A 69,862-nucleotide genomic window follows, 5' to 3' on the forward strand; every position below is an offset into this window, starting at 1 on the left:
TACTACCATTAGTCAAAATGGTACGATCACCTGATAAAACCTCAAAGATTGGGCTCTAACAGTACCACCACCTGTTAGGCGGTACCACCGCTTGACAATATTAACTTATGATGGTATCACCGCCCAAACAATACTTGGGAGATCAAGCCTCAAACGATTCCACCGCCAAATGTGGCTCTAGGTCACTGAATGTGCCATCTATCCAACCCAATTCAGCTCAAATTTGTCCGGTTAGTAGGATTACTCCTAAACTAACTCAAATTGACACCTAACTATACTAATTAAGGCTAAAACAATTATAATACAAGCAATCTTAGTTATTCGGTATGTCAATTATTCATCTGAACTTCTGGCAAACTCTTAACGAACTTTCGGTGAGTTTTCGGTGCATCATCCGAATCTTGGACGTAATATTCGATCCATTCGTTCTCAGTGCATTATTCGATTGTTCTGGCTCGATGCTTGATCTTTAACTTCCGCCTAACGTTCAATTCTTTAATTGTTTTACCTTTTTATGATCATAGTTAGTCTCACATTACTTTTCTTAATAAATAGATTAGATAATAAATTAATTAATTTCATCATCAAAATAGGAGATTCAATATATATATGATTTTTATAAAAATATCCATATACATATGATTATCTTTTCTACAATAACATTTTTAACTTAAAAAACCAAAAGATCCCTAAAACAATTTTTGGTCAAAATTTTTATCGATTTTTAGAAATTTTAAATTATTATACTATTTTCATTTGACTCATTTATAATATTTTTCAATAGCATTTATAATTTTTTTTATAGAAGTAGTAAAAATATTATAAACACTATTAAAAAATATTATAATTGACATCATACTATATCTCTTTCTATTATTATTATTTGTAAATCATTGTGATACCATATATTTAGGCTCGTATTTGATTTGGTTGAGGTTAGACGTTTATTTGGATTGAATATTCTTTATAGTATTTTATTTTGATAGTCAAAACATTATAACAAGTAATTTTTTATTTTTATTTGGATGATGTTGTTCCTAAATTATTATAAATATATATTTGAATCATAATATGATATATCAAATACATTCTATATGTTTTGATTTTATTCGATTTATTTATAATAATTTTAAATAAACTTTACAGTGTTTTTGTTGTTGTGGTCAAAACACTTTAATAAGCCAAAAACACTGTAACATATCAAGATACTTTAATAGATGAAATATATATATATATATATATATATATATATATATATATATATATATATATATATCCCACCTCTCAAGACATTTATGTCTTATCGAATATGTATGTCCATATATTCATTACACATGCATTGGATGTATGTTGAATGTGTCCATATACTCAATTACTCGTGCGTTGGAGTTTTGTAGGAGACGTGAAGTGACATGTATGTCCATATATTCATTACACATGCATTGGATGTATGTTTAATGTGTCCATATACTCATTACTCATGCATTTGGTAGGAGACGTGAAGTGACATGTATGTCCATATATTCATTACACATGCATTGGATGTATGTTTAATGTGTCCATATACTCATTACTCATGCATTTGTAGGAGACGTGAAGTGACATGTATGTCCATATATTCATTACACATGCATTGGATGTATGTTTAATGTGTCCATATACTCATTACTCATGCATTTTGTAGGAGACGTGAAGTGACATCGGCGACGAAAGATACGGTGGAAGTACTCATATTTTTGTGGGGTTGCGGTTAGAAAGATACACTTTATTTTCCTTGAGAATTTATTGATTGAATTACGATACTATTGTAACATCTTAATCTTTCTTTTCGATGATGTGCAAATGAATTCATAGTAAATGGTGCATACGTCATTACCATCTTTCTTATAATTTAATTTTAATTCATCAAATCTTTCTAAATTTATTATGTTTGCAGAAAATTGTTATTTTTTCTTTAGATTCATCTGATGTAAATTTACGTCAATACCTATTATGCAGAGAATAGCTTACAATAAATATACGTCAAGATAATCTATTTAGCTTCATCTGATGTAAGTTTTTCTTTAAATTAGTTATATATACATAAGTAAAATATGACCACATATTTTGAGCTTTCATAATAAATTGTCACAAATTGTTTCTTAATTCACTATATACTCTGATACGATCAAAAAAATACATTACAAGAGTTCCTTTTTTTTTTTTTGAGTTTCTATACAATTATAACAATAAAAAAACCTGAACAAACAATTAATAATTTTCTTCATAGTTGACATAAATATGAATACTTGGTTTCACTTAAATAAATTTCTTCTAACTATGTGGGAGGGCATAAACATGAGATCTAAGCTTTTAAAAAAAGAAAAAGGAAAATTATATATATTATTTCCATAAATTCATGTTCAAAAGCTAAAGAGTCATCAAATGATCAGTATAAGTGAAAGGGGATTTTAGATGCTTAAATTAAAATTGTTTTTTGGTTGATAATGGACAATCTTAATTAATGAGTTTTAATGAGCGATATTCAAATTAGTTAATATATATATATTATTAGGTAAGTAATAAATCTCAGATTCGAATGCTTATAGTGAATTGAGAGCGAAGCATTTAAATTGACGAACGAATATAATATTTATAGAGATGCATACGTCATAATTAGAATTTGGATGGGTAAATGCGCTCATTCCAAACATTTACGCACAGAACTATTCTTTCCCCAAAAAAGAAAACTATATTACATTTGAAAGGAATGAAAAAATGGGGATGCAGCGACGAGTTTACACGCGTCGAGACGCGGAGTTCACTGGGATCGGACGGCTGAAATGTGTTTTGATTATTATCTATTATCTGTAATTTCGTAAAAATGCTGATTCCTTCCCCTTCACGACGTCGGTCGATTACTTCTCGGAGAAAGCAACGGCGGCCCGACCACTTCGCGGTAGAAAATTAGCCGCCCTCGTCCCCTTCCCTTCTTTCCTTCTCTCCTCCCTCGAGTCCGTCGCTTCTTCTGCATTCGATTTCCTCTGAATCGATCGGATTCGGACCCACACATCCTGCAAGCTACGAGCCGATACACTCTTCGTGTGGGTTGTCTAGTTTCCTTTTCGGAGTCTGGTTTGGTATTTGGTGCAAGTCAAGCCATCATCACTGCGAAATCTCTTTCCTTTCCGCTTCCCCTTCATGATTCATCGTCAAATCAAGGAAAAAAATAATCAATGTGATTATAGCGACCGAGCTTTTCGCCCTAATTTCTTAGATTTAATTCCTCTTTTTTTTTTTTTTTTCTATTTCGTGTTGTTGTATGCCTATCTCGTCTTACGTTTAATTTGTTTTCGGTAAGTAGTAGATCTATCCCAAACTCTGAAAAATCTGGAGATATTAGGACTTTTTGAGCTCAAGACATAGATGTGCACTCTCTTGATGACCGGGAAAATGCTGATCTTTCTTCATGTCCTGCATGAATCTTATAAACGTTGTTCCAATCTTTGGGCAAACATTTTTCCTAGATTTATTTTTGACTAGCAGGACTCTAATGATGGCTCATGAAGCCTCACAAACATTTGGGACAATGGCTAGTAATTGCGGTTCTACTTCTGGATTTTGATGATTAGCAGAGTTTGAGATATCTAGCATGTTGGTTTCTTCTTTCAAGATTTGGGTTTCTGTAGCTGTTGTACTGACAGAAATTGGAAGAGTTGATCTAATTGAATGGGAACTCTGGTTTCACTTATTCTCTTTGTCCTATTCTGCATGTATCAAATTTTGATTAGATAAATACTATATGGAAATTGATAAGAGTTATCAAACTCGTGTTTCAGGGTGTCGACCGACCTATTTGTTCATCCACAAGCATCTAACAACTTAGCAATCTTTTCTCCCGCATTGTTTTCTGCATCAGTTGTGTTACATTTGAATCAATCATTGCAGGAGAGGATGATCCAGTTGGCATGCATATCGGTGAACTAAAGGATAGTGTAGGTTCACAATTGTATTATGATTATCAATTAAGATATATAAAATTCAACAAGCATGCAAATATGTCAACTAGCATTACACAATAAGCTGCTGCAGCATTATGAATCCATCTGCCTGGATCAGGTATGGGAAGTCATCATGTAATCTTAGAGATGAGCTAGTTGATATTCTGGTGACATAACTACTGCAACCTACTTGCGTCCAATTGAAGTTGCACATGGAGGTTTTTCTAGGCTTGGGAAGAGTTTAAGAATATAGGGGCAAATCAAGTTAGATAAAGGTTACAACGTGAGGTACAAACAGTGTTTTAAAGAGCTAAACCAGAAACACTTGGAAGGATTGAAGTGTTTGTTCTTTATCAATCTTTTTAATTAGTTTAGTTGTTTTTATATTTGCAACGTCTGTTGATGTCTGTAAGATAAATCATCAGAACAGAAGTTTGACCCCCTCCTTTTCATTCTTTTTCTTTACATTCTCCGGCAGACAGGAAACTGGATCTTGTGATGTTATGTCTGCACACCTTTTAAGCCAAAAATAAGTGGTTTGGCTTGTTTGTAGAGGGATGAAATTGGGCACTCTAAATGGACTGAGAGGTAAACGTCTTTCGCTCACTCTCATCATCATCTTCACAACGCTTCTTATATGGGGATGGGAGAGAACACCGCACCAAGATACTTTCCACCCACAACATGAGCAGGATTTGTATCCTCAAGGTCTGTTATGTTCTTTTATTATACATCAATATTCATTTCTTTAATTCTTTTGCTAATAATGGTGTTCTATCTTTCCTCACCATTTAGTTCTCTGGTTTTTTATTAATTCCAGTTGCTCGCATTAAGTATATCCATCAGCTTCCATCAGAAGAGGAAGATTTTCCAGATGCTGACACAATTGGAAATCGGACAAATGGAACAGTACCGCAAGTTCTCAGTGATAAGCCAGTAGGTTCTCCAACAGCAAGTAAAACAACAGAAGTGGATGAAGGTCTTCAAGCAATAACTGTAGAGAATAACGGTAGTCTTTTGCTCTTGATGATGTTTCATATTGCAGTTGTTCCAATTTCCTAGAGTCAATTTTCTGATTCTCAAATGATACGTATATGTGATAAGTTGCATGAACTCTTTCATTTTTAATTCCTTGTAAAATTTGTGTTTCCTCATCATTTAATATGTGATAACCTTTAATCTTTCTGCATTCGATAAACTAGATAGCAATTTTTGTGCTAATCATCTATCTGACTAGATTTCAGAAGATGTTTGAAGTTTATTAATTCATCATCCACAATGTTCTGATCTCTTGATTATGTTAGCTTGTAACTACGCAAAAGGGAAATGGGTTTCACACGAGAGAAGACCTTTGTATTCTGGGTTTGGATGTAAACAGTGGCTATCTGAACCTTGGGCATGTAGATTGACTCAGCGGAAAGATTTCTCCTATGAAAAATTCAGATGGCAGCCAGAAAGCTGTGATATGCCCGAGTTTGAGGGTTCCAAATTCTTGAGAAGGTGCAGTTACTTTTTCTTTTGTTGTCGTCCTTTATTTGATGCATGTTTGGTGGTCTCATTGATGTTCGTGTATTCTAGGACCAAAGTATCGTTTATGTATTCTAGAATATGAGGAACTATTGTTTTTTTTGCTTTCTAAATGTTTAAATGTCTTTTAGGATGCAGGACAAAACCATTGCCTTTGTAGGGGATTCCTTGGGAAGACAGCAGTTCCAATCACTTATGTGTATGGTGTCCGGTGGCGAACAAAGATCCGATGTGGAAGATGTTGGGCTACAGTATGGTTTTGTCACAGGCCCTGATGCTGCACGACCAAATGGTTGGGCTTATCGGTTCTCAAGCACCAATACCACCATCTTGTACTACTGGTCTGCAACCCTCTGTGATGTGGAACCTCTGAATGTATCAGATCCAGCTACTAATTATGCCATGCACCTTGATCGGCCAACATCATTTTTAAGCCAAAATCTTCATAGATTTGATGTTCTGATTCTTAACACTGGCCACCACTGGAACAGAGGGAAGCTAAATGCTAATAGGTGGGAAATGTATGTTAATGGAGCACCCAACACCGACAAGAAGCTTGCACCCATGGGAAGTGCCAAAGATTTTGCTGTTCATAGTGTCGTCAAGTGGTTAGACGGCCAGCTGCCACTGCATCCACGGCTGAAAGCATTTTATAGGTCAATTTCTCCCAGGCATTTCTTTAATGGAGAGTGGAACTCTGGAGGCACTTGTGATAATACCAAACCACTGGCAGGTGGGAGTGTTGTTTCACAGGATGCTGCTGTTGATGTAGCTGCTGTAAGTGCTGTGAATGGCACGAGTGTTGAGCTTTTGGATATCACTGCTTTATCCCAACTGAGGGATGAGGGGCATATCTCCAAGTACAGTATTAAAGGCACACAAGGTGTTCAGGATTGCTTGCATTGGTGCCTGCCAGGTATTCCTGATACATGGAATGAGATCTTAGCCGCTCAGCTCTAAGCTATCATCTGAGTGCAAATATTAAAAAATGTGTAGCCATTCTTTCTAATGTTTTGTAAGGCTATGTTTAAGGAAATCAATTGGACCTCTTTGAGGTAGATAATGGCATGAGAGAGAGAGAGAGAGAGAGAGAGAGAGAGAGAGAGATCATTTAGTATGGAGATGATTTTGTTGCCAATGTAACATTCTCTGTTTTCTTTGTTACACATTAAATGACTGAGTTTTCTTTAGAGATGTGCAAAAGGAATCATAATGCCCTGAGAAATACATAAAACTATGAAATCATTTTGACAGGAGAACTATTCAAAGCTAGTATTTATTTCTAGCTACTGGTTTATTCACTCATATAACCTAGTGAAATTTACATGGCATTTGTGCAAGCTCAAGACATTATATTAGATTCTGTGGCCTATTGAAAGATCAATTTTATCTGATGATAGGTCATTACAATCATATGTTTCATAGAAATGAAAATAAATTTATGTGGTTCATTATTTCATTTTAAATGTTCATATTTAGTTGTCTACAACAACAATAAACTCCTAACTTGAATAATAACCATCTAGAATGAAATGAAGGGAGTTTGATGCTCCAAGAAATTGATATTAGACATGGAGTTCTCGATACATTAAGGAAGGTTAGATGGTACTGATTAAGGAAAATTCTCATGATGTCCATCCTATTTAACTGAGGAAAAGAATAAAGAACATCCAATGGTATGTTCCTCCTAGTATCATGGATCTCACAAGCCAGCTTATCCAAATTCCAGCAGCCATAGCCCATAAACCACTGCTGAAGCCACTGCCACCGCTGCAGTCGTCGTCGTCGCCGCCAAAACATCCAGGGTGGACAATCTTCATCACTCTTCTTTGGAGCACTAAGCTGTCGTTTGTCGTCCCGTTACTAAACAGAACGCACCAAAATAAGGAGTGATGGGGATATAAAGAGGAATAACCTTTGTATATGAACAAATACTAGAAGATCATAATACGCAGCGAAATTAAATAGAAACACAATCAAACAGAACACCAAAATATACGTGGAAAACCCTTTCAATGTGAAGAGTAAAAACCACAGGGAAAACTAGAGATAATCCACTATGAGAATAATGAATATACAAATCTCAATCTCTTGCCCTAAACCCTAGCAACAACCACAAGAGAATAACTGGGATACAAGGATCACGTCACTGCCCACAATATCTAAAACCTCCCCAAGTAATCACAGCAAGAGTCTACTGTAGATTTGATCTAACCTGAGATAAGAACATTACTAGATGATTGAGAACAGTCTCTCTGCGTTGTCCTTGTCTTCTTCCCTTTCTTTCTTCCTTTTCTGCCTTGTTCTCCTTCTTCTCTTTGGAATCCCGTGGCTCTCAAGATATGCCTCGTTGCTGCCTTTTTATAGCCTTTTTCTGCTTCTAAAACGCAGCCACCACACCCCCCCTAATCTTAATTAGGGTTAGGTTAAGATGGGGTGTGGGCTGCCCTAGCCCACATGGGCTGAATATGGGCTATCAGCCCAACAACCTCCCCCTTCAGCCCATAAGGGAGGCTGTCCCATGACTCCTCAATGTGAAGCCATGCCGATCAGCTGTCGGCATATCTCCTGTCTTTCTTTTGGTAAGGTCTTCGTCAACATGTCTGCTCCGTTATCATCTGTATGAATTTTCTGAAGCTGCAACTGCTTCTCTTCAAATACATTTCGAATCCAGTGGTATCTGACATCTATATGCTTTGATTTGGAATGAAACATTGGGTTCTTACACAAATGGATGGCACTCTGGTTGTCACAATGCACCACATAATTTTTCTGTTTCAACCCCAATTCTTGTAAGAATTCTTTCATCCATAACATTTCTTTGCATACCTCTGTAGCAGCAATATATTCTGCTTCTGTGGTAGAGAGAGCAATACACCTTTGCAACCTGGATTGCCATGACATAGCTCCCCCTGCAAAAGTAAGTACATAACCTGAAGTAGACTTTCTCGTATCTATATCTCTTGCCATATCTGCATCTGTGTAACCTGTCAACACATGTGGTCCACCTCCAAAGCTTAAACAAATCTTAGAGCTCCCTTTGAGATATCTAAGAATCCACTTCACTACTGCCCAGTGCTCTTTGCCTGGATTTGCAAGAAATCTGCTAGTAACACCCACTGCATATACGATGTCCGGCCTCGTACATACCATTGCATACATTAAACTTCTAACTGCTAAAGCATAAGGAACCTTTTGCATTTTCTCCTTCTCCTCATCACTTGACAGACTCTGTTCTGAGCACAACTTGAAGTGACCTGCAAGAGGAGAACCAACTGGTTTTGCGTTGCTCATACTGAATCTTTCCAATACCTTCTCGATGTATTTCTCCTGTGACAACCAAATCTTCTTGTTTTTCCTGTCACGGGAAATCTGCATGCCTAGTATTTGTTTTGTTGGCCCCATGTCCTTCATTGCAAAAGACTCAATCAGTTCCTTCTTTAACCTGTCAATTTTAGACATATCTTTCCCAAGAATAAGCATGTCATCAACATAAAGTAAGATAATAATAAAACCCACACCAAACCATTTGATGCACACACAATGATCTGATGTCGTTCTTTTGTATCCATTTTCTATCATAAATGAATCAAACTTTCTGTACCACTATCTTGGAGCTTGCTTTAGCCCATACAAGCTCTTCTTCAACTTGTAGACAAAATTATCTTTACCTTTGACTTTGAAGCCTTCTGGTTGCTCCATATAAATTTCCTCCTCCAAATCACCATGAAGGAAAGCTGTCTTCACATCTAACTGCTCAACCTCCAAGTCCTGGCTAGCAGCAATACCAAGATCAACACGAATAGAAGTCATTTTAACAACAGGAGAGAAAATCTCTTCAAAGTCAATACCTTTCTTTTGACCAAAGTCTTTCACAACCAATCTAGCTTTGTACTTTGGTTGAGAACAATATTCTTGAGTCTTCAACCTAAAAACCCACTTGTTCTTCAAGGCCTTCATTCCATTTGGTAGCAGCACCAAATTATAAGTGTGGTTCTTCTGAAGAGCATCCATCTCTTTCTGCATGGCAACTAACCACTTCTCTTTCTGCTCACTTTCAATTGCTTCCTGGTAACTCTCTGGTTCACCTGCATCAGTAAGCATCACATAAACATCTGTAGAGTATCTTCTGGAAGGTTGATGTTGTCTAGAAGATCTTCTCAATTGAGGTTCTGTTGGAACTTGCTCTCCTACTTCTTCTTGCTCAACATGTCCTGCAGGTATATCAACATCAGGCTCTACACTATCTTCCTGCACATCTCCCCCATCACCATGATATACTGGAGGAATAACTGGGTCACAATCTTCTAATCCTTCTGCAGAAGTCTTGACATGTGTCTTCTTCTTCAAATCTTCAAAGGTTTGATCCTCAAAGAAGACTACATCTCTGCTTCTGAATACCTTCTACTTTTCTGGATCCCAAAACCTGTAACCAAAATGATCATGTGAGTAACCAAGAAAAATACATTCTTTAGACTTACCATCCAGCTTGGACCTCTCATTGTCTGGAATATGTGCAAATGCGTGACAACCAAATACTCTCAAATGCATGTAGGAAACATCTTTCTCTGACCATACATGCATTACAACATCACCATCTAGGGCTGTACATGGTGATAAGTTGATCACATCAACTGCAGTCCTCAAAGCCTCATCTCAAAACCTTTTGGGTAGCTTGGCCTGTGAAAGCATATATCTAATTTTTTCCATGATGGTGCGGTTCATCCTCTCTGCAATTGCATTATGTTGAGGTGTACCAGGAACTGTCATCTCATGTTGGATCTCATGTGACCTGCAATAGTCATTAAACAATCCTGTATACTCATCACCATTATCTGATCTTATGCATTTCAATTTCCTTTCTGTCTCCCTTTCAACCCTGGCATGAAACTCTTTGAAGATATTAATAACCTGATCTTTGGTCTTCAAAGCATAGGCCCAAACTTTTCTGGAAAAATCATCTATAAAAGTGACAAAATAAAGTGCACCACTTATACCAAGAACATCAACAGATCCACCAAGAGTTTTTGTTCTCAAAGGACCACATACATCTGTATAAACACAATCTAAGGCATGCATTCTTCTAGACAAAGCAGCACTAGCAAATGAAACTCTATGTTGTTTACCAGCCAAACAATCAATACAAGGGTTCAGATGTATACCTCTGAGATCTGGCAATACCTCTCTCTTGGAAAGAGCTTGCAGCCCCTTCTCGCTCATGTGTCCCAATCGCCTATGCCACAACTCCATACTGAAGTCTTTCTCTGTAGCATTTAACTGCTCACCATAAGCTTTAGCCTGCAACCTGTACAATGTATGACATTTCTTTCCACTAGCTATAACAAGAGAACCCTTACTGAGCTTCCATTGCCCTCTGTGAAATCTGCTTTCATAGTCTTCATCATCTAGTCTTCCAACTGAAATTAAATTCAGGCTCAAGTCAATCACATGCCTCACATCCTTAAGCACCAACTTGCAGCCAAGGTTGGTCTTTAAATGGATATCACCCATGCCAATGATGTCTGCTGTGCCATAGTTGCCCATCTTGACAACACCAAAGTTTCCAGACCTATATGTAGCAAAAAACTCCCTCCGTGATGTAGCATGATAAGAAGCACCTGTGTCAATCACCCACTCAAGATCCTGACACACACAAGAAAAAATATCATCAGAAGGAGACAAAATCAAATAATCACCATCTTGTACTATAACTGTAGTATTATCCTTTGACTCTGTAGACTCCACTTCTTTTCCCTTTTTCTTGTTCTTCTTATGTTGTTTACATTGGTTCTTGTAATGTCCTTTCTCACCACAGTTATAGCAAACAATATCTTTTCTTGATCTTGACTTGCTCCTATCCATATGTGAACTGCTTCTAGACTTTGACCTTCCTCTGTTCTCTGAGATAAGTGCCTGTGAATCATTCTGAGATGTTGCTGAACTCTTTCTTCTCAACTCCTTATTCAACAAACTGCTTATTACTTGACTCATAGTGACAATGCCATCTGACGCAGAATTACTAAGGGAAACCACTAGTGTCTCCCAACTTTCTGGTAATGAACTGAGAAGTAACAATGCCTGCAACTCATTATCAAGAGACATTTTCATAGAGGATAACTGGTTAGTAATACTCTGCATTTCATTCAAATGCTCAGCAATAGAAGCACCCTCTCTATATTTTAGGTTCATAAGTTTTCTGATCAAAAAAAGTTTTGTTACCAGTTGTTTTTCTTTCATAGAGACTTTCCAATTTTTTCCAAAGAGAATATGTAGAAATTTCAGTAGAAACATGGTGAAAGACACTATCATCAAGCCACTGTCTAATAAACCCAATTGTTTTTCGATCTAACCTCTTCCACTCATCATCTGTCATAGTTGTAGGTTTTGCACTATCCCCCTACAAAGGTCCATACAAATCTTTGCAATGTAAGAGATCTTCCATTCTTGGTTTTCATATCATCCAATTATTTCCATTCAAACTAATCATGCGAGAAATATTACTGGTCTCCATGTTCAAATACAAAAATTAAATCACCAAAACCCCGCTCTGATACTAGTTGATGGGGATATAGAGAGGAATAACCTTTGTATATGAACAAATACTAGAAGATCATAATACACAGCGGAATTAAATAGAAACACAATCAAACAGAACACCAAGATATACGTGGAAAACCCCTTCAATGTGAAGGGTAAAAACCATGAGGCAAATTAGAGATAATCCACTATGAGAATAATGAATATACAAATCTCAATCTCTTGCCCTAAACCCTAGCAACAACCACAAGAGAATAACTGGGATACAAGGATCACGTTACTGCCCATAATATTTAAAACCTCCCCAAGTAATCACAACAAGAGTGTACTGTAGATTTGATCTAACCTGAGATAAGAATACTACTAAATGATTAAGAACAGTCTCTCTGCGTTGTCCTTATCTATTTCTCTTTCTTTCTCTTCCTTTTCTGTCTTATTCTCCTTCTTCTCTTAATTAGGGTTAGGTTAAGAGGAGGTGTGGGCTGTAGGCTGCCCCAGCCCACATGGGCTGAATATGGGCTATCAGCCCAACAGGGAGCTCCACCATCAGTGCCACTCACAGCAACTCCTACTTTTAAATGTGGTTCTTGTCATACAGTATCTGCAGGCTCCTACCATTTTCAATCAAGATATCGAAGGCCTCTTCGGGAGAGACGTAGGTGCTCTGGCAGGCAAGTAGCCGACCGGTGATCGGAGCAAGGGTTGGTGCCTCGACACCACAGAGGGGAGCAAATGTGTCGACAAAACTAGTGTCAGGTGGCTTCTTGTTGTCGCCAACCTCACCACACTGACCCTGGTAGGCTTTGATGTATTGCAAGGCTAAGCAACCAAGGCCTGCATTGTCAAATAGTGCATGCGATTTGTGGGATGTTCTGTCGCTGTTGATCACTGCCACAAGCTGGTCTTGCAGGATTATCTGTAAAAACAAGGAAATTTGGGGCAAGAAAGATGCTTATTCATGAGGAAAATTAGGGAGAAAACAAGTACAATATGAACAATTATATGGAATGACAAAACTTAAAGAAGCTTCTTTCAATCATATTTCAGCTAATAGTATAAACAAACTGAGAAGCTGAGAGAATGGTTGCCTACTATTCAATGTTACAGTAAAGGGAAGGTAAACTCTAAGAGAAAATTGAGGCAGAAAGAAAATTAAAGGGAGAAGAGAGTGATGGAAAAAGGACAGGTAGGAAATATACTGGTTGTCATTATATAACTAGTATTTAGAAGTTAAGAGTGAAGAGCTAAACTCATCAATCCATGTAACAGTTTCTCTGGATCCTAATTCCACTACAAAATATGCACCAGATAATGATGACAACAATTAAATACCTTCTTGAACCTATCCTACTTTCCGGCAGATAATTATCATTTTTCATGATGGTTGACCCCTCTTCCCAAGATGATTAGAAGACTTTTGAGCCTTCTCAAGCTCCCTTTAAGTTTGCATTTGATGGCATGTAAGCCAATGCTCTAGCTTGGATGATCATGATTAATGAAGACAGTATGAGTTATCCTTTGCCACAATAATGACTAAAGAGTCATCAAGTATTAAGTGGCTAAGCCAATTTGAAGTACTTTGATTCTGAGATTGATAATTAATCTTCATATAATGCACAAGTTTGAATAAATTGTTATAATCCTAGAGCTTTTTTATCTATCTACTCGGCTTCTTACTAAGACTAATACTTGATCTTCTATTCTTATAAAAGCACTTTATTTTTATCGTGCACCTTCATCAAAATATAAGGACTCACTCCATAAATCATAATTTTTTATGATTAAACTATTTAATCCTATCCAACAAGCTTTATAATCATATTTTTCTTGCATTTGATCTATCGTCGAAAGAACCAAAATAAAGGTACAGATTCTTAAAGTTTTAATAATAATTCACTATGTTCTTATGAATTTTTAAAAATATTCTTATGAATATTCTAAAGGAGATAATTCATAACCGATTCAAGCCGTCTTTGAAGTCCCGATAATATTATATAGGGGGAAGTATTTCGGTAATTAATCTGAACTATCTTTTCGATTTCTGGGCGTCAGGATGTCCGAGTCTTTTTTTACTCTTTTTGAGGTTTACGTGGCATTAGCTTGACGGACAGTGGGTGACTGATTATATATTTTATATCATCTTATAATGTAATAATTTATTAAAATCCTAGTGATGCTTCGTTACTAAGAGAATCTAAATCGATTACGTTGCTGGAAATTACAAACAAAGATAAGTAAGCATCTGATTCAGCAGCAAAGCAACAAGAGAACACAAGATGAACAAGAAAGTACAATATAGCCAAAATCCTCAAACCAATTAGCATCACCAAGCAATCTGCTTCACGTACAGAAACGTGAACATCGTCAAATGGCACGCAACTAAATGAAGGAAAGAAACACCATCATAGCAAAACGAAAAAAAAAAGGAAAGAAACGCAAATAGGAGGACGGACTCCTGAATCAGACAATGCAGCACTGACTCCACAGATCCCAGCAGAAATGGAGCTCCCTTCCACAGTGAGGAAGAGCTCCTTACTGAGATCTAAGAAGAAGAGAGCGAGCGAAGATAGAGAGGAAGCACTTACTCTTACTGTCAGTGGCTGAAGTGAGAGACAAGAGGAGGAATAGGAAAGCAGCGAGAAGGCAGGCGGAGATCTCCATTGTCTGATCTTTGGATTTTTTTTTTTTTTTTTCCTTTGGTTGTAGGTAAATGAAGTTAAATGACTTAAATGCATTATGATATTGCTGGAAGACTGGATTTTGTTTAATAGGGATAAATGAAGTTAATTATATATTATCTTTTGTAATTAATTATTTTTAGTATTTCGATCTTTATATTTTCAAAAATTACATTGAGATTATTTCTATACTCAATAAAAAGAGACATTTAATTTGTTAATTCAACAAAACCTATCTCTTTCTTGATTTTAAATTTTATAAAATTATTTTTTAAATTCTGTATAAGCATCTCAATGTTTTAAAGTATAAGAATCTGTATTTAATATTTAAAAATATAGAGATCGAGATGTTAAAAGCGACTAATTACATAATATAATATATAATTAGTTCAGATAAATGATTAGTTTTACTAAATAAATTTTCGATAATTATTTTGAAGGAAGTCATACTTACTAAACGAACTTGAAAAATATTAGTGACTAAAAAAAGATATATTCAGTGAGACTCTCTCATTAATATAATATATTGAGAGAAAATCGACATACATAATTATATTTTTAAATATTTAAAGATATTATTGATGACTAAGATTTAAAAGTTTCATTCTTTTCTTTTTTGTTTTATTCTTCTTATATTATGTTTTTTAACTACTGGATAGAAAATTTGCCAAACTTGAGCAATTTTTCTTCTGATATATTTCAGCATCTCCTGGTTGGTGGTCCATTAGGTTTTCTCTCTCTCTCTCTCTCTCTCTCTCTCTCTCTCTCTCTCTCTCTCTGTTGAAGAGACTGACTAGTAAATAATCCAACCACACACTAACCTAACCTGTAATGGAACTGCTGCAATTGGGGCTTTCAGATGGGAGATATTGTTGTCGGGGCATCAGTGGTGATCACTGCCACTCTGATGACACTGCTTTTGATTCCCAAAGATGTATCCGCAAAGATGAACAGAAAGCATGATATACTACTGACTAGAATTTTGGATTGTAGCCACTGCCGTTGTCAGAGTTGGCTACAGGCTAAAGCTGCAGATATCTCACACAAAATAGTCATGCCACATTCACAGAAAAAAGGATTTGATGGCTTCATCAATTATATTCCACTTTTCAGATATTACATATATTTTCTAAAGTTTTTAAGTTTTATTGACGAAAGAAAGAATTCAATCCCCATTCATTCATGTCCACGTTAGATACATATGGAGGAAAAGAATCGCTTCTTTTCGAGATAGTAGCCAACCTTTCTTCTTTTCGGAGTACATGTGTTGTTAGATATAAGATGAAAAGTATACTTAACAATATTCATAATTCTTCCAAGGAAAAAATAATTATTATCTTCCAATGATATCAATCATCATCTTAGAGCTCGATTCAACGTGGACACAAAAGTAAGATCAATAACAGTTACTCAACAATCTGCAACGTCATTTACCGATGCATCGTAGTAGAAGCGATATTACCTGTAGCTCATTAAAACACAGACAAAGATCTTATCCCGATTCTTAACCGACATGTCATGATTATTAATAAAATAAAAAGAAATCAAAGGCTTGATAAGAATGTTCAGTGCATCTGTCACATACCAACATCACCATCCTTTCAAATTTAATATAGACAAAACATCCAACACTAGCAGTTCATCAAACACCAGTTTGAAGAAATGGTAGCATAATAAAGGATTCTTGCTGATGGCTTCTACTGGTAAAGCCTGAAGATTGATTGTTTCATCCAGCAGAAGCCACCAAACACATGCTTCTCTGGGATGTAAACCATCACATATTATTGAATCACCTTTGATAACAAAGAAATTAAGCTACTTAGCAAAATTCAGAATTGCAAGAAACATCATTCCACGTTATTAAGCATTTCCGAGAAACTGGATTTCTTGATTTCAGCAGGTCAGTCAGTAGATGACATTTGCTTGCGACAGAATGTTGGATTTAACAATTTGTAAGCTGTTTTGAGTTAGTTCATGCAATTTACTTCCACTATCATTATGTTGCGCAATCTAGCAAATGCTTCGATCAGAAAAGGGCTCCCCGCTGCACCAAATGTCTAAAGCAGGTTTTCATAAACTAGTCTTGAAAACGTCTGATCTCATTTGCTCTTCCGATCCCCATTGTAATCATCAATCAGTTTCTCAACATCCTTCCAGAAGAGACCTTCAACAAGGACACCATCTTTGGTGAACCTGAAAGAGAGGCAGAAACAGGTGAATCATGAAGCTAAAATGCCAAACAAGCTCACAAACAAAGAGTTGGATCAGTTTTCTCAAAAACAAAATCCGACAAGACAACTTAAGAAAAGAACATTGGGTCCTCTGCCCACATCCGCAATTATTTCTTATCGAAGGGGCTAATGATACAATATTGGAAAAACCATATCCAAATCCATCTACAATAAGCAGATAAAATTTTGGTTATGCATGTGCAACTAAAGAATACCATCTCTGTAACAACGTTTAATCTGATGCGATAACAGTCAGATAAATAACAGATATGGCTTTGAATTGAGGATGTGGCTAACAAATAGTCAAAAAGTAACTGAAATCCACCGAACTTATTTCTCGAACGATCACACTTGTACAAATGCAAAAAGTAAAACAATTATAAAAACAAGGCAATATTCATACATAGGAAATCAACAATATAATTTTTTTTATTTAAACACTAGAATACACCCGGATATTCAGATGTGGGTGGAATTAGAACTATATTCATTGTCTCATTTGTATATGACTATATGATACACATGTATTCATGTAAACCATTTACAACTGCACCAGGATACAAATTGGATTTGGATAAATAATTGTGTTATCCAATTTTGCTACTAAAAAGAACTCACTTGATTGATGACTACTATGTTCAATAAAAGTCAAATGATTGGTTGACAGAAGCTCAGGTAGGAATTTAATATGAAGGTGACAAAAAGCTGTGATAAGATTGTTTTATCACAGCAGTTATCTGCAGCAAATCTTAGAACAGATGCAACTATAACAATATCCATAATTGCCTTCATCATTATGGTTTTTTAAAAATATACTATATCCAGGAAAAACTATGCCAAGAATTCAGCAAGTTATTCTAAATCCTTGGTCATAAATCCCTTAATTTCCACGAAAAACATGTTACATCATCACAGAACGATAAATAAATTAAGCTAACATCAATTTTCAGTTTTGTTGCTGATTCAAATCTTAATTTATTGACGGCCCTCGGTCATTTCATTTAACACTCACATTTCAACATGCATCAAGAAATCACACTGAAAGAGATGTTTGTATCAAATAACAAAGATAGCACAAAAACAAAACTAACCATTTTGTGACGCTCTTTGTCAGAACAACTGGCTTATTAGCAGAAATGGACTTTGGATCTGCACTGGCTATTGTAAGAGTGTACATATCAGAGAACCTTGGCAACTTCGAAGACACAACCAATCCAGTACTATTGAAAGATCCCTGTTTCCATGATAAAAATTAGTATGAGCTCCAATATGTATCACGAGGGTGAAAATTATTTAGTTTGAATGCCTGAAACTCATCACCCCTAAAACAACCCAATAAGCTATATAATAATGTTTTTTTTTTTCAAATGAGAAGCAAAATGATTTACCACCTGACCACGATTACAATGACGCAAACAATTATCTCTCAACAACAAATAATTCTTGGCATACTCATTATTTGAATGATTCTTTCTGTTAGGCACTATGACGTTAGTTCATCAAACACCTGACGAAGGTTGAGCCAACTTATAATTGACTCAAATTCTTTGAGAATTAAATGGTAAGACACCATCACTGTAGTTGCTTTTGTGTGTACCAATTATCAATAAATTAAAAGTTCAGTTTTCTGTTCTTAATTACTACAATCATCTGAACATCTTCCAAAATCAGTGATTTCATCATATTTTTCGATTTTAGATTATACTCCCTATTCTTGAAGACAAAAATGGAAGAACCAGTAAATTTTAGCAAAAGAAAAAAGAAAGATCATATTCAGACATAAAAACTACATAATCCAAAAGAAAAGTGATTACTAAAGCATGCTTCAAGATGTGATGGCTCTGCAGGCAGTATAAGCTGTGCCTCTAGTTGTCATGACAAGGATGAGAAAAGAAGAAAAAGGAACTGTCTCTAAATATCGTTATCATTACTGTTGCTGAGGAATTTCAGGAGAAGCGAAAGGGGATTAAAAAAAAATTTTGATCCACAACTAACTCACACAAAAATTAATGCCTAAGCAACTAAGAGGTAGCCCGGGACTTTTGTAGGAGATTAATAGATGTTTTATCCATTTTTGAGTTAGCTAATAGATAATTATTGTGAGAGTTTCTTTATTACCTTTTAAACATTAGAATCACAATGCACCTAAAGTCTTGTAAGTGACATTGACATTCAAAATGTACTTTCATGATAAATATCAGTTTGCAGAACCATCAGACACAAAATGTTTCCGACACATGTTCAATGTGTACATGTGTTAACATCTCCAACAAGGATATGATGACCATGATATTGTGCTCTTACTTCTTTGGAGACCACAGAGTCACCATTGGCATGAGCTGAATAAAAAAATTAGTGGTGAAAGAAGACACAATGAAAGTGCTACATAAGTTGAATACTTTATTAGAATTAACATATGAAGGCTCGTGCTATTGTTCAAAACTGGTGAGGTAACAGTAAATAGAGCTACTTGAAAGGAATAGATTCATAAAGCTGCCCAAAAATGGTTGGGATCTTAAGCTTCTTGTTAGTGTGATCATCGTAGATTGAGGCTCCTCCTCCTCCTCCTCCTCCTCACATTCCCATCTTTCTAGGCCTCATCCCTATCTTCCTTCTCTTAACCACCATCTTTTAACTTGTTTCAATTGGTCGTTTTCATTAGACAACCAACTAATTTCTTGCCATACAAGTACATGAAAGAAAAGAAACAGAAGTTGTGGCATATCATCTCTTCACATTAACACCAACATCTACAACACGACCATTATTAACAAGGTAAAAACATCGAAAATCACTACGCTGATTCAAGAAAAGGGAACTCACAGCCGGAGGATAAGTAAAAAGGATAGCGTTCTTCTCCTTTGTGTAGCTGATGAACTGCAACAGCCCGTTAAATACCACATACTTGCCCACGTCAAAGAGAAAACAATCTCATCAAAAGAACCAACCAAAAGTTCCAGCTTTTTTAGGGGGAAGCAAAAATAACAAAGATTCCAACTTTAAACAACAAAATGGAAAGGAGGATATAATCCGATGCAAACAATAAGGAAATCCCTGTTCTCGGGAAACTTCTTGGGGTAGAACTGCGCAAGGAGCGCGATGGCGATGATGATGGATCCGATCAGCAACCTCACGTTGCTCAACCTGGAGTCTTCCGCGTACCCCCGACTCTTGACGACCTGAATCCAAAGAAACTGATTCCATCTAAGAAACCCTAGAGACCGAGAGATCTCGGCAAACGAGAAATTCGAGAGATCGAGAGATCGAAAGAGGAAGCGAAACATGGGTCCGGATTTCGACCTCGGTGACGGATTCGTCGAGGAGATGCTTGATGGAGTGGTGATCGAGGAGGTTCGTCTTCTTGGGGTTCTTCGCCGCGCTGCTGCTCGCCATTTTCTGGTGATCTTTGTTCTCTCTCCGTTAGGGTTCGGCGCGGTGTTTGGGGTCTTGCGGTTTGGTTTTCTCTCAGTCAAAATACTGTGGTTTGCGGACTCGCCTCCAAGCGTTTCTACTGTGGTTTTATTTCCTCTCACGAATAAATAATGTACACGAGAATGTTATCTCCAATCTCAATAATATCGTTGACTACGTTGTGGTCAAATTGCTTTCGGCGCTTATTCAACAGATCCATAGTCAACCCCTTTCATCGATTTCCTTCTTGTCCTTCCGAAAACGCATAAGCACAATGAGGTTTTCGATGCTCTACATTCTATCCTGACATTTTAGGAAACATAGCTTGTTTTTAATATTAACTAATTATTTTTTTTTTATCATTTTCATGATTAATAATTTCTAGTTATATGATTCACATTTTCATATGTTTTAAGTGCTGATTAATTGAAAGGGCATCGAATCTCAAAATTCTTAAACAAGAAGTCTCACCATCAAAATAAAACATAAGTGACGAGGGTGATAATAGTCCTCCAAAAACCTATTGCCTAAGATGCTGTTAGTCCTCCAGAAAAAGTGACGATGTCGCAGTTGAGGCGATCGATGATGGATGTGGATTCATGGTTGTTGAATGATCGTTTGCTACAATTCTTGCAGTCTCCTTCATCCCCTTTAATCGTCCACGCATCTTTGGGGCTCACGAAGTCTTGTTCAGATAAATCCAAGCCAATCAACTGCAAAAAGAAAAGAAAGAACGATGCAAACTGCAAAAGCGAACTCAGGAACACAACGCAACACTATGCACGTCAGAAATAGTACAAAGTGAAGGAGATTCTGAGAACATTATTCTTGGAAAACATGCAGAAAGAGAAAGAGGGGATTACTGCACGCTCCTATCATACGGGGAATAACAGGACGGAGATGTAGATGAGAGTAGAAACCAACAAACATTGATCGAAAAGAAGAAAATAATGGATCTTTAAGGCAGATGAAATTATTTAGGATCTGGCTATGGACAATTGAAACATGACACAGATTTCAAATTTTGCCTCGTTGTTGCATACAAGACGTACCTGATCACCGAACATCCGATTCCCGAGCGCGAGACTCAAAATTGGATTCTGAATGAACCGATTTCTAGCGGTGGCTCGGGGAAGATAAGAAAGAAACAACTTTTTCCATCCATGGGAGAGGAAAAACTTGGGTTTTGGGGAAGCCCCAATCCTAATCCCAAGGATCACGAAGAAGAAGAGGAAGCAGAGGAAGAGGAAGGCTCCTCCGCCATCAGCCGATCCCCGCGCTCCATTTTCCTCAACTGCTGTCTCTGGAAGACCAGGAATCCCCCCAGCACCACCTGGAGCGCCACGGCGACGGCGAGAAACGCCAGCCCAACCTTCTCCCCGAGATTGAGCCGGTCAAAATTTCCGTGCGGCGCCGGTGGCTGCTCCTGGTGGCCGTCATTGCTACTAGGCTGATGCGGCAGCTGGCGGGCGGTCGATGTCACATGATTCTGCAGCGTGGCGTAAGTGTGCGGCGACGGAGATGGGAATGACGACGGCGACGGGGATGGGCATGACGACGGCGACGGAGATGGGGATGGGGATGGGGATGACGACGGCGACGGGAAGGGGCCGAAGGAGGGGACATCGGCGGGGACGAGGTGGGGGGAAAGGAGCACGGTCAGGAGCACGGCGAGGATTAGAGATCGCGACTCCATGGAAGGTGGGTGGGGGGTGGAGAAGGGGTAGGGTCAGCGTTTCCGGCCGAAGGCGGGCGGCTCCGCCTCATTCCGGTGGTTGCGGAACCACATATACTTTGGAGGGAGAGAGAAGGATGGCGGATGGAGAAGTGGTTGCGGTTCTGGAAAATCGAAAATGTTTTCTTTTTCTTCTTCTTCTTCTTCCTCCTCCTTTTTCTTTTAGTTCCTTGCCATCATCCGCTTTGTTTGGTGAGGGCGGAGGCTCAAAGAAGGAAAAGAAAAGAAAATAATATTTTTGTGGATTACGCGCTCTCCATTATGGTCCCACGTTCCTCCATTGTGGCCCACAACAGGCGGTTTGGATAATAAGAAAAAGTTAGGCATGAAAATGTGTAGTTTTTTATTATTTATAAAGAAAATAAGTGAGGTTTATAATCAATTATCAAAAGTCTTTATTAATTATGCTAGATAATACTTTTCGATATATCGGATGTTTGAAGCTGTCTGGTACCAACCATAACAGCTTTATCCCATGGTTAACTACTAACGTTGGAAACCTCGGAAGAAGGAAACTTGGCTCGGCTTGAATTGAGTCTAAAGAATAGTTGCCGTTGAGGAGAGACCATTATATCTCTCTTTCCGAGCCTCTAATTCTTTCTAGTTAGTAATATAATTCTAATTAACATAGGGCTAATAATTAACACTACGATTTCTATACTTCAAAATTTTATATTAAGATACATATAATTTTAAAAATAAAATAAATAATATTATTTAGTCTAATATCAGTTAGTTGTATAGATAAAAAATAAAACATGTGACATCGTATATTAGATCAATACAAAAATGATAGTTAAAAAGATAAAATTAACATTATTTTTAGTTTCAAGTGAAATTATAGTTTTGCTAATAAAATTATTAGAAAAAAATAAAGGTTAAAATTATTTTTTTGACTATTATTTTTTATCAATCCAGCACATAATATTACATATTATATTTTTCATTAATATAATTAATGGTGTTAGGATAAATAATAATTTTTTTATTTTTTCATAATTATAAGGATCTTAATATAAATTTTTTAAGTATAAAAATTACGATGATAATAGGATCTATATACAGGAGATAATAATATATAATTAATCCACATGGAATCTCTAGAAAGCTTTGTAAATCCTGTAAAATGTTTGCTAAACATTCAGAAATTCATCTAAGGAATTTGAAACAATTGATTCGAATAATTTTACTGTTTATGATATGATTTTACTATTTTACTAAAACCTTTGTTGATCATGATATCAAGTCTCTCAGTAAGTACACTACGTGAGATAACTATTAGGTTGGTCATAATAATCTGAATATAGCATATATGATCCTTGAAATATTTAAATATCGTCACTTCATTAACGTCTATATAATAATATATGATTAATGAGTAGATCATATGCAGCTGTTTTGAGTTTAAAATTATTATCATTTTAAATACCTAAAATACTATTTATTAGTTTCATCATTTGAAGATGAGCGGTATACTGTTAGTTATAGTTTTGAATATTAATGATGTTATTGAATTTAACTACAATAACACACACACACACACACATATATATATATATATATATAATATAATGTTAGTTACAATGTAACCTGCCATGTCACTATTATTTTGACGGTTGACTTTGAATTATTGCGACCACAACAGACCCATCTTCCCATGAAGCCAAAAAGCGGAAAGGGGTTCGTTCTTCGTCGGGAGAACTAACTGGAATCAAAGAAGTCACCCTATCCTTTAATTGGTTTTGCCCTTTCGCTGGAATCGAAGAAGGGGCTTCTGCTTCCTCTTGGCGATCCCTTGGAGCGGAATCGGTACACGACAAGACGACAGAGACACCAAGTACGTTCCGCAGAAGATTTTGTTCGCGTTGGATTTCCCAAGTGCAAATCTTTTTCTTTCTTGGTCTTTTTGTAATGATTTGAAGGGTTTTGAGTGGGTTGTGGTCCCATATGTGCAGGGCCACACATAGTTTATGGGAAACAGAGCTGTTAGGAACTGGTTTCGCTCAGAATCTTGTAGAAAGGAGCTCTGTTGGGTTCTTGCTTTCCTTTTCGGAGCAGTTGTGTGAGAGGATGTCCAATACACATTGAGGTTCTTTGTCTGAGATCAGTTTGTGCATAAGCCAAAGTTGAAAGATGAGGAGGGTGGATGTGAAGCACAGTGGAAGGACATGGATTAGACAGTTGTGAATATTTAGGAGTCCTTGGGATCCCAATTCAGGATTGTTAGTATATTGGGTTTTGAAGATGACTTAGAAAGGACCTTATGTTGATACCTGATGATAAAATGTGCAACACATGTGTGCACCGTTGTGAGCTGATTAGATTGCTGAGTATCGAGGGATAGGTATTTGAGGCCAATGCTGCTAGACCATTTAGGAGGCGGCATTTGAGGTTCTGATAATTAAAGAAGATGATAATGTTGACGACTAAAGGTTCAATGATCATGAGCATGCTGATATAAGAAAAGTAAGTACAAGTGGCATTGCAGTTCATGAGGTATCGTGGAAGATGTGAAGATCAATGATTTGTTAATTGAATATGGTTCAGACTTCAGATTGCTGATTCATGTTTTAGAAAAATACAGATTTGGACATTGTTTTGGTTTTATTTTCTTTCACATGTAGCAGCACATCTTACATGCAACATTCTTCGGTTGAAATGATTACTTTTATGGAGCATTACAAAATTCAGTACAAGGTACAGAATAATTAGCTGTTGAAATGATTAGCAGTTGGAAAAGAATTACCATTCCGAAAGACATTATTAAAGCATTATATTATCATTTCTTACCCCTGCTTATTAAAGCAAATCAGTGCAAAATCATTACATTATCATGATTATGTCCATCCTTAAGCTAATATTTGTCTCCACTGGGACATCTCCAAGCTAAATGGCACTTTTAAGGTAATTACCCAAGACACTAAGCAACAAAAACATATATATTTTATCTGCCATTGTCAACAGACTCTGACTACCTACAATTGTCTGTCCATCTTTTATTTTAGCAATTTGTCTTCACAAAAATTATGAATCTCCATTGTGAGTTGACAGATGGTTGTTATTAGCTAAAGCCTCTTATTGCCTCTGAGATTCTTAATCACATCTCTTGTTTGATCACTTGTCTGTTGCATCATGTTATATGAAGAAACTTCAGTCATTGTCTTTAAACTTAGGAAAACAAATACCTTCTTTTTGGTTTCTTAGAATTCCATGAAGTCCACCTCTGGGATTCTGGGCTGCAGCAGCACATCATGGGAATTTATCATAGTTCCCCACACCTTGCTGCCTTACCACTGCGACTAGCAATCCTATAGATGACGCAATTTTTTTTCTTTTTTTTAATAAAAAAGCTGAATCTAATTGTTAGATGAGAGTTGAAGAGGAGGATAAAGATGGAGGCTGGGGGGCTTTCTTCTTTAGTTCCAGTGTACTAGTTGGAGAAAAGCTACTTTCCGCTCTTTTTTTTTACTTTATGGTGGAATTGGAGTTGATGTGATCGGAGATGCCACAACTACCTTTTCTTTTCTAAGATCAGTGGCCAGGTCAGAAGTGATAGACCAAGTTAGAAGCCATTCAATGATGAGTGTTTAAGCGAGTGCTCCGCTTGGAATAACAGTCAGCTAACCTAAAAACCATTAGAATAATTGTAAGCTCAAACTAAATATATGAGAACTCAATTTGACAACTAAATATAAAAGGATGGAATTGTACAATGACTCATAATTTATGGACCAATAGTATAATTATCTCTTCATTATATAATGTAGATTATTTATGGGTTCTAGCTTCAAATAGGTTTTCCACTTATTTTGTTTTAAGAATTATGTGACGTCATTATAGATTATATCTTGTCCTGTTCATCAAGATATAGTTTTCATCTGCAGGTTGCCCTGTGTAAACATGCATTCAGGATCCTGCTAAAATGATCTAGAGCAGTACATAAACTACATGTTTAGCCATAACATTGATGCAAACAGTGGACAATCTACTACTTACAGACTATGTCCACCATTGGGACAATGGCGGTGGTAACACAAGCTTTGAAGGACTAGTGAGAATGGCAGGTGCAGTAGATTCATTCACATGTGGAATTTCATCATACTATTATGAGGTGCATAGTTGTTGCCTAACACATTGAAGAACTTTCTGATATTGACGGGAATGATTATTGTTCTATTCAATTGGTTTATTAGCCTTCATCATGCTATTATGAGGTGCATAGTTGTGGCCTAACACATTGGAGTCCACTTTCTGATGTTGATGGGAATGATTAGTGTTCTATTCAATTGGTGTAATAACCTCCAGTGATGCTGTTTTTTTAGCATAGCAGCCACATCCACATCACACAAATGACCACACGGCTGTTACCTGCCACTGAACCACTATGGAACTCCCCCACCGGTTCCTCAGTTATATGTATGTGAAAGTGAGACTACTAGGAGTGTGTGTGTGTGTGTGAGAGAGAGAGAGAGAGAGAGAGAGAGAGAGAGAGAGATTGTCCACTTAGGACTGAATCCACAGATAGGCTTGATACCACAGAGGAGCTTCGAGCTTGTAAGATTTGCCCTTAAACATGCGTAGAAACCCATGTTCCTCCAAGGAGGGCTTTAACAAGGGGTCTTGGAGTGCCACTGAGGACAAGATCCTGACAGACTACATCAGAGCTCATGGAGAAGGGAGGTGGGGGAAGGTTCCCAAAGGAGCAGGTTCTTTCAAGTTCCGTGAACTAGCTTTAGTGGTTCTTTATTCTTTCTGTCAGTGGTGATTGCAAATTGAGGGGCTAAATCTTGTGTTCTTTCTATTTTTGAAATTATAAAGGCTTTTTCTTTGGCTTCTCTGTATCTTTATTCTTATGCAGAAAACTCTAAGACTGATATGCATTCATTTATTGACACTGGTTTTCTAGATACAAGATTTACTACTTCGAATTAGTATTAAATTGAACAGACCATTTCAAGCCTTTTAAGTAACTTGCTATGTTGGACTTTTTTTTTTTTTTTCATACTGAGTTAGCTTGTTATTAGTTTATGACCCAAATTTGGTGTTGTTGTAGGCCTAAGTCGATGTGCAAGAAGCTGCCGGCTCCGCTGGCTGAATTATCTGCGTCCTGATATTAAGAGGGGGAACATATCCCATGAAGAGGAGGACCTTATTATCAGGCTTCATAATCTCTTGGGAAATAGGTAACTTGTACTATTTGCTTAGGACCATGCAAATTATTTCTTATGGAGCTTTTTCATGCTCAACTTACAGGTGGTCTTTGATAGCCGGAAGACTGCCTGGTCGAACAGACAATGAAATCAAGAACTATTGGAACACAGTCCTAAAGAAGAAGGTACAAGGTCAGTCAGTCGACATGCATTCAGGCGAAGATGAGCATATGAACGGCAAGAGCCAAGAAACGATCAGATGCCCGAAATTTGGGAATTCAACTGGCCGCAACGACCCTCCCTCTTTTCCTCAGCATGGGGAAAACAAGTTCGGAGAGTCGCTGGTCGATGGAGATTTCTTTTCAGAAACTTCTTTCTTAGCACCCGAAGATTGTGACCTATTTAATCCACTGATGGATTCCAACCATGAGGAGCTTTGTCCTAGACACTTTCTGGACCTGAACTTCTTCGAAATCTTTGAGAGCAATCTCCCAAAAGAACATGAAACTTTGTGGTGGTGGTGATCCTTGTGTATCTTCGGATAACAGTGTTTTGGGGGACATTGTCAAATTATATGCCGGTATGGACCTTAAATTATTTGCTGTAAACTTTCCAGTCTGAATCATAGTATTGGAGCCTGCTGAGTTAGAAGTGTAAGCTGCTCTCAGAAAATGTTGTGTTCTAAAATGTCGGCACAACATTGTGTCCCTATTGTGTACGTTTGTGCTACTCAAAGACCTTCTACTTTTCGTCCTCACTTGTTGAGACTGTATGTTTCTCAAGTTGATTATCAGAACATAAAATACAATTAAGATATTCTTTTTGATGAGCAGAAATGTTTTATCAATGTTATCAATAAATATGTCAGATAATCTGAAACAATTTGATTTGGATGTATATATCCACTTTTCTAGAATGCTAAATTCGTAAAATTGATTCGATTTTTCTTTTTTATTTTTTGAATCATAAGAAGACAGTTTGGAAATTAAAGACGTCGGAAGATAATGAATTAGAGATTATTTACCAGTCCTCACAAGATCCGATAAAAGAAGAACAACTCATGTGATTCCAGAGAAATTATCTGAATAAAACGTTGGAACACTATGATGAGCTGCTGTTTAAAGAACATGAGGTACCAACTCAGAACCGCTGCAGTACCGAGTGCTGGACCCCCACCACGTCATTCACCTACGGCGTCATCTGACACCCGTGAAGTGGATCCCGTTTCTATTTGCCTCGTGACGAAAAGAGGTACCTTAGTTCGTACCGACAAAATTAAATCCAGCGGCCAACACTTCGATTCCGGAGAAGGAAAACAGCGAGTTCGCAGTTCTTCCTAATACTTTCATATGTTGGGAGGAATTTTATATGATTTATAACTCGATTATAATTCTCAAATCAAATATATTTTCATCTCACAGTTGACGTAGGACTAGTAACAATGAATATTTGATGTAATTTGATCTTTTAGTACAATTAGTAACAGTAGATTTCACATGTGGATAATGAAATCAATCAGTCATGAAAACTCAATTTATTGATTCATTTCAGATAATTTTCGTTCTGTTTTTTTTTATATATAGATTCGAGCACAAAAATAAAAGAGAAAAATTATAATCATATTAAATCAAATATATGATTTATTTTTTTTAAAAAAAAATATTATTTTTAAATAATATTTTTGGAGTGATAGATTGATTTGTATCTGTGTGAAGATAATTTGTCGATCTTAATGATGTCCTCATTAGCCGATATTATCTTATTTGCTAGAGACTTGTACCAAACTTCTTTAGCCAACTCTTTCCACTCGGTGTAGGCAAAGTCAATAATATAAAAGTCCTAATATTCTCTTATCCGTACTTTCTTTCTTTTTCCCAGTGGATATTAACACGTGGTAATTTATTAAATATTTTTAAGTTAATTATCTAATGAGTTAATCAAATTTATTTAAATAAAAAGATAGATATAATTAATTACATCTTCAACCAAATCCAAGCGACTAACTAAACACGGGAAAGGACGAGACGACCCACGCGGCCTCAGGAAATTACAAAAGACACCTTCTTCGTCTGCGTCACTTTCGCCCACTTCCTTCTTCCCACCCCACCCTGCACGTCCGCTGCATGCATGAAAAAGACACGTCGCTGCTGTGCACCGTTAAAAGACTTCAAAAGGGTCATCGCCACTCACCGAGTTCTGCTCCCTCGTCTTGTCCCACCTCGGTAAACCACCATGGGATTCCTCGGACACAGTAGCTATCGTTTGATCAATGGCTTAGTCCCCTTAAATTACCTCTTACCCACACCAAGAACCAACCATATATGAATTATTGTCTTTCTCACTACCTCAAACACGCACCACCCCTCAGAATCGCTACGGTAAATGTCGGGACCAGTAGGGCTGAGGACAACTAAGCTTGCTTGGAATGTGCCCTAATCCTGAGTATCACGATCGAGCACTGTGTTCGACAAGACGATATGACGAACACAACACCTGCTGTTTTGGAAACTCTTATTTTTCAGGGTTTATCGGCTTATTAATCTTAACCAAACCACTGACCGCAGCTGTTTATAATTGTCATTATCAACTAGAGGTAGCTGCAAAGTACTCTGTTGTTAAGGCCAGAAGCCGGACACAAGTTGTTCATGTCCTCGTTCTAGCCTCGTAGAGGAACAGAGCAATGTTGTTAATAGTATTCTGACTGCTTCATGCTTTGACCTCCAATTTTCTAATGCCATTGAATTGTGGTTGCTTGAGGTTAGCTGACATTCTTTATGGCTTAACAGACTAATCTTTTAGCAACTACGAAAGCTGCTCTGATTTCTTATGTTAGCTTATTCTACGCGCTATCAGTTTCCTACTCCTCAGTAAGATTTGTTGTTGTTGTCTTTGATCTTGTATGTGCAGCTTGGAACGATGAACTAACCGCAGTGCATTGTTCATGAGGTTGGAAGACCCAAAGGTGGGAATCAAAACTCAGGATGAGTAATGATGACTAAGAGCAGAACATTCTTGTTGGAATAAACTAAGGCTAAGCAAATTAGGTAGGGAAACAGAGGGGTTTTGAACAGTGCCAAAAAAATTCATAAAGCATGTCTGTGTTCCACACACATTCTGACTCAGACTGGAATAATGCCTTACGCATCCTCCACTGCGCAATGAAAGCTCTTTGCGTTTCAAAGATGTCCCGAGTCCTTTTCTGTACTTATTATCCCTATCCAAATAGTTCATTCACTGCCCCAGCCTGATAGCACCAGTCCTAATGCACCGATCCTCCCTTTGCTGCGGTAGATGTAGGACTATTAGGTGGAATAAATCAAATTGTCTTTCTATTACACTGGAGTTTTGGTAAAAGGCTTCATCATAGAGTTACAGATGAAAGCTGAGCTGCTACAGTCATGAATGATTTCTGCACCTTTTTCTGTCACTCCTTAAAGCAAGATGCCATCATGCTAAGACGTACAGGACTGCCAATACCTCGACAGAATCGTAGCTCAGGAGCTGATGCTTTCAACCCCGATCAATTATGATCAAGGAAGACGATCATCCATATCGGCACCTGATGCCTTCAGACTGAGAAACAAACACTACTTTCCGCCTGTATGATTACTGAAAGTTAGCTGACATTCTTACTAGCATCTCTCAGAGAGTAAGCAATTAACTTTTTTATGTTCCCTCAATCAAAAATGTACTTTATGGAGTTTTAAAGGTTTTGATAAATCAATTTCTTCTTCTAAATTCCAATCTGTGTCTCTTATATCAACGCGGGAAGTGCAGAGCAGAGCTTTCACCAGTGGTTGCTTTTTGCTTTCTTTTGGACCTACCATATCCAAGCTGAAACTGTGGGACCATTGCAGTAGCTGCAAAGCACTACTCATTGTTCTGATGCATAAAGGTTGAAGAGCCCAAAAAGAAAAAGGTAAAGGCTTACACTGCTAAAACATTTGCATAGAGAGTGACAGAGGGCACACTATTATTGTCTGAGCATGCCACTCTAAAACCACATGTTTGGTCCACAAACTCATATTCTGATTTGGACTGGAAGAATGTACCAAATCATCAGATGCTGGACCACCGTAAGATCAGATGTGCTCGCCACCAATCCAAGTATCAGAAATAGCACCCTCGAGGAGGAATCTATCATCGAAGAACACATAGGAGTCACCACCACCACCACCACCACACCAGTCTCTCGTGTCCTGTGGGACAGTGCTCCCAAGGAGCTGGAAGAAGTCTAGTTCCAGAAGATACCTCGAGCAGAGCTCCTCGGTATCGAGACCTTTGAGTATGTCAAACAGATCGCACTCTTCGGCCACCATGGAAGAACCATCGGAATGGAGGTCTCCGACCGCCGGCGCCGACGAGTTGAACCGATTGCAATGAACATTCTGCACGCTCCTGCCCGATTGCTGATGACGGCTCGCGGCGCGGTCCTGGCTGCACTGCGTTGAAGCCTCGGCCTCTTTCTCGTTCTTGAGGGTCGCGGCTCCATCCCGGTCCGAGTGCAGGACGGTGGTTGCCGACGACGCAACCGGCTGAGCCTGCAGCTTCTTCTTCAGGACGGTGTTCCAGTAGTTCTTGATCTCGTTGTCTGTTCGACCCGGTAGTCTTCCGGCTATGAGAGACCACCTGCGAGTGGGCATGACGCAGAGAGATCAGCGAAGGAGTTACTCTACATGGTCTCGTGCGAGCAGAACACAAGTACCTGTTTCCCAAGAGATTATGGAGTCTGATGATGAGGTCTTCCTCTTCATCGGATATGTTCCCCCTCTTAATATCCGGCCGCAGATAATTCAGCCACCGCAGCCGGCAGCTCCGGGGACACCGATTCAGCCCTGAAACCGCATCATGAACACAGCTCACTTCTCACTTCACAAACCAAGACGATGTCTATAACGACTAAAAACAAATAGATAGAGAACCAAAAGAAAGGAGAACGCATGTTGCAAAGAAAAGCTTCAAGAACAAAGAGGCCATGCGTCGCTACGGTTGCACCTGCTTTCTTGGGGACCTTTCCCCACTTGCCCTCGCCATGAACTCTGATGTAGTCACGGAGCACCTTGTCCTCGACGGCGCTCCAAGCCCCCTTCTTGAGTTTCTCCCTGGAGCAGCATGAGCTTCTACCCATGGTTGGGACAGGAGACGGAGGAGGAGCTCCGGGCTTCCCTCTGTGAAATACTCTTCTTACCAGTGTGGACAGTCGTCGTTATAAAGATGGATCACGTACAGGTACATGCAATAATTGATCACGCGAGCCATACCAACGCCTACGCGCCCTGCGGAAGCGGCGGCTGCTGCTGCTGCTGCTGCTGCGACCACCTAATGGCCACACCCAACAAATATTACATCTCGTTTTCTCTTCGTATAAATCGAATAAAATATACAAGATTCGTATCGTGGGTCCCATCAGTTGCCACGTGGATAAGAGGAGCCAATACACACACACATACACGCACACCTGCCGTTCCCACTGGCCCTTCAAACCTCATCCCGATAGCGCTATGTGGTGGAAACTGGAAAGCGTCGCTTGCTGTGTGTCGGTCCTTTTCGGTCATAACGCATGAAAAGCGCTTCTTCCTCGCTTCCTTTTTTCTCTCTCTTTTTCTCTTTTTCATGCTGCAGATGCAGAAAGGTGGCGACAGTATGTTTCAAGTTAGGGACGTATGCTAATTTCCATTGGGGACAAAGCGTGGTCAACTGGTGTTCATCCCTTTGCGTCTCAATCCTGAAGCATTAGCTCCTTGGAGATTAGGTGGGCGGCGTCGTCCGATGTGGCCGCTGTTTACTATCCCAAAATGGTTGTCACCTGAGTGAGTGAAGATTTTAGTATCTTATTTTATAGTTTGGTGAAAGGCTAACACACTTGTGGGTGAATCGCAATGTTTTTGATGATTCCGAATCAAACTAAAAATATGATCGTTTCAAATCAGTTAAATATAAATATTTAATGTAGTTCGATCAAAGATCAACAATCAAAAGCAAATCCGACGTAATATTTAACATAGTTCGATAACTCTTATCTACGTCTACGTTTGCGTCTACGTCTATGAAAAAAATTAATTCCTTCAGATCAATTATAAGACCATGAGTTATCCTTATTTAAGTACATATTTCCTTACGGATCGTCTCACATAAACCTAAAGAATTTATATTTTATTTTCTCCTCGTCTAAATCTAAAAATACATAAAGACGATCGAAAGGAATTGGATTTTAATTTCAAATTTAATAAAATCGGAACTAATGATCGTGAAACAGAATCGCATATCTTCTTTTGTTCTCTTTTACATTTGACTTGATGGCATCCTTTATAGTCGTAGGAAAAAGTCATTTTGTCAACCAACAAATCCAATCAAACCCAAAGCGAAAAAAACAAAGAGAAAAATAGGACACTTTCCAGTGATAAGAACGGTGACATTATTTATACACCATGCATGCATCCGACCACTCTCAATCAAAATGTGCATCGCATCTATCTATGTAACGACCACTGTAGTATTCTCAAAAGAAGTAAAAAAGCAAGAAAAAGCATACAAGCATCGGATCATACAGTAAGGCTGGCTGGAGTTCCCGAAGCCATTTTACTTTGCTGCATGACATCACGTCCGTATGATGAGCTCAAACAAGAAATCCGGTGGGGAATCAATCTTTTGATGAGATGTATAAAAAATATAGCTTTGGAAGCTTTTTTTCTGATGAATCACGCATAGTGTCATCATCCTTAAAGTTCATCCCAAGTACATGGATTGATCTATACGTTGAAGAATGGGTTTATAGGTTTCAAGACACCGTCCGCTCCGCCAGTTGACAGTCCTCCAAAAACTCTTTATACTCATCATTATTTTTGTCACTGACTTCGCAATACTCGTCGTTATTTCTAGTGCTGCCTTGAAGAACGCACCGGCGCAGCTTTTGATGCGCTTCTAAGCTCTTACCTAATTCTCAACAGTATCAGTGACCTTCCGCTACCTTTATCGACTACTTCACTAAACAACAAGATACGTGAGGAGGAACAAAACCCAACTCGTCCGTCCGTAGAGAGAGAATCATGACACCAAAATGTATTATAATGATTGGAATAAGTTGGGTAGAGAGAGGATCATTAAATCTCAGCGATCTTATTAGATTTATATAATTAATATATTACATTTGATTTCTAAGAGAAAAGAAGGAAGTTAGTTATTTTCCTTTAATTTTTATCACTCTTAAGACTCGGGTACCGCGAGGTAATATATTTTTCATGGGTTGGTTCATAATTTTTATAAATAATATATTACTATCTAATCTAGCGATACCATCATATGATACAATCTCGAAGATTGTGCTACAATGGTACCACTTGTTGAGTCACTGTTTAGACCTTTCACTTGACCCAACACATTCGCCCAACTAGTCCCTAATTTGGGCTGGTCCAATTCGAATCTCAATTATATGCTAATCATGAAATTTAAGGCATACACTAAGTAAATTCGGTTCGATTAGTCTAGGTTTCTTCCGGTGAGCTTCCGACGATCTTCCGGTGAACTTTCGATGATCTCTCGGTAATGTTCCAGCGGACTTCCAATAAGCTCCTGAATTTCACAACGATCTTCTTGGCGAGTTCCGATGAGTTTCTTCGGCAAGCTCCTAGATTTCTCAATCAATTTCAGTAGAACTTTCGATGAATGTTCGAACTTCTAACGAACTCTCGAACACCCAACGAAGTCTCGTTTTGACTCTATGACTTCATTTTGCTTTATGTCTTGATCATTATCATAATTAATCCTGCACAAATAAAACCTATGATCTAGATAATTATTATAAAGCTTGAATTATATTGTCCGGTATGTCATTGGTTCATTGACTCTTCGTCCGATTTTTCGGCGCATCGTCCTATCTTGTGGCCTATTGCCCAATCGACTAGTTGACCTCGGTAACTCCGATTTTCTTGACGTAATTTTTGCTCTTTTTGGCCCGATGCCCGATGCTCAAACCCAGGGCCTGAGGTCTTCTGTCGACACGTCGACCGATCCTTTGGCTCGACGTCCAATCTTCTAATATGTTTCTCTCTGGCCCAACATGATTCTTCTTACTTTAGTTGTCTCTTCCTGATCGAAGCTTATTGCGTCACTTAAAACATAGATCATATCATAAACACTATCAATATCAATTGGTTTCATCATCAAAATTTAAAATTCAGAAGATTTATATTTTTTTGTTATCATTATCACTCTTAAGAGTCTTAATATAATAACCACTCCATTCCCATTTAAACTTTTTAAAAAAATTATAAAAACATTGAATTTTTGTCTCATAAAATAAACTCAAGGTCATGCATGTGTAATCATCAATAAAAAGAGAATAAAGTACTTATTCTATACGGGGTCTTTATGGATCCACAAATGTCTATGTACCATAACTGAAGTATTTTTCTAGCTCTCCAAACAACATCTTTAGGGAATGATAGCCTATGATGCTTTCTAAGTGCATATCTCTCACAAATTTCTTGCTTTTATTTGATAAAATATAGTCCTTCATCAATGATCTTTGGGATATAAACTTGAGGCTACCAAAATTCAAGTGACCAAGTCATAATTATGAATCATCTATCATATTGGATCTTCTAGCAACATTATTTATATATATAAGAGAAAGTGAAATACTCACGTTTGTTATTCTTACTTGTGTTAATATTTATCTTCTATTTTTTTATTATAGATAATGCATTTATCACCTTCAAAATATAGAGAATACTTAGCTCCGTAAGTTGCACAATGCTAAGAGATTCTGATCTAAATATGATACAAATAACACATTATGAATTTTTTTTAACTTTTCTTTTTGTTTGAACACTAATTGTGTCCTTTTCTTTCACCTCTATAAATTCATCATTACCCATCCTAACTTTATATTGAAATGAGGTATTCATGTTAAGAAAAATATCTTCTTTCGCTATTGTATGATTACTATAAGCACTATCAATATACCATTTTTTATCTTTTTATTTTTGAATTCTTTGATATGCAAAAGACAAATTCACTTCACTTTTGTTTTATTATGAAAAACTTGCTTGCTAAATTGTAGTGAAATATATATATATATGCTTGTGATCATACTTCTTGCACTTGTAACATTCTATCCTTTCTCTATAATAATAAATATTCTCTTCATAATTATTTGTGTTGCATATTTTGCGTCCTTTTTATGATCGTTATTTGTTGAAATTTATATCATAATTTGTTGTAACATTTGATGAACTTCTATCTGTTCCTCATCCTTTTTCTTAGTTTTTACATTTAGGTTGCTCCCCCTTACTTTGTGATTGATTATTTGATTTATCCTCACCATTTTTGGAAGCAAAGTTTTGATTGAAATACAATTTTCATGACTTTCTCTAAATGTTGAATCAGCCAACCCATAAGTTTTTCAACACAAGATATAGAAAAAATCTTTTGTTTCTTTAATCATAGCGACAATAAGATCAAGTTTTTCTGGGATACTGATTAGGAACTTCTTTATAATTCACTTATCATTAATCGTTTTGTCATAAGTCTTTATTTGATTGACCAACTCCATAAGATTTGCATAGAATTCATTCAAGGACACACATTTTTTTTCATTTTTATATTATCTAAACTCTCTTTTTAGGGTTTAAAGTTTGACAATCTTAATTTTTATATCTCTTTAAATTTTATTTTTGCAAAAGGTCTCATGTATCCTTTACTTTTGTAGCCCTCATGATCCTTGAGAAGATTACAACTGAAACACCTTATTAAATCTTTCCAAGAGCCATTACATATCTTTATTATTATTATTTTTAATTTAATTATTTGATCTCTTGTCATAGTTCCTATATTATCAATCATCATGACCATTCTTAATCAAATCTCACATATCAAATGAAAGAAAGATGATTCTCATCTTCACAAACCAAATATTATACTTTTACTATTGAAAATTGAAACACTTACATGTTGTAGGTTGAGAATTGAGTTGTTACCATTTGTCATAGTTGATCTTCCTCGAATCTTTTTCTTCCTATTAATTTGAGTCTCAACCACCAAGTCAAACCAAACCTGTTCCACTTAATTCAACTGATCCATAAATTATATATTAGATATCCTGACACGAAAACTATAAATCACGATATGTTTTAGGGTTTCACAATCATACTTGTAGTTATTGCTAGCTTCAACTTCAATTGCATAGCTCATCAGTTTCACTTGGTTTGCTCGAACAAGCAACACAACTTATGCGCGTCATTTAGGAAAGAAACCGATGAAACATCACCATCAGCAGTCCCTCTCTTCCTGAGCATGACTCCAGCATGCTTGTCTTCTTGTAGAATTTTGATTCTGAGACACAGCACTAGAAGACAAGCGCAAGGATGCCATGCAGAATGATTCAACTGTGTTCCCCGAGAGCAGATTGAGAAAAAGAAGAGGGATCACCTGCTTTTCCCATCCTTAATCCAGTGGTCCTTTCAACACAGACTGAGAAAATTTGTTAGCTTAGATCCCCAGCAGCTTGAAGCAAAGGTGGGGGGGTCATCTGTATGTAGATCTGGCTGACCCACGTAGTAGAAAGGTGTTTGATAGTGCTTCAACCTCTCTCTCTCTCTCTCTCTCTCTCTCTCTCACACACACACACACACATACACACACCTAGGAGACCTTGCCGAGCCAATTGCTTTTGTTTTGCTCGTTTTAGAGTTTTCTTGAACCCTATTATGTGATCCTTTTTGTTGGACCACTTTGTTCTCATTTCTTATTGGAATATTCACGCACCCATTGCAGTTTCATTAAATGAGATTATAATAAGTGATAATAAATGATGATGAAGTGTTCAGTACTTTTGCATGCATGTTTCAACCTTCTCTTTCTAAGTATATGTATGATTTATGCAAGTTAGATAGAGATAAATATACCTAAAAATCTAATTAATAGTGTTAATCAATTTTATCTTATCAATTCTGAAATCTAATTAGTCATCCACACATTTGATAAAGTAAATTTTATCCTATCAATTTTAGAATATAATTAGTCATCCAAAACCATTTCTTTAAGTGTATCATGAATCCATGTCATAGGTCAACATGACTTATTCTTTTGAAATTAGATAATTTCTCAAGATATTTAGTCAAAGAGAATCTCTCACTTCACAAGTATCACATACAAAACTAACATCGGGACTATACTCATACCAGTGAAGGGTTTAAAAGATAATAATAAAAAACAATTCGGATCCCTAATCAAACTTGAAAAACTCTTATTTATAGAGAATGATAAAGAAAATATTCCCACATCAAGAATATTTTAAATCATAATCTCTTATACCAATGTGATGAGCTTGATTGACTGCACTTCGTATATTGAGTCTCTATTGATCGAAAATATTAATCATTATATATATTTGGGAAGATAGGATTTATCAAAAAAATGTTTCTTCTTTATCCACCCACTTTGTCAAATAATTGATTTATAGAGATTTCTTTCTTTATTCATATAAATGTCAAATAATTCAATCTTATAAAATGGATTGAATTTCTTTCTTTATTCATATATATATTTAAAAAGTTTAAATGTAATGGTTATATACATATATATATATATATATATATATATATATATATATATATATATATATATATATATATATATATATATATATATATATATATATATATATATATATATATATATATATATATATATATAACCACTAATCTAACTCAAAAACTTAAGTTTCTATATTGTGAGCTCTTCAACTATATTAGACTATCCTCTTTGCTCCCCTCTTTTTATCTCACACAAATATTTTTAACACCAATAAAATTTTCGAGCAAAATAGAGCCAATATTAAGGTACTCGTTGGTCCTTTCTCTCTCCTCACCATGAGCCATGGGGTCAACCCCCGGATCTCAAGAAGCGAATTGTCTCATCGTCTCTTCCGCAAACTTTGTGTCTTTGCACGTCTTTATCATCTTCTTTCTTCTCATGCTTTCTTTCTTGATTTGTGTTCCCTTCCAACGCCTTATTTTTCTTCAGATATATGGAAAAGAAGCTACAAAGTGAGTGCCTCTCAGTCCTCACTGTTTCATTCGCTTTTGCTTTTGCTCTTTTTCTCCTGAAAGAAAAAAATCTCACCTTTTGGGTGTCGATTTTATCGAGTTTTGAATTGATTAGATACCTCGGCTGCATACTTTTTTGTCAGAATGAACAATTTAGTAAGGTTTAAACTGAACAATTTGGATATGGCTATGTTTCTGGTGGGATATGGTCTTCTCGGGATGCAGGTTTTACCTTTGATGGTTGTTTATACGACTCTAGAGGGAATGAGCAAAGGGGGAGACTATATATATATATATATATATATATATTTGTCTTGCTTTTACTTTCACAATCTGCATGAGAAAATTATTTATGTAGAATTTCCTTGATCCACTTTGATATTACTATTTTGTATTATATGATATTTTTAGGACTATTTTCCTATAAAATACCCCAATTTAAAGCATCTTTCAATCAATACTCCCATTTTACTTTTTTTTTAAATAATACTTTTAATTTTGGAAATATCTAAAAAAAAAATTCATCATACTGTTTTTGAATTACTGCAGTGTTTTAACCATCATAATATAAACATTATAAAGTTTACTTAAAAATCTTAGAAATGATATGAATACACTCCTAACCTCAATCAAATTAACTATAGACCTAAAAATATGATATTCCAATGGTCTAAAAGAATAATAATTGAAGAGGAAAGATATGATGCCACTTACAATATTTTTTTAATATTTTTTATGATATTTATGATGTATCAATAAAACACTATAAATTGTATTAAAAAATATTATAAACAAATCAAATGAAACCGTTATAATAGTTAAAAACGGGCGAAAAAAAGAGCGAGAAATTTTGGTGGAAAAACTTTTAAAGATATTTTGAGTTTTTTTTTAATTCAAATGTATTGTTTGAGAAAAAGTAATAGAGGGGTTCGTTTTGAGAAATACCTAAAATATATATTTTATAAGAAAATAGCTCTTTTTTTATGGTATTAAAGTGTTTGAAAAGCATCAACCTAGTTCTTCTTTTTTAGCTAGATGAACTTTAATTTGGTGTATGCATAGTAGATGTGCAATGAGCAACCTTAAATCCTTTGCAAAATTCAAATCTACCTATTTTATTTTTATGGAACTTAAAACAGTAGTACTGATGGAAAATAATGGAAATTTTTTGTAGTTCTATGGCTATTACGTGAAAATGCTTCATTAACCTATATTGTCATGTTAATGCATTGGCTATGAAATTTGGTATGGAGTGTGTTTGTGGCATGAAAGTTGAATGCAAACATAGTGCAAGTTTTCTTGTACATGACAAACAACGAAGTAGTCATATGTGAATTGTCCTCTAAACAATTAGTTTGCATGCAGAACAAGAAACATACAGATCTTATACGTCTGGTCCTTTGATTGCAGACTGGATGTGTAGTGGGGGGAACACCAAATGGCAGCATATTATGATACATTTCACCCTCAAAATGGGACCTCAGTTGGGCAAAACTTGGATTGCTGAACCACCTACTTTGGTTAATCGAGAAAAATGTCAGATGTTTCTCGGTGCTGTCTTTGCCCCCTCGACATTAGGATCTTTTGATGTACGTGGTGTTGTGGCCCAGCAGAAACGAGCAGCTGATGTTGTATGTTGTGTTCCTGGAATCGAGAGGTGATTGTGACGCAACAAACACAGATACAATGCTTGCCTTAACAATAATCATTAGATCGAGGGGCTTAAACATGAAGGCAAACAAACACAGACAGAGAGAGAGAGAGAGAGAGAGAGAGAGAGAGGTGTTCTCCTACAGAAGATTCAATCTAAGAGATTATAAGAGAGAGAGAGAGGTTCTCCTACAGAAGATTCATGCTAGAATTTATCAAAAGATTATAAGAGAGAGAGAGAGAGAGAGAGAGATTCTCCTACAGAAGATTCGTGTTAAAACTGATCTAAGAGACTTTAAGAGAGAGAGAGAGAGGTTCTCCTACAGAAGATTCATGCTATAATTGATCTAAAAGATTATAAATATTTTTTAGAAATGAATCATGTGTGTATGATGTAAAAGACAAAAATGTCAAAAACCAGATGGTGAGTTTGACATTTCGAGTAAAATAGTTTTTCTTCCTTAATTTTATTATAAAATAGTTAAATCTGATTGATAAGACTATTTAATCGGACGTTGGTTGAGGAGCATAAGAACTAAGAGTTCGTAAGTATGTCAAGTCTCCTTTACCCTTAGAAATCCTTTTTGAAGTTTATATGCTTACAAAGGATAAAATCGTATGGATACATCTATCGTCGCACCAATGATTGATCGACCAAATGATCTCTTATTACGTAAATAGAATATATCATAAGCTTGCATTGTAATTAATCGAGATTAAAAATCATATGAAAACCATAATAATCTATTCGGTCCGATAATCAACTATTTTGATTTCTAAATTTTAAAAATCAAAACCAATTAATATAGGGTTGATTTTGAACTATTTTGATTTCTATTCGAATAGTTAATGTTTTAATTAAAAATAATTTTAAAATAAAAAATCATAATTTTGTTAAAAATTATGAACCGTTGGTTCGAATCGGAACCAAAATCATTAAGTGAGGAATCATCGGTTTCGATTCTTAAAAAAATAAAGAATTTTAATCAAATCATTCGATTCTAATTCGATTTGAAATCGACGAACTCTCGGACCGGTTTGGTGCGGTTCAGACCCGATTTCGATTCGAACCGAACAGGACTCTGCGCTACATCCATCTAAACCTTCTATTTATCATCAACGTCTTCAGACCGTCCGATCGTCCCCCCAAACCGCTATTTAAGAATCGTCTTGCGGCTGTCCCTCGTCTCTTCTAGGGTTTCTTTGTCAGCTAAGACCACAGACCCGAACTCATAGCTGCGGCGAATTCGCTTATCTTGAATCCCTGCGCAAATGGCGACCCAGATGAGTAAGAAGCGAAAGGTCTTCTCTCTTCCCTTCCAAATATCCTCTTTCCCTCAATATTTCTTCTTTCTTGAGTTCGAAGTTCGCTAAATTTCGTTTATTTCTATCCCTTCTCGCAGTTTGTGGCGGATGGGGTGTTCTTCGCGGAGCTGAACGAGGTCCTGACGAGGGAGCTTGCGGAGGATGGCTATTCGGGTGTGGAAGTTAGGGTCACGCCCATGCGTACTGAGATCATTATACGGGCGACGCGCACCCAGAACGTTCTTGGTGATTTGACACTTGTTTCGATGTTTTAGTTCCCTTTTTTTGGGTTATAAAGGGGTGTTGTTCGGTGTTTTGATGCTTTTATCTGATGGTTTAGGCGAGAAGGGAAGGAGAATTAGGGAACTGACATCAGTGGTGCAGAAAAGATTCAACTTTCCGGAGAATGGCGTTGAGCTGTACGCCGAGAAGGTGAACAATAGGGGTCTCTGTGCCATTGCTCAGGCTGAATCTCTCCGTTACAAGCTTCTTGGCGGCCTTGCTGTTAGGAGGTTGGGATATATTCACCCTTTTTTAAGTTTGGTGTTTACTGTTTTGATTCTAACTCTGTAGTTATGCTCGTATTTCTCTCGTAAGATGTTTGTTTCCATATGGTTATTATAAGTCACTTCACGCTTATGATTTTTCTCAAGACCGACGGTTGACTTTGTGTTATCTACTAGTAGCTGAAATTGATAACGCGAGTTGTTTTTCACTTGTGTCCGATTGAAGAATATCTCATTATTAGACTAGGACGTGGTGATGTAGGTTGGTACATCAGAAGAAAGTTATTTTGGGCATGTAAGTTGTGATGTCTGTCATCTATAAAGCAAATAGGTTACTCAGTACCAAACTTTGTGTCGGAAGGTGACAATATCAGGATAGCCATGGATGCATTTAGGTTCATGATGCTTCTTATTTTCATGACATAAAAACCCCCTGGCAACACATTTATTCATTATTGTAATCACATCTTATTGAGTAGTGAAAAGTATGACCTTTTGTTCTATGAGGGCATATGGATGTAGGTTTTTGCACAAGTGAGAGGAGAAGTACTGTAGGGAATCGATAAATTTGGCTTTACTGTTCTGTGTTAAACTTATTTTATGCCTGTTTGTTTCTTTGGTTGTTTAGGTTACTCTTGTGTGCCATATCTTGTATGTAGTGTGGCTCATCAGCTATTTTTATACAATTTTTCAGTGGCCATCAGAAGCTAATGTCTTTTTGGCATCATTAGATATCTTGACAACCTGATAATTTTTCTCATTCAGAATCTGGGTGACTATGACTTGAGTCTTGTGTAAGGCTTGCATATATTGGCCTTCCTTGAATCTTGTACGGGCTGATGTCGTGGCCACACTGTCACCTGGTTGTCATTTTTTAGTTATTGTGTGTGATTATTGTCATCTATAAAGCAAATAGGTTGCTCAGTACCAACTTTGTGTCGGAAGATGACAATATTAAGATTGCCATGGATGCAATTGGGTTCGTGGTATCTCTTGATCTCATGTCAATTCTCCTGGCAACATGTTTGCAAATTTGATAATTTTTGTGCAGGGATTTGTATGATAGTTTCTGATTAAAAATGCTATTTTCATCGGTTTGCAATGTCACTTGGGTTAGGCTGGTGTTGACTAACATTTGGAATATGTGGCTCTATTGAGTTGGCTTATTCTTTCAAAATTAGTATTGGAGTTATGTAAGATATGTCCTAATTTAGAGCTGAGCTAATGAAATGTGTATATGTATGTCTGCATGACTTTGTGTTTTTGTCTTTGTTTTATGTTTCTGAATACGAGTGTTGCCTGTTTTCTCTACTTTTTTGGTTGTACATTTTTTGCATTTTACTATCTTACTAACGATTTGAGCATTTGTGGTTTTTTATTCTGTGGCTGGGCTATATATGATTTTCTGATGGTTTGTTTTTTATGCTCATACGACTGAGTTATGGAGTTTGTCAGGCTTCTTGTATCTTGTATGCTTGGGGTTTGGAATATTCTCCAACATTTTGTTCTTATTTTTTATCTTAGGCTGCTGATCGATGGCTTTGCTTTGAATTTTTTTTGAGCAGACTGATGTTTATTTCCAAACATGTTGGCATATCTTGTTGTTTGTTGGAGTTATCTATTCAAGGGTGTCTTAATTGCATGTGTTTTGTTCCAGGGCATGTTATGGTGTCCTGAGGTTTGTCATGGAGAGTGGTGCAAAGGGGTGTGAGGTATATTCTGGAACTAAGCCTGAATTAATTTTTCTGTGGAGATTGGAGGTTTATTTCATGATTTATCATAGGTAATTGTAAGTGGAAAACTTAGGGCTCAGCGAGCTAAGTCGATGAAATTCAAGGATGGTTACATGATTTCTTCTGGTCAGCCGGTCAATGAATATATTGACTCAGCGGTGAGGCATGTGCTCCTAAGACAGGTTAGTGTCTAAAATTTACTGCACTAGTTTTTTGTTGTTGATTTAGTGTTCCTTTTGCCTTTTCAAATCATCAGTGTGTTTTGCTTGCCTTTAGCAAGGATATGTTTCCAATGCAACTAGCAGGATGTCATGATGTTTTTTCGGAGATTAACCGTCTGTTTACATGCTTAGGGTGTTCTTGGAATCAAGGTAAAAATTATGTTGGATTGGGATCCAAAGGGAAAGCAAGGTCCTACTACCCCTCTTCCGGATCTCGTCACCATTCATCCACCAAAGGATGAAGAAGAATACGTTAGGCCAGCACCACCAGTGGCTCCAGAGATTGCCGCTGTATGACCTCATGGGGGGGGTGTGTGTTGCTGAGTTGAATTTCCTTGTTTTCCTTTCAAAAAAGAGTTAATCAACTTAGGTTTATTTGCGGTGTCCAAACTCGCTTTATGATGGTATCTTCCAGATTAATATTGTTTGTAATGGTTGAATTGCACCGATCCCTTTTGTTTCTGTTTCATTGGGCTAGAAAATGATTTGGAATTATTTATTTGGAGGAAAAATGTACTGACTTCAACATAGTTGTTTTAAGTTTCCTTGTATTAGTTCCACAGACTAGTTTGGGTTGGTATAGAAGCAAATTGCGGTTATCTGAAGCTATTTTTCGGATAAATATGGAATGATGTTCTGTTCAATTGTCATAGAAATTTCTAATTTGTAAATGGTAATAGCTCCGTTGAATCCCCAAAGTCTTCACTAAACTGCATATGGGTTAAATCATTTATTATCCCGATACCAATCAGAGTCCTACAAAGAGTAGATGGGGGACTCGGTTCATGTTGAGTACCACTGACTCATCCTGTTTTATGTCAAGCATACCCAACCTACAGTAATAAGTGAACTGTAGATGGTCGAGGTAATGAGTACTGCAGAACGATTGCTCGCAAGGGGTCTTACGAACCTCTGATGACAGTTGTTGAGAGTTGGGATCTTAGTGATTAAGCAACTAGTTTTTGCTACAATATCAATCAAGCTTAGGTCAGCCACAGCTTGTTTGTAATTTGTTTGCTAGTCATTAGAATTTTCTGAGCCTTGGGGTGCCATTTCCACTAGTTGGGTGCGTGAAATGATGTGGAAAGTTAGTTGTTTGCTCAATATGGTTTCATGGCAAATGGACTATTTTTGGGTTTTAGTTGCTTTGAAGGCACGAACACTTCAATGCCAAGAAATCATTATTCTATTGTATTGTCTCCTGTGTCCTTGTTTCATCTGATCTGGCCCTTTTTTATTGGTCAAATGAGCCTTATCTTTTGGGTTTTCATGATCTGATTCACAAGTATCATTCCAAGCAGCGTTGGTTCTGTGAAAATGATGCACGACTAATGCACTATACTCAATCATCAATGCTTCGATCTCTTTAGTTTCTAAGAGATCCCATTTTTGTCCATGTGGATGGATAAGGTGGGGCACAAAAGAACCCATCTCAAATGACAAAGATGTGTGAGAGAGACAGACACGTCTCTTAGATGGCAAATTTCAAATTGAACTCCCGGTTTGCCAATCGAATAATCAGGAATTTGGATCTTGATCTGTTTGAATCATTGATTGTACGGTCTGAATGTTACTAGGATAGAAATATCCTAAACTCTATTTAATCGTAAAAATATTCGAACCCCGTTTTGTTGAAATCTTGAAGTACATCTTCATTGCTGCTTGAACGGCTTCTGGCCAAGCTTTTTCGGGCATTCATATAGGGCAGGAAACTTTTGACCCAAAAGAAGCCAGAAAACCACAGACAATTCTCTTCAGATCAAAAAGATGGATGGTGAGAATAAACACATAAAATTGTACTATTTGGTGACACAAACAGAGACCAATCTTAGCCCCCACTCTCTTTACACATCCCAAATCACAATAGTAACTCCTCCTTCAGGAAGAGCCACACACCACTGACAGCCAAAAGAATTCCCCAAATAATCCCACTAGACACCTTTTGATAAGAGCTGGATTATACAAAAAAGATAAAGAAGAACGAAAGTAAAAAGGAAACGAGAAAAGAAAAGCCAACAAGTTCTTGTAGGCCATTAACAAGGTGGGACACACAATTAACTGATGCAATAGTTCATTGGTCTTTTGCCTTTTTACCTCCCAAGCTCAATGGATCTCAGCCTTTTACCCATATGAACGAAGCTCCCAGACTCCATCAGCTTCTTCCGTGACTCCAAGTCCTCTTCTTCCTCCTCCTTGAGAAGAGGCAGGTATTGCGGCTCCTCGGGGTAGACCTTGGACAGGAACAAGAAGAGAAGCATGGAGAACACGGCCATGGCAGCCATGTACCAGCTGAACTGGAGGTTGACGAGGGACTTGGCGCGGTGGAGCGCTGCGTCGGTGTGGCAGCGGACGACCATGTGCCCCTCCTCCAGGTTCATGAAGCAGCCCTTGGGGATGAGGCTGGGCGTCCACAGCATGAAGCCCATGACGACGAACCACACACCTTGGAAGGCGATGCTCACCGACCGGACGAAGCTCACCAGGAAGCTCCGCGGCAGGGCGACGCCGAGGAGGGCGGTGGCGAGCGACACCACGATGACGGTCTGCAGCAGCCAGTGGTACTGCCCCTCCATGCCCATATGGTCGGCGGAGTGGAGGTGGAACATGAGCAGCTGCTGCCCGAAGGCGGCGGCGGCGAGGAGCATGGTCATCTCGTCGCGGAGCCTCGGCTTGACGCGGTCAAAGACGATTGCGAAGGAGGCGTAGATGAGGAGGGCGAGGGAGATGGAGGCGTGCTCGAAGTTGTGCAGGTGGTTGGAGGGGATGGTGCCGTCGTCGTCGAAGGGGTTGTGCTTCTCCGGGCCGATGACCAGCTCCATGGAGATGGAAGCCAGGCTGCCAAAGATGATGAGGTAGAGCTCAAGGTGCCTGAGCCTAGATGTGGGGAACCATGGAGGGGAACAGTAGGAGTTGGGGTGCATGGAGTGCAGCTTGATGTGGTTGAAGAGGTGCCACAGCCCAATCACCAGGAACCCAAACCCTGGTGCCACGTGACCCACCAAAGTGCCCATGCTTTCTCAGGCCCTGCAGGATTTTGCCGGATAAATTGGAGAGGGACAACACCGGCTTTGGGTGTATATGGTATGTGTGGAGACTCCTTGAGCTAGGGAGGAAAGAGAAGTTATGGGATCATCCTTGGGGTTAGGAGTAAGCTACCTTGTTACGAGGAAAGCAAGAGAGAAAGAGAGAGATGATATGGGAGAAGAATGGTGGGAAGGTTTTAAAGTGGAACGACTGAGGTACAACTCTAGATGGTTCCATGAATTTGTTGGATCCTCGAAAGTTCTTCAGTGTTGCGATGGAGTTGGCTTGGGAAGGGGATTTGGGATTGACTCGTCATGGTTTGACCAGCTGTGGGCCATGACAAAGGGTTGGGCCCGCGTGGGCCTTCTAGAAGGGCTTATCTGATAACTGTGCCCACTAAAATCCTTAGATATTATTTTTAAAAAAAATTGTATATATATAGGTTATTAAAAAAAATTCATATTTTAAGTATTTCTCAAAAGGAATATCCTCTTTTATTTTATTTTTTCAAATAATATTTTTAATTAAAAAAAATATATATAAAAATTTCTTGTTTTTTCGTAATATTTATAATATTTTATTGATGTACTGAAGACATTATAAATACTATTGAAAAAAATTATAAGTGACATCATATCATATCTTTCTAGATGTCATTGTTTATTTATTATTTTAATATTATATATTTTTTATTTTTGTTGTTGTTATAGTCAAAATATTATTATAGACTAAAATATTATAATAAAAAAGGGACAATTTAGATATTTTAAAATTAGCAGTATTATTTTTTTATAAAAAAATATAGGATATGTATTAAAATTTATTATATATATATCGCTTCAAAGTATCTAACCTTATAAATCTAAGTTTTAACATATGCTGTTGAAATAACCAAAAAGACAGACACTAACAGTGAGGATGATGTCTCAAGGGACATGTGCATAAAGATTTGCATGAGCAAATATGTTGTATTCAAACATTGCAAGGATAGGTTTGTCGATTTCTTTTTCTTTAGTTTAGAATAAGTTTTAATCTAATTTTTTTATTAATATTGCATAACGAGAGCTTTTCTTGTTTGCCACGCAAAACGGCGACGGCGTGGACTCGAGTGAGGTTTCAGGTCAGCACACGCAGCTTTTTTGTGTCAAACTTCCACCTGGTTTTCTTGGTAGCCGCCGCCTCCGCCAAGTGTTTGACGAAAGACAAATCCTTGGAGCGTTTATAAGATCGATCGTCATTAATAGCAGCCACCAAATTGAAATTGACCAACGAGAGAGCTCGAGAGCTCAGTTCAAACTTGAATTACATTGGCCAACCTATATTCGTTACGTCTTCCCCAAGACAAACTGAGGCAACATTTTTCAGCAATGACATGTTGATTACATCTGAAGTGAATGTGAGGTGAGGATGATAAAATCTCAAAGAAGGACCTCGATCTTGACTTTGGAATTGGAAGTCTCTCAAAATATATCGGACAGTCCCTTTTCACCCTCAATGTTGACTTTGATTTTGGTGCCGATTATTATTGATAATTATATAAGAAGAAAAGAATGGACTTTCGCAGTTTATTATTGGATCGTAAGCATTTTCGTTTTCATCATTTATTCTTCAAATATTTTTTTTATAGAGCTTCCGCATATACTAGTACTGATTAATTTTGATTAAAGCCAAGACAGTGGTAATTAAGGACTTAATTTTGAGACCTCGACTCGCGGGAGAGGATTCGTCGGATGATCTTAACCGTCCAGCTTCGTGTCGCCCCGAGAAAAGTCGTCGCAACACGAATCTACAAGCTCACTGGAGGGACAAGGAAAGCAGGCAGCTGCGGCGGCGATGACGGTCGGCGGATCTCCGGCCCGGTTCAAGAGAACCGCGCGGAGAAACCGAAGGAATGGGGACAGCATCCCGAGGCCTCCGCCTGCCGCGCCGGAGGAGGCGGCGGGATGTTCGGTGGACGGACTTCGTGTCCCCTCGGAGCCGGCTGCGATCTTGCCCAAGGATTTTTTCCTGGTTGATTCCCTCGAACTCGCTCCTCGCTTGCTGGGCAAGTTCCTTCGACGCGATGAAGTCGTTCTCCAGATCACCGAGGTCTCTCTCTCTCTCTCTCTCTCTCTCTCTCGTAGGTGAAATTAGGTTTTGAATGCTTCGACTGTTGCAGGTCGAGGCTTATAGACCGAATGATTCGGCATGCCATGGTCGATTCGGCATCACTTCACGAACGGCGCCAGTAGTAAGTGCCGATCTGTTCCCTAATTTCTTTCTTCTCTCTTTCGTTTTTACCATTTGACCAGGGTGATTTCATTCTTAGATAGGATAATCGAGTCGCATCTGCTAGATTTAAGCCATGTAATCTAGTAAAAGATAGATATATTTTTTTGATTCCAAGTTTAGATTTTGATCAAAGTATTGAGTTCTTTTGTGATAGTTTGGACCAGGAGGGCATGCATATGTGTATCTTTGCTATGGACTCCATACAATGCTCAATGTTGTAGCAGATAAAGAGGGAGTTGGTGCAGCCGTCTTGATACGCTCTTGTGCGCCCATTAGTGGTATATCTTGTTTTATTTGCTTTATGCATGCTCAAGTTAGCTTAAAATTGTATATAATACTTGGAAATTCTTTGTAGTGCATTCTGTCTCATGATCATCTTATTTAAAACAATCATAAAATTTTCTCCATACATCTCTGTGTGTCAAGATTTGTGAGCTCACTAATGATAATTCAATTTGTATGCTTTGAGGCCTTAATTGAAATGGTACCGATGTTGATCATGTTTCAGCTTAACAACATGTACTCCGGTGCACAGAGCATCGACCGCAGTTTGGTTGATAAACCGCTTTTGGTGTATAACCTCAGCATAATTGGCAGGGTTCCACTTCTTTCAAGATTCATCACATGCTCCGGTGGATATGGATTAACTTTCTCAAGGCTACATTAACTTCTCTTTGCAATTTAAAACCAAAAGCACAATTAGTTCCTCATTCTATTGCTCCACATTGCTGCAGTCCTTTAATATTTGAAATTATGCCACCATTTTTATTGGATATGGAAATTATGTCGTGAGCTGACATATTTAGTCTATCATCCAACTCATTTTCGTTACTGTGGAAAAGATAATAAGAAACTTACATCTATATCTTTTGTGTGGCAAAAGGAGGCTGAGATGCACATATGTTTTTGTGAAATTAATGGACTTGAGAATGTAGGTTCTCAAGGAACCGGATGGTTCTGTAAATGCATATCTCTGTTTTGTCTCCTTGCATAAAAGATTATTTTAGATGCTTCTGTGACTTATAACCATTAGGCGAAATAAATCTTCCATGAGAAACCCTTTGGTTGGTTGCCAGAATAACCATTACAGAGTGCCGTTACCAGTTATCCCTGATTGCCCAAGTGTTCTGCTTAAACTGAAGGCTTAACATGAAGATGTTCAGAAAAATAAAATTAATGGCATATTCATTTTTTTGTTTTGTTCATTTGCCAATTATTTTCACTCACTCCTTAAGAAGATATCTCCGTATTAGTACTTTTACCACAGTCCATATTGTGATTCTGTTTTTTTTTCCTCACTTAGTCTTTTCTCATAGACTTATTGAACTTATTTAATTTGTTCCTGTGAGTTCTTCTCCCAAAATTTTGTTGCAGGTTTTTTCCCTTTGTGCCTTTATATGTTTCTTTTTCTCTGATTTCAGGAGGCTTTTTGATCTTCTCGGTGGGGTAATCTAATACATAAGCCTCAATGTTATCTGTAAATTCTTCTGCACATCAGTTGCAAGTATCTATCAAGTATATGCCACTTTTAAAGCATGAAGCACTTCAGTGCATTGTAATATTATTTTTCTCTTAGAAGTAAGAAATGATAAGCTCTGGACATTTTACTTTATATAAGTTTATACTTTATATATGACTATTCAGTGTACTCTTTTTCTTAAGCATCTAACTCTCGACTCGTTAGCTACCGGTTTTGGGCAATCAGTTTGAGAGAATCCAATCTTTCTGTCAGTGCCTCGTTATTATGGTTTTGTTGATATCCTAGGTGATCCATTGCTGCATTTCCTCTGCGATTCACTATCAATATTTCATTTTATTGAAAAGAACAAAAAAAGATTTACTATGCTAGAGGAAGAATTGTGAATTTTTTATGATTAATTACAGGTCTTGGGACTATCGAAGAACGTCGAGGGCGGAAGGCTGAGAAGCCTGTCCTGCTAACAGGACCTGGAAAGGTCAGCTTGTTCTCCATAATATGTTCTTTGGTTTCTTGCATACATGATTTAAATACTTTACATGTTGCAGACAGGAAGACTAGATTAAATGTTTTTTTTTCTTTTTGTAAGATGTAATGTTGTTGCAAAATAGCAATCTCTATATACGTTATTTGGTCTTATTAATTTTGGCAATCCAAGAACTTTTCTTTTTGTGACAAAAATAAGCATGAAGGCTTGGTTATTTCGGTCACAACCTCAAAGATGTTATATGTATGAACAAATAAACCGACAAGAGCTTCCTCTTTAAGTATCTATCGGACTTTTTATTTTTTCCAGAACTTTGATAAGCATATGTTTTCTTCTGTCATCATAATCTCTGGTGGAATTCTCTTAATTGTTTTTGTCGATAGGTTGGTCAAGCATTAGGGATTACAACTGCTTGGTCAAACCATCCACTTTACACCCGCGGTATGACATGTTGAACAGAATTAGTACTTATTAATCTTTCTTTTGGCTAACAATTCTCATATCCTCAGGAGGCTTGGAAGTGTTAGATGGGCCGGCGCCAGAGAAGATCTTGGTGGGGCCACGTGTGGGAATCCAGTACGCATTGCCTGAGCACATCACGGCACCGTGGAGGTTTGCCATTGCTGGTACTCCCTGGATAAGTGCCCCCAAAAACACACTTCATCCTCCGTAAATGAAAGCGGTGGATCCGCACAAGGAACGTTGCACCCTGCAGTGTATTACACCCGTCATTGACAATGGAGAATAGTCGGTGTGTAACACAACTACTCATGTTGTCGTTCTTGTTTCTACTTTTATTCTTGCAACGTTTGCCGCGGCTTATATAGCCGAATCCAATGTTCGTGGAAACATATCTGTAGATCCTATATTTCTTTTGTGAACATTTCTGTACTTGTTGAAGCCTTAATGTTTGTTGAAATGCCCACTGCAAAATGTACTCGTGGAAGCTGTCGTCCTCTGAGAGAGTTGGAGCAACATGTGTCTCCGTGCAGGTGGCAGCAAAGCGTGCGGGATTGCAATCCGTCGCCCGAGAGATTCTAACTCTCGCGTGGAAACCCCATCCAAACCACTCTCTTTCTTTATAAGTACAAAGAGATTGTATGTAATCTTAAACTCAATTCGGATAACATTTCGATGTGATAAACGAGTCGATTATTATGACAAATAGTCTCTCTTCTCTTTCTCTCTCTCTCTCTCTCTCTCTTTCTTCAATGTTGGAATCTCGGTTGAGGAGTTGCTGTCGTACAGTGTCGCTGTTGCATGTCGAGAACTAAATGAAATGGCAGAGGATGGTGTTGGCCTCGATGTCTTTGCATGTGGTGTTGGACCCCACAGGACCACTTAACTATACTTGGCGTGGTGCTGATAGGACGGAAACAAGTGACTTCCCCATGTGAACTTTGCATTGACAGTCCCTCTCTCTCATCTATTTGCTGGGTTCACATGCTGCTGTTGCTCATGAAACAATAGGAGACTATAGGCTTATATGTGGGAACAAGCCAACCTCCATTCATCTGCTACTCCAGCCTTTTAAGCCATCATCATCATCATCATCATCATCATCATCATCTTAAAATTGTGTGAATCTTGCTCCAGCTTATCCAATTTTCCCATTTAATTTCATTAATTCATAAAATTATAATACGTGTATTATAACTGATATTAAATCTTCATGTTAAAGATCGGATTGTGACGACTGATATTAAAGCCGAACTTACGAAGCTATATCGGTCATCAAATTGTTAAAACATCGCTAGAAATGAACGAACGATCATAATCATAATCGAAACATAGTAGGTGGTGAGTATAACATCCATTTTTAATATTAGATCCAAATATGATAAAACAGTGAACCGACATCAAATTCTGTAATTAAAAACGACTAAAATAGGTACAAATATAAACGAGGATTAAATGAGACGGTCGATAAACATAGATCACACGCTGTAAGGCTAAAAGATAAACTTATTTGAATCGACACAAATTGGAATAATAATAACATCGAATATAAGAATCGGGTCAAATAATCGGGGCCCATTGTTACTCCTGGTCTTGGGTCGAAAAGATAGAATTAGGATTAGCCTTTAATGTTTGGGCCCGACCATCACACCAAATGCCGCATGACATTGCTACAGAAAATAATCTTAGTCCTTCCATCTCTAAGCAGGATCTTGAGAGAGAGAGAGAGAAAGAGGGAAAGGCGTCGCCTTTAAAGATGAGAGATTGTTTGGACGTGTCCACATAACAACGACAACAACAACGAAAGCAAAGATTAATGTTGCGAGGGTCGCCATCACCGCTCATGGCAGTCAGATGGGGGAAGAAGGTTGGATTCCACTTCCTGTTGCTGTCTGTGCTCAGACCCATGCGCGGCTCGCCTATCTTAGCAGAGCCAGCGTTCGGGATCCGAAGGATCGGAATCCCAGGCTCCCGTTGGCGGATAGAGAGGGGCCCAATGTTTTCGTGGATCCTGTCTCGAGGTCCGCCCGGACTAGATTTAAATGGAAATCTAGTCCGTGGCAACGTAAACCGCCGCCAACCGGTTTTGCCGGTGGCGGATCCGCGCGCCCGACCGCACGTGCCGGGGGCCACCCTCCCCGGACTTCCTCTTTATTGTGAGCTGTTGTTATTATCATCATTGTTATGGTCGATATTGTGATTTTTTATTTCGTTTATTTCTCTTGTTTTCTTTCATCCTTCCTTCCCGTTTATCCAATAATTAAACGAGAAAAAGGGAAACAAAAAGAGCTCCTCTTTATTATTTGGTCTTTTGAGTGCGGTGTCGCTGAAGGCTTCTAATTTCGCACCCCCTTCTCACTCCTCATCCATCCATCTCCCTTTCTCTCCCAATCTCGTGCACCATGAGGATCCGTAAAAGACCCTCCTCCTCCACCTGCTTCTCCGTCCCTTCTCTCGCCCCTCTTCGTGTCTCCCAAGATCCATCCCTCCAAGACCACCCACCGAATAGTAGTGCAGGAGGACCTGTGGGAGAAAGGTTGCACCCGGTTGCGGATCTGCCGCTAGACCCCCATGAGTTGGGGGAGAATCCAAACCGTGGAAGATCTGTTGTGGATCCTTTCCATTCAGATCCATATCCAGACGCTAAGGCCCCAAGCAGCAGCGGCAGTGTGCAGGTACTCGGTTACTTCCACCTTTGCTTCAATTCTTGGGCTTCTCAGTTGCGTGGCTACTCTATCTCTTCGCTTCTGGGTGCAATGTGGTGATTGGTGCACGCCCTTGTGGGGGATGAGGATTTGGGACTCGTTGCAGGTGCCCAAGGAGGTGGAGGAAGAGGAGGAGGTGATGGTGGATTCCAGCGAGAGGTGGTTTGCCCAGGCCAATGGAAGCAATAGGTAGGTAAACTTGCTCCCTTTCTCCCTTTAGGAAATGCCTTCTTGCCTTTGTATCATCAGCATTGCCTGCGGGCATAAAAACAAACAAAATAAAAATAAAAGCATCCATGTATTTAATTGCTGCTGATATATATATATATATATATATATATATATATATATATATATATATATATATATATATATATATATATATATATATTTATATACACGATGCATGACAGCCTGACCCATAATAACAGCCCACCCTCATTCCCATCTACGAGTGCATCCCACACACGCACACATCTCCTCCTCTTTTAGTTGTGGGTAGTTTAATTAGCTCATCCCAAACTTGTGGTAGCTCATTACACAAGAGTGAAGAGTTAAGTGTGGGTGCACTGTGGTGCGATACTAATCCACGGATGAGATCTGGGGTGTGATGCAATTTCTTCCATTCTGGCATCTCTTTGCCTCCCTAGGACGAGTGTCAGCACAGGTGCAGTAGCGTCAGAAGCGGCGCAGCTTGGGGAGACGGTATCGCCACAGAAGAACACGAGAGGAGGGGACGAAAACGGAAATGGGGACGGAGGATTTGAAGGCAAGCTGAGGGAGAAAGAGAAAAAGGTCAAGGCGAAGGCAAGAGCAAGCTCTGGTCCTGCTTCAGCGAACAATAATTGCACCAGTGTTAAGGATAGTGATAAGGAAGGGTGCGATGGTGGGGCAGCAGTGGTGAGAGCTGGGCATGGGACAAATGTTAACGGGAAGAGGCGGAGGAGCCCGGCGGTGCTGATGGAGGGATCACGGTGCAGCCGCGTCAATGGAAGGGGGTGGCGGTGCTGCCAGCAGACCCTCGTCGGGTACTCCCTTTGCGAGCACCATCTCGGGAAAGGAAGGCTCAGGAGCATGAGCAGTGTCAGGGGGCAGTTGGGTACCAGCAAGCCCAAATGGAGTATCGATATCAGGAATAGTAGTGTTGTGCCGCTAACTTCACCGCAGAAGCTGGAGGAAGAAGAGAGAAAGCCAAGGAAGCAACCTGCCATTGCTTTTGACACTGGGGTGGACAACATAAAGGAAGAGGAGGAGAAGTCAAGGACGAAAAGGAAGAAGACAGGAATGGTGAAAGCTCGATCGATCAGCAGTTTGCTGGACAACACAAATCATCCTGTGTTGTCGTCGTCACCACCGCAGGCGCCGGAAGTTGCATCGTTGCCACCATGTCATGGCAGTGAGGCCAGAAGCGTGAGTTAAAGCGATGGTTTGGGAGATAGCTTTGACGGTGCAAGTTTTTAGTGCCACCATATCATGCAACCACTGTTACACTTCCTCCCCCTCCCTCACAAAATTGCCGTCAACTGTTGCAAGCGTGACAATTATTGGTTCTACTGCCAGTGCTACTGATTATAATTTAGTGAAGAGATGGCACGTTATGACAAGAGATGTGAAGACTAAGCATCCATGTTAGCTGATACAAGAGGGTGAGGTGGGTGGAGGAAGCTCTGGCTTTCTGATAGGGAGCAGCCTTGTAGTTCTGGGCGTAGCTGTTAATCTGTGTATCTTTTACATTATTTTTTTTACTTTAATCTGTGACTTGGAAATTTTTCTTTCGCAGACCGAATCTGTCATGCCTGTTTTAGCTCTGTACTGGACCAATAAGACCGCACCACATTGTCATGCTCTGTGGGTCCCGTTTCCTATCGTAATATCTTGTTGATTGAGCTCACGGCTGCCATAACAGACTCTTTATATATATATATATATATATATATATATATATATATATATATAAAATACTTTTGAATTGGACTATTTTAAACCTAACCAATCTACAGGTTGGTTTAACATGGGTCAAATTGATTATTGGATCACTTATATTCAAGTTACATTGGGTTAAAATCGAGTTACACTTTTTACATAACTTATTAAAAATATATTAAATTTTATATAAATTTATTTTAAATTCATCATAAGATAAAAAAATTAGTATAAATTTTTGTTACAATCCTATTCTATCAGTAATTGAGTTTAATTGATTTTAACTTCAATTGTAACTAAGTCAATATGGGAAATATGAAATAAGAAATGTAGGATTTTGTGATTAGTTTTTTTGATAAATTTAAGATAATTTTATATATAAGTTAATATATTTTTATATATTTTGTGAATGAATATAACTTGAATGTAACGATTTTTTTATAAAAAATTTTACAATAATTTTATATAAAAATAATATGTTTTTGAGAATAACTCGAAGTTTTTTAGTTTTATAATCAATCTAGGATAAATTTATATAAAAAAATAATATATTTATTTTTATATATTGTGAATGAGTGTAGCTCAAGCATAATTATTTTTTGGAAATTTAAGATATTTTTTATATAAAAATTAATATATTTTTTTAGGATAGATTAAGTTTTTTAATTTTATGATAAATCTAGAATAATTTTATATAAAAATATATTTTTTAGTATGCTCTATTGAATAAATATAACTTGAGTGTAATAATTTATTTTTGATAAATTATGAGGAGGAGGAGAGGGAGGGAGCAATGAAAAAGGAAAAACAAGGAGGAAGAGAATAATAGAGATAGAAGAGGGAGAGGAGGAGGAGGAGGGAAAGGTAGCCAAAGAGATGAAGGAGTGAGAGAAGGAGATGGTGATGGAGGTGAAAGTAATTTAAAAATATCAAGAGATAATATAATATTAAATTAAATTGATTAGTTAGGGATTAGTTAAATCGGTTTGGTTTAGTTTATCTTAAAAAAAAGTTAAACTTAATCAAAGGATAATAATTATTTTTTTTATAAATTAAATAATATAATTTTGATCAAAGTTTGAAAAAGAGCTCTCCTTGGTAAAAAAATCAAATATGAGGCATGTCTCATAAAAGTTTATTATAGGAGCTTTTATTTTTGATAAAGCATCCTTGTTTATTTAATTTTAGGTATTTGTAATGACAAATAGTATTACTAGTGGATGTATTAAAAAAGTGTGTCCAATAGAAAAAAAAAAAGATTATGATAATATTTTTGTTGAAAACATTTGAAAAATGATAAATCTAATATTCATAATGAAAAGAGATAATTGAATTAAAATAATGTGAGAGGCTAATTAGAGGTATTATTTCTCGCCACCACTCTCGGATTTCAGGTTCACAAAGCTACGATAAAAAAGTATAAATACCATACATAAACCTAAACCTAATTTTATTAGGACTTTTAATTATAGACAAACTCCTAACTTCAACTAATAGTGTGAGTCAAATTTTGATTTGTGCTCTAAGTTTAGTTTCTAAAAAAATAACTCACAGTTATTTCAGATCATTATCATCTTTGTCAATGTAGTCACGACATGCAATATACTTTTGAAAGTTACTAGCTTAGTTTATAAAATCAAACCCTGCTTGCTTACCTTTTTCTTAAAAAAAAGAAAAAAAAAGAAGAAGAGAGAATCACATTTTTCACATGTTATCCTTCTTTTTTTATTAAAAAAAGAAAACTTATATTAATAAAATACGTGAGTTTTCTCCTATATCTAACCCTTAGATGGCCACAAAGACCCGTGCATCGATTGGACTAATAGAAACTCATCTTATTACGATTCCTATTCACAGAAAGCAACGAGAACGAGAATGGAACAACCTTGGTAAAAGAGATGATGAGTATAAGAATCAAGGAAACCAGAACGACAGCCGACAGCAGACCAAACCTCATCGTCTCCCTGAGCTTGGTCCCAAAGCCATTGGCGACCGTCACCCAGGTCCGGTCTACGGGGCTGCCCTCGGCAAAGCGCGCCGCCGGGCCGCGTTGGATTGGTCGAGAGACTCAAGCCAGGCTTTGATGGTCTTCGCCTTGCGGACGGCCACCTCGTCAGGCTGCGGAGGACCATAGGGCTGTGGGAGGAGTTGCACTCCTCGTTAGAGGCAGTGGAGGTTGTCGATGTCATCCCTCGGACTATCGACTCTAACACAATAATGGAACGGAACGACGACGAGCCCATAAGGGCAGGCAATCAATCCCTTTAGTTACCAACCACATAAAAAAGGAAAGCTGTCGATCATCCCTTCTTGAACTTCGTTTAACCCATCCTCCTCGGCGCCGGTGAGGCGGTCATATTTTTTAGTTATTTTATTAAGTTATCAGTCGATGATCAGCAAATATAAATCAGGTTTTAAATATTTTAATGCACAAGTGAAGTCTAAACATCATTAATAATTATTAATAATTATTTATCTTAATTATTTGTCTTAGAATTTTTAACAAATCCAAATAAGATAGATATAATATATCTTAATCATTTATCTCGGTCTTAGTACTTTTTATGTTTGTTATCTTTTCGATAAGTTCAAAAAGATATAAGATATCTGTTATAAATTGCATATTTTCAAGTTAATGCTTTGAGTTTTTTAAGAAACGATAAACTATTGATATCATCTCTATTTTGGATAAAATATTGATGTATCTAATATTTAATTTTATAATTATGGAGAATTATTATATAGTGTTGTTACTTTTGCTATACAATCTTAAATTAAAATGATATTCAAAATAATAGATTTTATTTAAGATTATCTAAATCTCCTATGCTATTATAAATATTATTATTGCTAATATCATTTAAAATTAATTCTTTGATATAATTTTATAAATTTATGAGTCTAAACCACTTTATCTGTTATGAGAATAATATAATAATATAAAATATATTTTAAATATTTTATAAAATAAAATAAAATATTTATTATAACTTGCACCCTATAAGCCTGTCATCTTAAGTTATTTTGATGGCTATAAGTTAAATAAAACTTAGGGATATAAGTTATAAATAATATTTACTATATTTTTTAATTTAATTATATAAAAATTATTCAATAAAAAAATCACTAACATATACTTTGATCAGCACAAGAAAATGACAACATTTATGATAAAATAATAAATATACTTTTATGTGAAATAAATATTATTTTATAATTTTTTAAATATATTTATATGAATAACTACATAAATATCCAAAAATAATAATTATAATGTAAGTACCATAAGCAAAAAAATTCACTAATATGCATATGAAATAACTATTAAAAATTCTATTATTTATATTTTTAAAAAAATATATAAAAGGTCCAAATGAGCCAATCAACCTTATTTAATTAGACCATCCAAACTAAACTATAACAAATTGGGCAGTCCGGAAATGGACCACTCAAATTGGGTCCAACAGCTCATCTAATCAATTAAACCAATCAAAATTAATTAGGTTTCACTAAGTCAGAATTATATTTGATCGATCAATGTAGTAGTAAATCAAATTTAAATTGAATTGGGGTAATTGATAAAGTCAAAATTGAATTGGGATAGTTGATCAGGTTAAAATTGATTTGGGATAATTGATTGAGTCAAAATTGAATTGGGAAAGTTGATCGGCTCAAAATTGAATTAGGTCAAATTTGACCAAAACCCCTTTCATGCTTCCTCAAGGCGGCTCTCCTTTGCACATTATCGGTGTGCATTGTCTCCACCATTGTCGGCCTCACAAATGTCCCTTCATCGATATAGTGATTGACTTATTGGCGTGATACCATCGTACACCTGCAACAAATCATTGGTCTTTTTTTTTTTTTCTTGTACATATGTTTGGACAGTGTGGAGAAAAATGTCAGCCACTAGAATAGGCAATCACTCACTAGAAAAATGTCAGCCACTAAAAAAATTGTAAGCAAGAATAGTTTCCAAAATTGCAAAGCAATCACTCGCTATAATAGGCAAAGTTTCCATATGTTATGGTCTATTTTCTACGAGCTATAGTGTAGAGAAAAATATCAATCATCTTAATACCCTAGAATCCCGAGGATGACACTTAGTTGGATGGGGGTTTGGTATAGCGTTAGGTGTTGATTAGATTTACAAATTTGCATATTAAGTCTATAGGAACTTGTCAACACGCCCAATATCCGGTGAGCAGTCATTTGCAGACTTACGATTGTTTGTTTGTCTTCTAAGGTCCTTACTTTCTCCCTTATCTCTTTTCTCTCATGCATACTAAGTATTTGCTGAATTGCTTGTAAAGCTATCATATTCGTGAAACGTAAAGACTTGTCAATCGCTCGCTTTCATAATAATTAATTTGCTTTCTTATAGGTCTTTCAAGACCTGAGCGAGGTTGTAACTAGGCAAACCTTTTGCAGATAGATAACATAATAGTGCCTCATAATTTCAGAAATTTTAACTAAATTCATGACATTGTGGCATTAGAGGGGATAAGCAATTCGAGCAAATAGCAAAAAGTTTACAATCTTGCCATGACAAAGCATCGTAGCAAATTGAGTAAGACGGGATGAGCCAAATCATTGCCCCAAGTAGCCATGACTGGGTTGCAAGTACGAACTCACTCTCTAAGCTGTTGAAACTACTTAAGAGGAGCGTGACAACAAACAAGACAGAAAATTTGACTATTCTCATTGAGTGGAGGAAGCACAATCTGGAGCGTCAATCGAGAAAAGAAGCCATAAGTAGAGATTTACAATTGCAGAAACCCATTTTGACATTCTTGAAGTAAGTTCAGAGGAACTCTACCAAAGCTAATGAAAGTTTCCCAAAATAGATAACTTGCAAGAGTAGGTGGAATCTTAGATCGATAAAGTTGAGTCTTGAGTAAATCGATTAATGGAATATAATAAAGACTCCATGAATCACCTATATGAAGTCATAGCGGAACTCACGTCTAAGATTACTTTGCTCACGAGGGCTCTTAATGCGAGAGAAAGTAACACCTATATTACTCTTTCATAAAACTTGAGGGCACCCAAGCTGCATTACTATGGGGGTATTAGGGAAACAAATGAGCTCGAGAATATTTTATTTAATATGAAATAATACTTTTGAGCTACTAGACCCAATTATGAAAAATTAGAGTTTCGATAGCAAATATATATTTGAATGAAAATGTAAAACTTTAGTTATAAACTTATTGGAAAGAGATCCAATAAAGTCGGTGTTGAGTAGATATATGGGAGGACTTGAAATGGGAGTTGATAACTCAATTCTTACACGAGAACCTAAAGTACGTTGTAAGAAGGAAGCCGAAACAACTCCATTAAAATACTTTCATTCACGACTATATAATATAATTTTCTATACTAATACTAAACATATAAGATATGCTCGAGAATGACAAGCTATTCAGCTTTCTCAATAGCATGATGCCATGGGCACAATAGGAACTACATCGAAGGAATGTCACCGATATGGTTAAGGCAATCACAACTATAGAAAAGCTCATCGACTTTGTTTCTATATAGAACTTGGGAAAGAAGAAATAAAATTAAAAAATCACCCATATATGTATTCCCGAGGGAGGGAGTTCAAAAGCGAGTAAAAGAAAAAAAATTCTCACAAAGGATTGAGCTCAAAAGATAAGGCCTCTAAACCTAACAGATGATTCTTATGTGAAGAAGTGCACATTGTGAGAGAGTACCTACAAAAGCAAGCACTCAATCATTAACAACATTAATCCACCCTCCGGATTAGACAAAGGCAAGGCTGTCATCCTTAGTTTGAGTAGTTCAAAATCTAGCAATGACAACAAGGCAAGACTGCTAGTTACAGGTACCCTACAAGCCAATCACGTGAATGATAACACGTGTGACACGCTATACAGTCTTTTTAGTTATTATTATTATAATATTTTCTCACTTTATATTACTTGATTGATATATTGTGTTATCTATGGATATGTGCAATGTGAATTGGATCATGATGAGATTATGTTAATGAGACCAATTCGCCTATAAACACGAACCATAAATATTTTTTTATCATAGATTACTCGACATAAACATTGAGATAACTAGAGAGACCGGTGTATTGTATATTCATCTATATGATAGAGGCAATTGGTCTCATAACTGCTTATGTAAGGACACTAGAGATATAGTGCAAGTGCTTATTGAAGAATGAATTTATTGAATGATCCGCTCATAGAATTCTGAATAGTTAAATAATACTTCATTATCAAACAGCGATTACGTGATCCTAGTTGTATATTTGGTCATTGACAATACTATGCTTGATATAGGATCACTAGGATATTAGATAGATGAGAGACTATGGATACACGATAATTAAGGTCCGAAAGGTCTAATGAATTATATCCTCCTGTACCATCTAGGGATTATGGTGTAATGGCATAATATATCCATAGTCGATGAGTTGAGTGAATTATCATAAAATGATAATTCACTAAATCAGATAGAGTTCTGATAGTTGTAACTCATGACCAGCTCGATATTGGGCTTAGATGGTCATACACATATGATGGATAATGCGACGAATAGAGGATTTGATATATGACATCCAATAAGTTTATATTTTATTGGATCCATTGAGTGAGATTCAATAAGAGCTTAAAGTGGATAATTGGATAGAGATGTAATTTTCATTAAGCTAAGGATAATTGGATGGAGATCCAATATCCAATATACCAAGATAATTGGATAGAGATCCAATACCCAATATGGTATTGTTCATTAAGGTTAGCAATAGTAGCTCTCTATACAAGGGATGTGAGACTGTAAGGATTATAAGACTAGTCCCCTTAGCCACCACCTCCCTAATTTGTCACATGCTTCTGTCTCAACTGATTGCCCCCTCTCTAGTGTAAGAGGGCGGTAAGAAGGACTATCCTTATTATGTTAGTGGTGGTGTGCAAAAGTGAGGAAAGAATGTGTCACGAGAGAAGGTGTATCGTCTCTTCATCCGTCGTATGAATCACCGCTATAGAAAAGAACGCGAGATCTCTTTCATCCACGGACTGAGATCTACAAATCAAGGATATATGTTCCCTTAGGTGAGATTGTCTCACATCTTGTGTAGTTTTTTAGTTTGACGAGATTTTCACTCCTAATCATCGCATGGCGTTCCTATACTGTTCTTCTAAGAATCAGTTTTTGTTTCTATTTTCTGCTATGCATGTGGCCTCCCCTAGGTTCCCAATAGTTACAAGAGCCCCACATTAGAGCAATGTATTTATTGAACGTGTTATAGGGTTACATGGGAGAGAAGGATAAACATATCTCTGGACTCAAAGAGGCTAAGCATCTTGGCCAAGGGAGTCCCCATCAAGATCAGGATATAGAGCAGAAGTATAAACATGATAGCGATACCACAGGATGACTTCCAAGTGATCCTTAGAATTAAGTTCAAGCACACAACGAAGTTAGTGCTAATGTTATTTCTGAACTCCCTATGCTTGATGGGAGGTGATGACTCTTACGTGGTTCCAATTTCTGAAAGAGGAACTAAGGTCCCATAATAAATATCTATTTTATAATTTAAGTAAGAGGTGCAAAAAGGTGAATTAAGTTTCAGGCCATAGTAAAACTAGAGATACTTGATGTGAAGGTTACTTATGAATATACTTAGGTGGCAAATATTTTAAAGGAGTTTATTGATATTATGTCACTTGAGTTGTCAAAAACTCTATCGCCTTGTAGAGGCATGGATCATCATATCGAGCTAAAGTTGAGAATGAAGGCTCCAATGAGACCACCATACCGAATGGTCTCTCTAGAGTTGATAGAGCTAAGGAAGTAATCAATGAATTGTTAAGCGATGGTCTCATTTGTAGTTCTATAGCACAATTTAGAGTTTCAGTCCTCTTCCAAAAGAAATAAGATGGAAGCCTTCGATTATGTGTCGACTATTGAGCCATATGTAAGGTAATGGTAAAGAACAAATATCTCATCTCACTCATTGGAGACTTATTATTCAACCAATTGGGCAAAGTGAATTATTTCTCCAAACTTGACCATCGATTAGGTTACTAGCAGGTGCACATTGTTGAAGGCAAAGAAGAGAAAACTACTTATGTGATTATGTATGGAGTATTCGAGTTCATAGTTGATGCCTTTCAACTTAATCAATGCTCTGGTCATATTTTGCACTCTCATGAACTAACTATTCAAGAAGTATATTGACAAATTTATAGTCATCTACTTGGATGATATTGTTGTTAACAATCAAATGCTCGAGGAGTATGTCATGCACCTTTGAATAATTTTCAAGGTTCTTAGGAAAAATATTTTATTCATGAAAATGAAGAAGTACTACTTTACTCAGACAAATATTTTATTATTAAGGCATTGAATCATTGAAGGTTTTGTTTAGATGGACAAATCAAATGTGCAAGCTGTGATAGAACGGTGAACACCAAAGAAGGTACCGGAGCTGAGATCCTTCCTTGGTTTTGTTAACTATTATCGGCACTTCATAGTTGGGTACTTAAAGCATGCAGTTGCTAGTCATAGGTGCCCTGCAAGCCAATCACATGAGTGATGATATGTATGACATGACATGTACTATTTTTTGTTTATTATATTATTTGATATTTATATTACTTATTACATGAATATATTATGATATCCATAGATCTATATAATGGGAATCGAATCATGATAAGATCATAATAATGAGACTGATTCGCCTTTAAACATATACCATAAATAATCTCAGTCATAGATTACTCGAGAGAGACATTGAGATAACTGGACAAACTAGTATACTATATACCCATCCATATGATGGAGGCAATTGTTCTCATAGCTGCTCGTGTGGGGACACTAGGGATACAGTACAGGTGTTCAATGACGAGGTAAGTGACTCGATCGAATCTTATTTATCTTATGATGAATTACTTAATGCTTTTAATGATTTATATGATAAATTTAAGCTAGTTGGTAAAAAATATAAGTTGTTAAAAAATAATCATGCTTCTCTCTCTATAAATTTAAAAAATTAAAAAATGAGTATGATAATTGCATGTTAACTCCTTGCATTAAGTGTAAAGAGTTAGATTCAATTAAGGAAAAAAATGTAGTATTATAATAAACTTTAAAATATTTTAAAATGGGTAATAAATCATTAAACATGATTCTTGTCAACGAGGGTCATATTCTTAGAAATGAAGGAATTGGCTTTGTGAGTAGCACTCAACAAAAGCCAACTATTTTTGTTAAAGGACCCATATTACATATTTTCCTAAGGATAAGTATAATTTTTGTGGTAGACGTGATCATTTTGTATATAAATATTCATTTAAAAGATATAACTTGTATAAATTAGTTTGAGTTCCTAAAAGAACCATAAATGACCTCATGCCAAAAGACAAGATAGGTAGATCTAAATATGAGGGATTTAAAGTTAAACATGTGCCTATAGCAAACCCACATTTCTTGTAGAAATATCTACAATTGAAAGCTAGGAGCAAAAATTATATCTTGATAGTCGATGCTTAAGGCATATGACCCGAGATCCAATACACTTCACAAAGCTCACTAATTGAAATAAAATGATTTTGATTGGAGATGTTTTATGTTTAATGATATAATAATATAATGATGATTTGAAGAAATGATGATTTGAAATCATGCTTAATGCATTTATATTTTAAAATTATACATAATAATTTGAAGTACCTATAATTTTTATGATTTATGGCTTATTGATCTTGATGATTTTTGTGATGAAACTTATTTTTTAGTTTTCAAACGATGATGCAGCTTCCTCTTCTATTGTAGCTTCCTCTTTTATTATACATCTATTGCAGCTTTCTCCTTTGTTGCACCTCTGTTGTAGCTTCCTCTTATGCTATAGCATCGCTACAATATCGCTATAACTTCCTCCTCTACTGTAGCTTATTCCTCTACTACAACATTGCTATAGCTTTTTCCATTGCTGCAGCTTTCTCTTCTGCTGTAGCCATCGTCGTCGCGCCACAACAACAGCAACAACAACAATAACAGCAGCGATCTGCTCTTGCCCTACTCACACGAAGCTTCTGGCTTTTAAACTATTTGCTTTGCATCAATCTAAGATTGGTATCCTTGACAGGAGCACCATCTTGCGGGGGCATAATAGCAGATAAGATTTCCTCAACTATATGAGGAAATCTCTCTACTCTATTTAGGGAAATCCTCTATTATATTAAGGAAAATCCTCCCTCCTAATCTGTATAAATAGGAGAGGGACATGTTAATGTATTTAAGCTAAAGTTACTTCAATAAAGCTTCTTCAATAATTGTTCTTATCTTCTATTCTTTCTATCAGATAACACTTTTGTAATTTTTGTTTCTTAAGATAAGCAAGCTTGTGATGTTCAAGATAGTAAACTCTTTCTTCTCTTTTAAGAAGTGTCATTTTTGCTTCTTTAGCAAAATGCTAAACTATAATAGACAATGTTATACACGAGGCAAGCAAACAATTTGACAAGTGTTATATTTGCATCTTCTCTTTAGATGTGCAAAAAGGTAATCAAGTTTTTACATTTTCTTGACTTGTACAAGCTAGCTAATTTCTCTTTGAGATGACCCTTTACATCAATTCAAGATAGCACATTAGTAACTCTTTCTCCCCCTTTGTCATTGGCAAAAAGAAAGAAAGACCCTTTACATCAATTTTTAAATCATGACAAAGATAAGTATCAATCTTATTTGTGCATCATTATGTTTTAAAATTAAAATATGCACAATTTTAAAACTTTACATTTGTATCCTTACTTCATGCATTATACAAATAAATTAATCACTATGGGCATATCATACATGATACATCATTTTGGTAACAAATCATAGCATTTATCAATATTTTGATCATGATACCAAGCATTCATTATTTAGAGTATTCATGATACACATTATATGCACATATCATCACAATAAAAAGCAATTGCATGCATAATTCAAATCATAAATGTTTCAAATCATGATGGTATTAATTTGTCAAATTGCATCTTACCATGCATGATCAAAACTTCTCTCTATTTGTATTTCATGCATAATTTCATTTCATCACATTAGGAATATCAAAAAGAATTAATTGGGTAATGAGATAAATATTTTATGAATACACGGAATTGTATAAAAAGCATATCATAAGTTTCATGCATTCATATCATCACATGAAGGAATATAAAAAAAATTTGGTGATGATATATTACTTCATGAATACAATAAAATTCATATAGCATATCATGGTTTATTAGAATTAGTTTTCTTTTTTGTGAATAGAAAAAAGAATTGTAGGAGAGCAAGATCTCAATTCATGCATATCAAATATTCAATCATCAAAATTATGATTCATCTAGAAAATTCTCCTGTTTCAATATTCAAAGAGAGAATCATGATGAACAATCTTGATTTACATAAAGTTTCAAAACATAATTATCAAGATCATGAATACCAAAAGACCATGAAACATTTCGATAAATCTCCTTTTAAATAGAAAACAATCTTGATTCATTCAATAAAAAAATTAAATTATAATTACGAAAAATCAAGATCATGATTTCAATAAAACCCATTAAATTCAAATAATTTTCTTAATCCATAAGATTCATAAAAATAATATAAATGGATTCATCAAAGTCAATAAGATAGAGAAAAAGAATTTTCAAGAAAAATATTTTTCTCTATTTAGTTGTTTCATACAAGCATGTCTTTATCCTTTTTGTACAAATATATATATATATATATATATATATATATATATCATCAATCATTTAGAATCAAAAAATAAATTTTGTCATAAAAACCATTAAAATTCTAATCATTATTTCAATCTACACATCATGAGAACAATAAATTTACACTATAGACAATCTCATGTTTTATCATTCAAGCCCTGCATATATTTTTATAATTAGCAAGCTAACAATTTCCTTTTTCTTTTATAACATTGATTCAATCATATCATGCCATAAATATATCATAATTACAAAGGAGTATTGAATCATAAAGAAAATCAATCTATACATAAAATGTTCCAAGCATCAAGGTACATTTTCTCAAATTGTGGGTATCGAAAAATCAAGAGAAAACAACTTAATTATTAATTTTGAAAAATGTTCTCTTTGATAAAATGAGAGAATCATGATTAACAATCTTGATTTGTAAAACAAATACTCAAGTTATAATTCTGAAAAATCAAGAGAAACCAAATACATTTCAAAAAAATAATCTAAAGAATTCTTAGAAAATCATGAAAGAGATAGAATTCATACAATATAAGAGAACAATACATTAATTCATGCATATACAATCTTGACTTAAGCATAACAAATCTCAATTTATAAATTTCAAAAAATCAAGATAAAGCTCATTTAAATCATCAAATCAAGATCATTTTCAAGAGATTCACAAAAGTGATACAAATAGATTCATTAATTTTCTTTTTTGAAAAATCGATAAAATCAAAAAAATAAATTTTTTTAAGAAGAAACCTTTCCACTTTTTAGTTGTTTTAATTCATGTGATTTATTTCATACATGCATGTTCTTTTCTTTTATGACAAATAAAAATATGCATCAATGTTTAAAACCAAAAGTGTAAGATTTATTATGACAAAGATCAATAAGGCACTTTCATTATGGTAAAAATCAATAATATCTTCTTGCTTCTCAAGCACATACATAAGATTAATCTTACTAGGTGTACAAGCATTAGATTTATATCTAACATTTTATTACATTAACATAAAACATATAATTTTCATTGTGATTTTTAAAAT

The 69,862-nt window shown here is 36.7% G+C and overlaps 9 protein-coding genes and 1 pseudogene across 16 annotated transcripts; 5 read left to right on the top strand and 5 right to left on the bottom strand.

The window, feature by feature from the left end:
- The first annotated feature begins 2,865 nt into the window (after nt 1-2,865).
- LOC135584311 (protein trichome birefringence-like 16) lies at nt 2,866-6,697 on the top strand. 6 transcript variants are annotated; one of them, XM_065161073.1, is made up of 5 exons: nt 2,866-2,938; nt 4,459-4,688; nt 4,801-4,989; nt 5,285-5,480; nt 5,639-6,697. In XM_065161073.1, the coding sequence occupies exons 2-5, from the start codon at nt 4,538-4,540 to the stop codon at nt 6,465-6,467; spliced, it is 1,365 nt and encodes a 454-aa protein (XP_065017145.1). In that variant the 5' UTR covers nt 2,866-2,938; nt 4,459-4,537; the 3' UTR covers nt 6,468-6,697. The 6 variants fall into 6 exon arrangements, with proteins under 6 accessions (XP_065017145.1, XP_065017142.1, XP_065017143.1 ...); XM_065161070.1 differs by having other exon boundaries at nt 2,887-3,217; XM_065161071.1 differs by having other exon boundaries at nt 2,887-3,217; nt 4,463-4,688.
- A 453-nt stretch (nt 6,698-7,150) lies between these two features.
- LOC135642916 (uncharacterized) lies at nt 7,151-14,705 on the bottom strand (annotated as a pseudogene).
- A 1,884-nt stretch (nt 14,706-16,589) lies between these two features.
- Nucleotides 16,590-20,461, bottom strand: LOC103992176 (signal peptidase complex subunit 2). The gene is made up of 5 exons (XM_009411786.3): nt 20,254-20,461; nt 19,981-20,132; nt 19,777-19,858; nt 18,045-18,187; nt 16,590-16,915 (listed from the first exon to the last, which is right to left on the bottom strand). Exons 1-5 carry the CDS (start codon nt 20,344-20,346, stop codon nt 16,822-16,824), a joined length of 564 nt encoding a protein of 187 aa, XP_009410061.2. The 5' UTR covers nt 20,347-20,461; the 3' UTR covers nt 16,590-16,821.
- A 347-nt stretch (nt 20,462-20,808) lies between these two features.
- Nucleotides 20,809-22,288, bottom strand: LOC135642202 (uncharacterized). Its single transcript, XM_065158139.1, has 2 exons — nt 21,417-22,288; nt 20,809-21,077 (listed from the first exon to the last, which is right to left on the bottom strand). Exon 1 carries the CDS (start codon nt 22,058-22,060, stop codon nt 21,581-21,583), a length of 480 nt encoding a protein of 159 aa, XP_065014211.1. The 5' UTR covers nt 22,061-22,288; the 3' UTR covers nt 20,809-21,077; nt 21,417-21,580.
- Nucleotides 22,289-23,797: 1,509 nt separating this feature from the next.
- Nucleotides 23,798-28,065, top strand: LOC135642106 (transcription factor MYB1-like). 3 transcript variants are annotated; one of them, XM_065157968.1, is made up of 4 exons: nt 23,798-23,936; nt 25,984-26,163; nt 27,153-27,282; nt 27,353-28,065. In XM_065157968.1, the coding sequence occupies exons 2-4, from the start codon at nt 26,067-26,069 to the stop codon at nt 27,771-27,773; spliced, it is 648 nt and encodes a 215-aa protein (XP_065014040.1). In that variant the 5' UTR covers nt 23,798-23,936; nt 25,984-26,066; the 3' UTR covers nt 27,774-28,065. The 3 variants fall into 3 exon arrangements, with proteins under 3 accessions (XP_065014040.1, XP_065014039.1, XP_065014041.1); XM_065157967.1 differs by lacking the exons at nt 23,798-23,936; nt 25,984-26,163 and adding an exon at nt 26,545-26,805; XM_065157969.1 differs by lacking the exons at nt 23,798-23,936; nt 25,984-26,163 and adding an exon at nt 26,601-26,815.
- A 3,074-nt stretch (nt 28,066-31,139) lies between these two features.
- LOC103992255 (transcription factor MYB1-like) lies at nt 31,140-32,405 on the bottom strand. Its single transcript, XM_018828923.2, has 3 exons — nt 32,245-32,405; nt 31,955-32,084; nt 31,140-31,878 (listed from the first exon to the last, which is right to left on the bottom strand). The coding sequence occupies exons 1-3, from the start codon at nt 32,375-32,377 to the stop codon at nt 31,332-31,334; spliced, it is 810 nt and encodes a 269-aa protein (XP_018684468.2). The 5' UTR covers nt 32,378-32,405; the 3' UTR covers nt 31,140-31,331.
- Nucleotides 32,406-42,105: 9,700 nt separating this feature from the next.
- On the top strand, nt 42,106-45,265 carry LOC103992178 (small ribosomal subunit protein uS3x). The gene is made up of 6 exons (XM_009411788.3): nt 42,106-42,248; nt 42,350-42,497; nt 42,592-42,763; nt 44,415-44,469; nt 44,541-44,672; nt 44,844-45,265. The coding sequence occupies exons 1-6, from the start codon at nt 42,219-42,221 to the stop codon at nt 45,006-45,008; spliced, it is 702 nt and encodes a 233-aa protein (XP_009410063.1). The 5' UTR covers nt 42,106-42,218; the 3' UTR covers nt 45,009-45,265.
- A 1,360-nt stretch (nt 45,266-46,625) lies between these two features.
- Nucleotides 46,626-47,860, bottom strand: LOC135643558 (uncharacterized). The gene has a single exon (XM_065160649.1). The coding sequence runs from the start codon at nt 47,720-47,722 to the stop codon at nt 46,802-46,804; it is 921 nt and encodes a 306-aa protein (XP_065016721.1). The 5' UTR covers nt 47,723-47,860; the 3' UTR covers nt 46,626-46,801.
- Nucleotides 47,861-49,396: 1,536 nt separating this feature from the next.
- LOC135642705 (DNA-3-methyladenine glycosylase-like) lies at nt 49,397-52,895 on the top strand. Its single transcript, XM_065159070.1, has 6 exons — nt 49,397-49,823; nt 49,894-49,965; nt 50,161-50,284; nt 51,891-51,961; nt 52,354-52,411; nt 52,480-52,895. Exons 1-6 carry the CDS (start codon nt 49,569-49,571, stop codon nt 52,641-52,643), a joined length of 744 nt encoding a protein of 247 aa, XP_065015142.1. The 5' UTR covers nt 49,397-49,568; the 3' UTR covers nt 52,644-52,895.
- Nucleotides 52,896-54,672: 1,777 nt separating this feature from the next.
- On the top strand, nt 54,673-56,960 carry LOC103992257 (uncharacterized). Its single transcript, XM_009411891.3, has 3 exons — nt 54,673-55,104; nt 55,241-55,323; nt 55,785-56,960. The coding sequence occupies exons 1-3, from the start codon at nt 54,832-54,834 to the stop codon at nt 56,551-56,553; spliced, it is 1,125 nt and encodes a 374-aa protein (XP_009410166.2). The 5' UTR covers nt 54,673-54,831; the 3' UTR covers nt 56,554-56,960.
- Nucleotides 56,961-69,862: the final 12,902 nt, after the last annotated feature.

Source organism: Musa acuminata, chromosome BXJ3-7 (genome assembly GCF_036884655.1).
Source record: "Musa acuminata AAA Group cultivar baxijiao chromosome BXJ3-7, Cavendish_Baxijiao_AAA, whole genome shotgun sequence".
Taxonomy (NCBI): Eukaryota; Viridiplantae; Streptophyta; class Magnoliopsida; order Zingiberales; family Musaceae; genus Musa; species Musa acuminata.

Bases quoted from the DNA above. Each gene is read 5' to 3' on its own strand.
- LOC135584311 (XM_065161073.1), top strand. From the start codon at position 4,538: ATGAAATTGGGCACTCTAAATGGACTGAGAGGTAAACGTCTTTCGCTC. The intron at 4,689-4,800 runs GTCTGTTATGTT...TATTAATTCCAG, and splicing joins GCAGGATTTGTATCCTCAAG to TTGCTCGCATTAAGTATATC. The intron at 5,481-5,638 runs GTGCAGTTACTT...AATGTCTTTTAG, and splicing joins GGTTCCAAATTCTTGAGAAG to GATGCAGGACAAAACCATTG.
- LOC103992176 (XM_009411786.3), bottom strand. From the start codon at position 20,346: ATGGCGAGCAGCAGCGCGGCGAAGAACCCCAAGAAGACGAACCTCCTC. The intron at 20,133-20,253 runs GTCGAAATCCGG...CTTTGGATTCAG, and splicing joins TCGACGAATCCGTCACCGAG to GTCGTCAAGAGTCGGGGGTA. The intron at 19,859-19,980 runs ATATCCTCCTTT...TGACGTGGGCAA, and splicing joins CTTATTGTTTGCATCGGATT to GTATGTGGTATTTAACGGGC.
- LOC135642202 (XM_065158139.1), bottom strand. From the start codon at position 22,060: ATGGAGTCGCGATCTCTAATCCTCGCCGTGCTCCTGACCGTGCTCCTT.
- LOC135642106 (XM_065157967.1), top strand. From the start codon at position 26,673: ATGCGTAGAAACCCATGTTCCTCCAAGGAGGGCTTTAACAAGGGGTCT. The intron at 26,806-27,152 runs GTTCTTTCAAGT...GTGTTGTTGTAG, and splicing joins GAAGGTTCCCAAAGGAGCAG to GCCTAAGTCGATGTGCAAGA. The intron at 27,283-27,352 runs GTAACTTGTACT...CTCAACTTACAG, and splicing joins CATAATCTCTTGGGAAATAG to GTGGTCTTTGATAGCCGGAA.
- LOC103992255 (XM_018828923.2), bottom strand. From the start codon at position 32,377: ATGGGTAGAAGCTCATGCTGCTCCAGGGAGAAACTCAAGAAGGGGGCT. The intron at 32,085-32,244 runs GTGCAACCGTAG...ATGCGGTTTCAG, and splicing joins AAAGGTCCCCAAGAAAGCAG to GGCTGAATCGGTGTCCCCGG. The intron at 31,879-31,954 runs GTACTTGTGTTC...GCCCACTCGCAG, and splicing joins CATAATCTCTTGGGAAACAG to GTGGTCTCTCATAGCCGGAA.
- LOC103992178 (XM_009411788.3), top strand. From the start codon at position 42,219: ATGGCGACCCAGATGAGTAAGAAGCGAAAG. The intron at 44,470-44,540 runs GTATATTCTGGA...GATTTATCATAG, and splicing joins GTGGTGCAAAGGGGTGTGAG to GTAATTGTAAGTGGAAAACT. The intron at 44,673-44,843 runs GTTAGTGTCTAA...TTACATGCTTAG, and splicing joins GGCATGTGCTCCTAAGACAG to GGTGTTCTTGGAATCAAGGT.
- LOC135643558 (XM_065160649.1), bottom strand. From the start codon at position 47,722: ATGGGCACTTTGGTGGGTCACGTGGCACCAGGGTTTGGGTTCCTGGTG.
- LOC135642705 (XM_065159070.1), top strand. From the start codon at position 49,569: ATGACGGTCGGCGGATCTCCGGCCCGGTTCAAGAGAACCGCGCGGAGA. The intron at 49,966-50,160 runs GTAAGTGCCGAT...CTTTTGTGATAG, and splicing joins CTTCACGAACGGCGCCAGTA to TTTGGACCAGGAGGGCATGC. The intron at 50,285-51,890 runs GTATATCTTGTT...GATTAATTACAG, and splicing joins CTCTTGTGCGCCCATTAGTG to GTCTTGGGACTATCGAAGAA.
- LOC103992257 (XM_009411891.3), top strand. From the start codon at position 54,832: ATGAGGATCCGTAAAAGACCCTCCTCCTCCACCTGCTTCTCCGTCCCT. The intron at 55,105-55,240 runs GTACTCGGTTAC...GACTCGTTGCAG, and splicing joins GCAGCAGCGGCAGTGTGCAG to GTGCCCAAGGAGGTGGAGGA. The intron at 55,324-55,784 runs GTAGGTAAACTT...TTGCCTCCCTAG, and splicing joins CAGGCCAATGGAAGCAATAG to GACGAGTGTCAGCACAGGTG.